This window comes from Eulemur rufifrons, chromosome 7, assembly GCF_041146395.1.
Source record: "Eulemur rufifrons isolate Redbay chromosome 7, OSU_ERuf_1, whole genome shotgun sequence".
In the NCBI taxonomy this organism is placed as follows: domain Eukaryota; kingdom Metazoa; phylum Chordata; class Mammalia; order Primates; family Lemuridae; genus Eulemur; species Eulemur rufifrons.
In genome coordinates, this window is record NC_090989.1 from 69501429 (window position 1) to 69572628 (window position 71200).

Here is a 71200-nt window from a genome sequence, read left to right on the forward strand (position 1 = left end):
TAATGAATTATCATGCAGAAGGAAATGGCAGAATTCAAGCAGCTGCTTCTGCTGGTCAGGTCCAGAGAAAAGATGTTTCTGGACCCATGAGTTAGGTGGGCAGACCAACAGTGACAGCCCACAGCCAGTGGAGAGAAAGCTCCTGAGTTTCCCGGGAGTTTCTGCTTTTGGAACCCTGGGGCAGGCTGGCCAGCTGGGCTGGAGCCTGGCTGGAGGGCCTGGGTTTGGGGGTGCCACCGCCTGAGTATAGCAAATAGGCCTGACACCCTCAGTGGAGTCAAGATAAGAGGAAGGATGGATGCTAAATGGGAAGGAAAGATTAAAATAGGCTTGGGGGGCTTTCGAGCCTGAGGAGAGGAAACACATGAGAAAAAAAAATACCCAAAGTGACAGCCCAACAAATTCCAAGGAGAGGTGGGATGAGAGTGGAGGGGTGCTCATTATAAGCGATTCCTTTTGCAAACCTGGGTGACCCTCTAGAGCTTCTAGAGAGGGAAATTTCCAAGAAACCCAGAATGAGGTGGAGGTGGGAAGACCATATGAATTGCACTTTACGGAGCATGGTCACAGCCAACATCCCACAGGACGTGCCAACAGTCCTGGGAAGCGGCGTCATGGTCGCACTGCACCTATTTTACAGATGAGTAAATTGAGAGATGTGCGAGGACTTGGCCTACAGTGAAGGGCCTCAAAGCAAGGTGAGGACCCCTGATTAGCATGGGAGAATTTAGTGCTACAGGGTAAACAGCTACACTAGTAGGCATGTATTTATTGTAATGAGCCTTTAAAAATATACCTAAAATAATCAAATCTGTGAATTCAAGGATACTGTTGCTGAGGAAGAGGCTGTGTTTTAAAAGTGAGTTGATTTAAACCTCATTTAAATATAAAGTGTTAAAGAAATTATATTACATATGATATTTGGTTTTGATTTTTTTTTTTAAGTGCAAAGGTGGGAAACCAAGTACTGGATGGTGGTGGTGATGATGATGAAGATAGCAACACTTTCTATGTGCCTAGCACTTTGCATGTATTAAATCATTTATTCTCATGACAGCTCACAGGGTTGATACAACTATTACCTTATTTGACACAGGGGGTTGGGAAGGCACAGGCTACAGCAGAGGACTACATCAGGTGCTCACCGTGCGTCCCTCCTGCAGGCAGCTGTGAAAACCTCTCACCCGGGAATGGTGCAAGGGGGTTGAGATGATGCCTGCTGGGATGGGGAGGGGGTCTTCCAATGTGGAACTGTAGGAAACACCACATTTCACAAGAGTATTACTTCCCAATGCAAATGGGGACAAGCGGTGGCAACAGACAGCAAGGCGATTTCATTAGCAGCTCCAGAAGCAGCCTGTTTTGCTCATGGGGCAGTGGTTGTGTTGCACAGCTAATGTGAGAGCCTTGGGCAGAATCCCAGCTAACTCAGTTTTAGGCTGGCCTTCCTGCCTGCTAAACTCTTCCAGATGATTCTGGCTGGAGTTGAGGGGTTTTACCAGACAGGTTTTCTCTGCGTTACAGGACAGAGAGGAGGGGGACGTCTGGAAAATGCCTGAAGAGAGGAAAGAAGAGAACTCTTTGAGTTCAGGTGGCTGCTGCAAATGCTTGCAAGACCAACGTGGACAGGAAGAGGAAAGCAGAGAATAAGCAGGCTAAGTCCTAGGAATCCCTCGGCTGAGAGCATGGAAACACCTGTGCTAGCCAGGTGTGCTGGCGCACTTCTGTAGTCCCAGCTACTTGAGAGGCTGAGGTGGGAGGATCCCTTGAGCCCAGGAGTTCGAGGCTAGCCTGGGCAGTATAGCAAGACCCCATCCCTAAAAACAAACACAACAACAAAACAATTGTGCTTCTTACTTTTCTCACAACGGTTAAAAATCTTCCAGCACATCCTTTAGTTCAGCATAGCATTGAAGAGCAGGAGCTTTGGAACCCCAGATTCACCTCCATTAGCCAGGTGGCCTTGCCCAAGTCATTTAGCCTCTCTGGGCCTCAGTTTCTCCATCTGTAAAGAAAGAATAATAAAAGTGCTTTCCCGTAGAGTACTGTGGAGATCACATGCAGTAGTCTTATCACAGCACAGGACGGGTGTTCAGTGCTGGATTGCGGTAGTCGATACTGTATTCTTACTATCCCCAGGGTGGGGTGCAGGGCACCCCCTCTCTGAGGAGACTCCATCTGGCTCAGATTTGTAAGTCCAGGCTGACCTACCAAAGCAAAGTAAAACTTTAGAAATTCTTACTTTGATATAGTTAATGCCCCCAAGATAATAATTTTTTTAAAGGTATACACAGACAAGTGTGCTGATTTAGTGGGACATTGAGCCAAAGTGGCCAGAAAAGGGTTCCAAAGTTGAATTCATGATTTCTCCCTCAAAACCTACTTTTCCTCCAGTGTTCCCTGCCTTAGTAAGTGATACCTTCTAAGTTGGGGGTGGTCAAGAAAATGATACCCCTGTTCCAATTCCAGGTCAGAACCACAGTTTTGGACTGGTCAAACTGGTTGTGCCACCCTGAACTGAACTTGCCTTCCAGACTGCAGACTTCTACCCCAGGGCTAAAGCAGGCCCCATTAAGCTCACCGTGTGGTCTAGCACTGAGTCCCCAACCTCCCCTCCACCCGCTGTACCCAGTCTATGGCCTGTTAGGAAAACAGGGCCAAGCATCACCATCTGAGCTCCGCCTACCCCCACCCCCAGCCTTCCCCCATCCATGGAAAAATTGTCTTCCATGAAACTGGTCCCTATTGCCAAAAAGGTTGAGGACCACTGGTCTAGAACATTAACTGCCATGTGAGTTGTATTTAACTCACACTAGTCTTGAACCCAAGGCCTCGTGAAGCATATGTAACTCACATGTCTCTTTACCTTGGGACTCGAGAGAAATATTCTTCAAGTTGCATATAACTCTTGCACAGAAAACAATAAAAAATAACAAATTTTTCATTAAATTAGAAAGGATCATTTTGTTTTCAAAGTTTTTTTTTTTTTTTTTTTTTTTTTGAGACAGAGTCTCTCTCTGTTGCCCAGGCTAGAGTGAGTGCTGTGGCGTCAGCCTAGCTCACAGCAACCTCAAACTCCTGAGCTCAAGCGATCCTCCTGTCTCAGCCTCCCGAGTAGCTGGGACTACAGGCATGCGCCACTATGCCCGGCTAATTTTTTCTATATATATTTTTAGCTGTCCATATCATTTCTTTCTATTTTTAGTAGAGATGGGGTCTCGCTCTTGCTCAGGCTGGTCTCGAACTCTTGAGCTCAAATGATCCGCCCACCTCGGCCTCCCAGAGTGCTAGGATTACAGGCATGAGCCACCGCGCCCGGCCTGTTTTCAAAGTTTTTATTCAATTTTTTTTTTTAATAAAACACCGTGGCCTCAAGGAAAACATTTTTTTTCTAGTGTGGCAGTCAATATGCTAGAGAGCAAACAGATCACATCTGTCTGTGTGGGCAGGAGTGTCTGCGGCAGGTGGGGGTGACTGGAAAACCCAGAAGGCACTGCGCCCCACTCGCCCAGTTCCTCCTCCCTAGTGCACCAATCACATAAGGAGCGAGGCGGACAGAGCTCAGGGGAGTTACTCTAATAGGAGTCCCTCCGCTGGGAAACATGAGGTGTGGGGAATGACTGTTCCTCTAACACCATCCACCTGGTTGTGCAAGTCTCAAACCTCAGAGTCATCTTACACACATGGTCCCCCTCGCCTCCCACCTCACCTCATCCTAGGCTCATCACCATGTCCAGTCAATTTCACTTCCTAAATATGTCTTGAGTCTGCTCTCTTGGCTCCATTATACAGCCACTAGTCCAAGCCAGTGTTGGATATCTATCACCTGGGCTCCTCACAGGCCCCCTCGTCCACTTTTGCTGCCCGCAGTCTGTTCTCCACACTGCAGGCCCTATTTCTTCCTTACAGTTTCTTTCTTTCTTTTCTTTTTCTTTTTTTTTTTTTTTTTTAACAATTCCTTGTTGCTCTTTGATAAAAACTAAAATCCATGATGTGGGCCCGATGCTCTGCTGTCCAGCCCATGCCTCTCTCCCCAGCCCCGGGCAGCGTCACTCTCCCTCTCTCTCCTGGTGGGAGCCGCAGCCACCTGCTTTCTGTGATGGGGAAGAGAGAGGCTTCACTCGGCTTCAGAGAGCTTTCACATGCTGTTCCTCTGCCTTGCGTGCACGCCCTTCCTTCCTCCACCTGACTCCTCCTCATCCTTCACATCTTAGCTCACATGTCACCTCTCCAAGGAAGACTCCCAGACCAGATCAGGTCTCTTGACTCAAGCAATCAAGGTTTTTGAGAGCATTTCCTTCATAGTCTTCATCACAGTTGGTAATAAGATAAGTATATGATTCTTTGATTAATGACTGTGTCTCACACTATACTGAAGCTCCATGAAGATAGGGTTTTCCTATCTACTATGGAGACAGTAAAAAAAAGAAAAGCCTTCCACCTATGCCCCTGGCATAGTAACTGGCACATAGTAGATGCTGGTAAATATGTGTTGATTGATTGAATTGGGGGGAAAAATGAATGAAGAAAAAGATGTGATCCCAGTGGATGGTTTTGGAGACCAAATGCCTTTTTTCTTGGAAAGTGGGACCGACTGGGGACAGATGGGATAGGGTGTTTGTGTGTGAGTGGGGGAGGGGGACAGGGGGACAAGCATTGGTCTGGGATCAGAGGCCAGAAGCCAGCAGCTCCACTGGCTGTGTGTGAACATGTGACTGTGGCATCATGAGGGAGAAACGGGGTGGAGCAAAGCAGGTGATCCCCGGTAGAAGCCCTCTCAGAGGGCTTGCACATAGGATTTGAAACTTGGCTGAAAGAGCAGGAAAACGCATTTGTTGGCACCGGCCATAACAAAAATCACCAGTGTTTCTCTGGGGTGTAGACTCTTCCAGGTTGCTGCATCCATCTGCAAGCAGACATTTGTCATTTCGTGGGATGCAGAGCACCTAAATCCCCTCTTCAGTTTGGGGCAATTTCCATGGCATGGGTCTTTCTGGGTGGCAGCCAGATTTGTTTCTACCTTTTTTCCTAAGCCTGGTTCTCTAGCCTTCCTGGTGAGTCTCAATGCTACTTAATATCCTTGAATAAATTCCTGTTCTACTTAAGTCAGTCAGAATTAGTTTCTGTTGTTCGAAGCCAAGAACATTGACTGGTTTACTCTGGGGCCAGCACAGCAGTGACGTTGGGCTTTTCCACTAGGCAAGCATGTGCGTGTCAAACACGTGGGTGCCAAGCATGCAGACGGCCCAGGAGTGGACAGGGCCACTTTGGCAGGCTGAAAGTTAGGAACTCCTTGGGAACAAGGAGGGAGAGTGACCATTTTGAGCCAGGCAGAGTCTTTGGATGGAGTTGGAGTTCCCAAACATCTGTGGGTGGAGGCCACACCAGAGAAATCATTCTATTGCTGGGATATGTCTGTAGGGTGGGTCACTGAATACGCCCCAGACTGGGAGCCTGGGAAACACCTACCACGTGGAGGCCCAGGAACCCATGGTTGGCTCGTGGTTTCGTGGGAATGCAAAACCTGCCCCCTGGGCCTTCTGGTACTTCTGGTACTTTTCCTGAACTGACTGCACTCTGGGAATCTGCTCAAGACATGTTTCCACTTCTAGGACCCTGAGTCTACTATAAAGAACAAAACATGGGAGGAAATAACAATCAGAGAGTCAGAGTGCATAGACCACACTTCCTGAGGCCTCGAATAATAGGATGTCAGAGCAGGAAAGGCATTTGGGACCATCTAGTCTTGTGGTCTCAGACGTCAGTGGGCCTCAGAATCACCCAGAACACAAATTAACAGTGTGGGTTTCCACAGACTTCCCCAAGCCCAGAGCTGACCCACCAGGCCTGGGGTAAAGCCCCAGGATCCGGGTTTTGTGCAAACTTCCCAGCGATCCGAATATGAGTTGGTCAAGAATAGTGATTTTCCTCCTTCATCCCATCTTACAGAAGAAGAAACTGAGGCTCAGAAGGGCCCCAGAGAAGTAGTTGCTGAGCCGGACACCGAGCTCAGGCATCCTGACACCCCCTCCCCTGGGCTGGCCAGAGCTGGGGTGGGGCATGAGAAGTATTTCTTCCCCAAGTCAGTTGCATGATTTTTGTCCCCTAACAGGGCTCTCTCTTTTCTGATTATAGGAGGGTTAGCTTGTCATGGGAAAATGCTGGGAAAAAGGACGGATATCCTACTCTTGTCTTGGCCAGAGAGGCTCCTGTGGCCTTAGTTGAGTAGGAAGTCCCATAAGCCCAGCCAGGAATACAGCGGGGCCCTCAGCCCAGGTTCTGGATCTGGGTCTTCCAATGACATGCTGTGACCCTGGACAAGTCGCTCCCCACCCCCCACCCTGAGTCTCAGTTTTGTCCAGTTTGTAAAATGGGGACAAATCCTCTATCTGCTATCTACCCTGCCTACCTCGCTGGCCTCTGGTGTGAACGTGCTTTGTAAATTCCCAAGCGCTGCCCAAGCAGGAGGGATTACAGACACTGGAGGTGTGACTTGAATACTAATTTCCACTCAGGTCCCTTGAGGACATGCCAGGCCCATCTGGAAACAGCAGAAGCAGCTAAGAAGCTGCCAGCAAAGCTCGGGGGACGTTCTCAGAGCCTTTTGGGCTGGCTGGCAAGGAGAGCCCTCCTGCTTACACAGCCTGTTTCCCCCACGCTGCTGTGTCAGGGAAGGTGCCGTGGACGAGGACCACTCGCATTGGCAGGTATGTGTGTGCCGGGTGGCGGGCAGGGGGTGGAGAGTAACTGGCTCAGGGACCTCCTGCCTCTGGCTTGGTACTGCCAGGACCCTCTGTCCATCTCTTAAACTTTCCTGGCTCAGGAGCCCTAGCAAGTGCTCAGAAGACCCCAGGGGACCCAGGGAAGTCACCTCCCACGCTTCCATGCCCCGGCCTATTTTGGCTGTTACAGCAGATTTCGGAGGGTGGATTAGCTCAGTCACCCTCCTTCCTTCCCACCACTTCACACCTCTCAGAACCATCTCCCCAGCTGGTGGGAGTCCCCATTCTCCTTAAGTCCTCAGGATGCCAGGATTCTTACACCATCCTGCCAAAAACTTGCTTTGTCACCTGGCCCAAGTCCCTTCATCTCTTTGAGCCTGTTTTCTCATCTGTAAAGTGGGGCAGATAAGCCCTGTCCCTCCTGCCATCATAGGTTTGCTGCGTCCAATGAAAGTAGGGTTCGGGGGCTTTGTCACAGTTGAAGGATTGTTCCCCTAGAGGAGAAGGCAGGACAGAGGAGGCCTGGACAGGGGCGTGACAGGGGATGGGCACACAAATGTTCTTCCACTGCGGGAGGCAGGAAAGCCCTGCAGAATAATTGAATTCCTGTCTCTAGCTGGGGTTGCCCCGGGCAGCAGGTCCTTTGTCTTAGGGCACAGCCTAGGGTCTCTGAGAGGAGAAGGTGTCAGACTCAGGGGCATTGCTGGTGAGTAAGCCTAAAGGAAAGTTTTTAGTTAGAGACCTAAGCAGACAAATTCCTTGGCACAGGTGGGAAGTCATCTAGGCCAGTGGTTTTCAAACATAAAACTTTTTTTAGCAGAACCCTTTCTTCTACAAGATCTTGGTCATGACTGGTGGCTCACTCCTGTAATCCCAACACTTTGGGAGGCCAAGGCAGGAGGATCGCTTGAGGCCAGGAGTTCCAGACCAGCCTGGGTGACATAGTGAGACTCTGCCTCTACAAAATAAAAAAAAAAAATTAGCTGGGTGTGGTGGCGGCGTCTCAGCTACTTGGGAGGCTGAGGCAGGAGGATCTCTTGAGCCCAGGAGTCGAGGGCTGCAGTGAGCTATGACAATACCACTACACTCCAGCTTGGATGACAGTGAGACTCTATCTCTTAAAACAAACAAACAAAAACAAGATATTAAAGCAAACCCTTATCAGATACTTCTGAAGACTTGCTGAAACTCTAGGAAGCTCCACTGATTTATTGCACAGATAGGGAAATGAAGCTCAAAGAGGGGGCAGAATGTGACCAAAGCCACACAATAACCCAGTGGCTAAAACAAAGAGGAAAGAAACCTCACTTTGACTGCAGGTCTAACCCTCCGCAGAGTTGTCTCCAGCACTGTGCGGCAGAAAGTCTCCTTCATTTCGGGGTCCTTTACGCAGGAGGATGCAGACTCACAAAGCGTGTGTGGCGTAGTAAATGGCAATTAACTGACATGGTTGCAATAAACAGATCTTAGCGGGCAAGCAGAAGATGCTTGATTTCCTTTGAAAATGACAAAAGTGTTTGGCAGGATGTTTCTGAGGCACTGAGCCCCCTGCTGAATACAGCAGAGCAGGTCAGGCAAAATTGGACAAATGGGAAGTCCTTTTGGCTGCCCTGGCCAGGCCTTCCTCCCTTGCCCCCCAGGGCACTGGTGGCCCACATGATATGGACCCATCTGCACAAAAGGCCCCAGGTGTCTCCCACCAATGCTCACAGGGCACTCACATGAGCCATGAGCCAGAGAGAGTGACTTTCTGGTGGGGCTTTCTGGGGGGCTTACTGCTACTGGGAGATGACAGACTGGGGTGGGGAGTGGGGAGTCACACACCCAAATACCTCCACCATGTTAACATGGGACAGGTGCATGAATGGAAGGACAATTCACACAGATGAGGAGAGGAATGACAGGGGTGGTGACCAAGGCCCCCTGTCACTAAGCACAGAGCTGGGGCCAGGGGGTGGCCTCAGAAGGCAGGGGAAGGGGCGGGGATTGGAGGGCGTCATGAGGAGATAAGGTGCTCCCCTCGCTGAGTAGCGGAGCCAGCCATGGAGCTGCATGCCAGGACTGAGCCGAATGACCCTCCCGGGCCAAGCACAAGGCCCCTGGGCCCCAGCTCTCCTTGGTGGGGATTTTGCTCACCTAGAAAACATACAGGCCATTTAGGGGCCAGTCATCAGGCAGAGGAGCTAGCAGACAGGTTCCGATCAAGCCCGTAATCCCAGTCTCAGGTGGCAGAGGGCAGGGCACCACATCCTCTCTGCCCAGGGCTCACATTCCATCCCCCACTTCCAATCCCCCATCACTCCTGGCCTTGTGGGATTCGCAGAATGTTCCAATTGGAGGGCTCCTTAGAGACCATAGAGTTTCGTGGCTCCTACACTGCCCTAGAGCAAAAGGAGAAGCCTCCAGGGTAGCGGGGGGGGGGGCGGGGGGGGCGGGCTGGGGGAGGTGAGCATTTAGACCTCCACCCCCATTTCACCAGTCACCCCTACTTTTTTTTTTTTTTTTTGGAAACAGAGTCTCACTCTGTTGCCCAGGCTAGAGTGAGTGCCGTGGCGTCAGCCTAGCTCACAGCAACCTCAAACTCCTGGGCTCAAGCGATCCTCCTGTCTCAGCCTCCCGAGTAGCTGGGACTACAGGCATGCACCTCCATGCCCGGCTAATTTTTTCTATATATATTTTTTTTTAGCTGTCCATATAATTTCTTTCTATTTTTAGTAGAGATGGGGTCTCGCTCTTGCTCAGGCTGGTCTCGAACTCCTGAGCTCAAACGATCCGCCCACCTCGGCCTCCCAGAGTGCTCGGATTACAGGCGTGAGCCACCGCACCCGGCCTGTCACCCCTACTTTGATCTTTACTGCACTGAGACATTGCATGAGAGGTCATTTAACCAATGACTGTGCTACTAAACATAGGTTTGAGATCATTTTTCAAGTCTATTCTCATTTTCACTTCATTGTACAGGAACTTGGGCAACTTAAAAACCTGTCTTAGGTTAGTTATCTGTAATAGTACCTCCCTCACGGGCTTGTTATAAGGGTTAAGTGAACTAATGCATATGAAGAGTTCAGAACATGTTGTGTCTGGGGCACAGTAAAAAATTTGTATGAGGCGTTGCTGCTGCTGTTGTTATTGTTATCATTATTTTTAAATCACGATGAGAAGAGTAAGGCCCAGAAAGGATTAGGCACTTGCAACAACGTTTCCTGACTGTCTAGATGGAATCCTTATTTCTCAGACGTTGATGCTCCATGGAAACCTTTGAAGATAAACAAAAACCCATTTAGCGGGAGGCCAGACTGGATGAGGGGCCTCAGGCACAACCTCCATGATCCTAAGGACGTGAAAGTATGGGGGGGTGAGGGAAGGAGGAGGAGGAAGAGACAAAAGAAGGTGGGGAGAGGAGGAGAAAGAGGAAGGAGAGGAGTCTTGAGCCCTCTTGGCTTAGCCACTAAACAGGAGATGGCCTCACCCGGGATGGTTTAGAGGAGTACCAAGTCTGAGAATTTTGTCTGAAGAATGATGACTACAGCTAGGATCCCCTAGGATCTTAGCCTGTTATGTGGTCAATTTCAGCACAGTCACAACCTTGTGACTCTCTCTTTCCCATCTAAGAGGAGCTACAGGCAGCCTACCTCCCCCACCCCTGTGGCCCAGGTGAGGTCTGGGAGGCTGTGACCAGCTCGGTGGGAACCCTCCTCGTTGCCTGAGGACACTGAGCGCTTGTACCCAGCAGTCAGAGAGTCTGGTTCTGAATACCATCACTTTCTAACTGACTGGGCAAGGTATTTAAACCTAAGCTTCAATTTAATCATCTATAAAATTGGGATTATAATTCCTGTCTCATAGTATCACTGGGAGGATCAAATGGGATAAAGTATATAATGTGCTTAACCCAGGCCCGACATGTAGGAAGTGCCCAGTAAATGCTCATTACTTGCCATCAGATGTGGCTTACTGGCCCTCCTCCACCATGTGTGTGCAATGGCTTCCCCATCTTCTTCTGTCCAGCTGGGCTAGGGGGTTATATTAGTTAGGATTTGGTTTGCCTGCAAAGAAAGAATCTCAAAACAGTAGTGATGCAGAAAAGATAGTTTACTTCTTCTCACACGTAATCTGGACGGGTGGCCATGAGGAGGATCGTGGGTCCCCAGTATCTGAGATCAGGACAGTATCTTGTTGCAATGCCATAGATGCCTTGAATTCTTGGTCCAAGATGGCAGCATCCAGGTTCTAGGCAGCAGGATGAAGGGATGAAGGAGCCAAAGGAGATGCTTACAAGCTACCTCCTAAAGTAGGCTCCTAGGAGCTATTGTACTATCATTCTGCTTGTATCCCATTGGCCAGAACATAGTCCCATGGCTACCCCTAGCTGCAAGGGAGTCTGGGAAATGTAGTCTTTATTATGGCAGACATGCTCAGGTAAGCGATGGTTGGATATATCCCTATAGAAAGGGAGAATGGGTATGAAGAACATGTAGCAATCTCTGTTCCTAAGCCTCCAGCTTGCCCAGACCAGCTAGGCACCTGACAGCCAAGTACCTGAGCACTAAACAACAGGGATCAGAGCATGTCACTTTTCCTCAGCCACTTCCAGCAGCTCAGTCTGCAGCTGGGAATGTGGAATGGGAACTGAAATTCGGGCCTCCTGCCATGAGTCCAAGAAAGCCCTATCCTGTTAAACAACCTCCCTGGTAATTCCTGGCCTCAACTCTAAAGGCAGGAAGGATGCTGGAGAGGCAGCTGACTTCCCCCTGCTGGCCAAGGAGAGGACACGGAGCAAAGCTGCAGCTCCCAGGGGCAGAGGGAACAGCAAGCAGGCAGGCTGGTCACAGCTCAGTGGAGTCTCCTGTGGCAGGATGCACACCTGCAAGTTGTAGGGAGGCCGTGCTACCAGCCAGTGCCACAATCCAAGTGCCTACCTGGAGGGACAAATCTGCACTGGGGGCTTCTGCCCCTCTTCCTGTTAACATTAATACTCAAGCAGGCCACTGGGCCTCTGCCAGGCTCACAGCACACCTGTCTCCCCTCCTTCCTGGCCTTTCTCTTACCCCACAGAGTTCTTTGAAAATGAGAGGAAAATTTGCTAGCATCTCACGATGCTGGTGCTTCTAAAACAAGCCCCCAAGCCCTTACTGCTTCGGGAGTTTCACTGCTAGTGAAACTTGGAGCTAGTAGCCACCAAGGGACAAGCAAAACCACAGTTGCAAATGTTCCAGCTCTCCCAACACATGTGCAAGGGCAGAGCACAGTCAATGGGCGGGACACAGGGTTCTAGCCCCAGTTCTGTCACTAACTCAGGATGCAGCATCCCCTCTTTGCTGAGCGTCCCTTTCCTGGCTGTGCCTTGCAGTCACCTCTTAGAAATAAGCTTCCTGGGCTCCACCCCAGACTTACGGATTGTGTTTTTTAACCAGTTCCCCAGGAGATTCATGTGCAGTCAGTTAGGGAACCAAGGGGATAGATGGCTTTTGTGGTCCAACTTGGAGTGATCTGCTTCTGCCAGGGTCGGGTCTGTCTGCACAGTGTCCTCAGAGATCTCACACCCACTCCTTCTACCAGCCCTTTTTCCCCAGGGGCCGGAGCTCTTCAAGCCTCCCCCAAACAGTTGCACTTTCCCTTCAAAGATTCTGTCCTCCCGAGCTGCTGGGCCTTTCCCATGTTGTTGTGTTGGCTGTGAAAGGCCCTGCCAAGTGCCCGCCTTCTGTTTCTACCTGTCAGAACCCTCCTCACTTGTCAAGGCTCACCTGAAACACGGACCCCTGTAGGAAGCATCTGTAATCTGCCCAGTCAGAATTCCCCTCTCTGGGCTCCCACAAATGTTTGTTGTCCATCAAGTACTGCCCAGGCTGTCCTGAGTGACAGTTAGTTCCCTAGGTTGGTGCATCCCACCCGTCCCGTTCCCCATACCCTTGGCCCCACAGGACTGAGAATTCCTTGGGGCTGGGAATCAAATCTTACCATAGATCCCCTGCAGCCTTGTTATAGGCAGCTCTTAACCTTCACTTAACACTGAATGCTTAAGGAGAAAAGACAGAAAGGAAGTTGGGGCCTGGGTAAGACAGGAAGAGCCCAAACACACATAGCCAGGGGAGGAGCTGACCCATTTCCCTCCCCAAGCTGAATGAATGAGCTGATCTCCCTGGCCGATTGTGAGGGTTTGTGCTGCAAAAAAATACCTCCCTTCTTTGTCTGGGATGAACTAGTCTGGGATTTTAGGCTTAAACACTTCTGGCCAATAATTCCTTAATCCACTCAGCATCCGTTCAGGGATTTCTGGCAACGAGGTGATGCAGGGCTGTAGAGTGTGTTCTGCATCCAGCAGTCAGAAAGGGGCACCAGCAGTAGGAAATTACCTCCTCTGTCCCAGGGCCCTGGGATGGGCAGGAAGGTGGGCTCTGGCTGCTGCGGTTCAACCTTGAATGTTTCCCAATTTCTGTCTCTGCCTCGGGAACACCCTTGGACTAAGGCTTATGCATTGCTCAGAAAGGTTGGGGTGGGGTGGGGACGGGAAAGGGTTCTGAGGCCCTGACTGCACTGGCCGGGGCACTGCCTGAGTCCCGCCCCCTGTGCCAGGCACTGTGCTAGGGCGCTTACACACTCACCTAATCTGCACAGTAACCTTGCAAGGTACAGGTTGTTTTCCCCATCTAAGACATAAAGAAACTGAGCCTCAGAGAAAGTGGATAACTTGACAGCATTATATAACCGGGAAGTTGCAGAACAGGATCAAAGTCAGGTCTGTCTGGCTCCAAAACTTCTGTTCTTTCTAACCGACCTCACCCAGAACAAAGTTTCCAGCAAGGCCTGTTTCTTTCCCACCCCTCTGGCCGCAGTGTCTCTGAGGTCCCCTCCATCTCTAATTGGACATGACCAGTGGGCTCCCTTTCCCAGGGGCCACTCACTGGGGGACCCTCCAGGCGTGCGTGCCCCTTCTTTCTCTGCTTTAGAAAACCAAGAGCCCCTCTGCCTCTTCTTTTAATGTTCTGCTATATTCTTTTGTTGTACATTTAACCACACAGAAAATAAACCCCCAAGGCTGAAAACTCCAACTTGTCACAGTCCTAAAGATGGCATCCACTCTCCCGCATCTGGTTCTGCCCTCGGCCTCCATGCCACGTGCCCAGGGCCCCCTGCCTGGTCCTTTTTCCAGCTGCCACCACTGCTTGCGTGGCCACCCCACATGGCTGGCATCTGGGTTTCTCGGGCCCTCACTTTCTATTATTCCTTTGAGAAAATCATGGGACTCCCCAAGTCAGGAAAGAGCCCTACCCACTCACATCTCGCACCTCAGCTGTCGACGTGGGGCTCCAGGGCTGCGCAGGGAAGAAGACAGAAAGCCCGTGTGCAGATTGAAAATGACTGTATCTGTATTCATCTCTGATAGAATAAAGCCTCTCACTTCCTGCCCCAAATCATGGCACCTGCTACCCTGGGCTGTACCTGGTGGGACTGTGAGCTCTAGGAATGCAGTGGGCCACCTGCCCAAGGGCCCCTGTGCCTAGACGGGGCCTGGAACAAAGAAGTCACTCAAACAATAAATGGGCAGAGGGAGAGGGAGCAGAAGCTGTCAAGTGTGAGGCTGCACCTCTGGACATGAGGACACTAATGGCATTGGGACCGTCATCGCCAGCCCATCCTTCGTTTCCATCAAAGCCCCTGAAACCACACTGTGCCTCCCACCAGGTTCTTCCATGGGAATGATAGTCTGTCAGTCCTGCTGTGAAGTTAGGATGCCTGTCCTGATGTCACAGAACTTTCTCCCGTCCCTAGTGGCCTGCTGCTCTTTACCCTGCTTCCTTGAAGGTGCCCTGAGTCTCCACGAAGCCTGCGTTTTCTCACCCTGCACCATGCTCACTTTGTTTCCTACGGCAGGTCCTGCACTGTTTTGTACACCTTTGGTCAGACAGTGTGAGCCAACACCTTGGTCCAGAACACAACGTAAGTAGGCAAGAGAGGTTCCAGCAAACCACCAGTCACAGGACAGAGTGCTCCCTGGCTGCCGTGGTCTGGGCAGGGTGGTGGCTGGGACAGGACAGTGCCCCGTGCAGCCCCCACGCCCGCTGTCGTGGTTTAGCACACTCCGGCGCAGCGGGCAGCTCCTCCCGGAACGGGTGGCTGCAGCCGAGAGAGCAGCAGTCCGCTGCTATTTCTGAAGGAGCCCAGTGTGGTTACGCCTCGAGCTGTAATTAAGCTCATCTATAATTTGATAAGTGGGAGTAACCTCGCATTTTATAGCGTAATTAAGTCTCACTGAGAGAGCAGACACAGTGTTTCTGGGACCCAGCGTCTCCTGAGGTTGGTCCCTGTTCCCACTCTCTGACACACCTCTGTGGATGCCCAGGCCGGGGTGGTCCCCAGCCACAGCCCTGGGGATGCTGTGTGCCCCTGCCCCCTCCACCCTCAGGCCACCGGGAGATTCCACAGACGCTGCAGCCACAAAGCAACGGGACAGGAAAGCCTGCACCTCCCTTTCCATGCTGCCATCTGCACAACTGTGGACCAGGAGGAAGCTGGCCTTTCTGCTCCCTGCCCGGCACCCCTCACTGTGCTACATGCCAGACCCCAACTGCGCCCAGCCCACCCACTCTCAGGCCCTGACAGGGAGACTGAGACAGTGTGGGGGTAGAGGAAGGGGCTCTGGGGAGGGAAGCCTGAAGGCCTGGGTCTCTTCTTGGCTCTCCCATGATCTGGCTCTGTGGTCTGTAAAATGGCGATAGCAGTCCTGCCTGACTCATAAGCTGCTGCTGAGGATCAGATGAGCGGTGCCGTGAATGCCCTTGTGCGGAGTGGCGGCATCTCACCAGGGGTATGAAGACTGTCTCAACACTCTTGGCTGTGTGAGGGGAACTCTGGTGGCCCTTCAGCCTGGTGTGTGTCATCAAGAATGAGGGATAATGAGGGACCTGAGCTCTTGATCCTGACTTGGCCATTTACAAATATCCAGAAGCCTATTTGAGAAGAGTTAAATTGTTCTGTGCAGGTCTGGGTCATAGCCAGGTGCCAAAATAGTGAAGTTAGAGGTGGTAGATTTCAGCATAGTCTCTGGATACATTTTCCCAAATTAAGGAAATGCCCTTTTAGGAAGTAATGAGCTCCCTGTCACTGGAGGGGTTCAACCCTGACTAACAGACCCCTTGTCCAGGATGCTAGGAGTCAGCAGTGATGACGGCTAAGTCCCCCTTTCCTTCTCTGGCATGTGGGGGTCCTGGCAGCCTCACTTAGCCCTGCTCCCTGGCCCTGGTCCCAGACCCAACAGCTGCTCCCCCTGTGCCTCTGAAGCTGCCACTCACGAGTCACCTTCCTTAGTGCCTGCACAAACCAGAAAGGTCTTAACTGGTCTGGGTTGTCTGTTTTGTATCCCTCAGAGCACCAGAGCCCACGGCTTTCTGGTTCCATCTCTTTGAGCAAAAACAATCACTGTATTTCCCAAGCTCTGTGCTCACATAACCCTCAAGCCCTTTGAGGGCAGCTCCAGAATCTGTCTGTGCCCAAGTCTGGGCTCCGGCGTTCCTGGAACAAACCCTGAGAGGTGCCCCTGACGGGGCAGTGTCAGCCCAGCCAAGGCAGATTTCCTGCCTGAGGGATGCTGGTGGGCTCCCCAGCACGTTCTGCCTTAGAGAGTGGCGCTCAGAGCCCAACGGAAGAAGGGACAGAGGAGCTGGCTTGTGTGGCAGTACTCTGTGGTTGTCACTGTGCACGGGCTGGAAGAGTCTTCTGTTACATAATGGAGGTGTTTTTCCCTCCTTATTTTAGATCCTGGTGCCATCTGCCCTGCTTTTCATGCATCACCAGCTCTGGGCTGGAGGTTAGATCTGGCTTGACACCCAGCTTTTTCCTGCACTTGGTGACAGACGTGAGGAAGGCTGTTTTCTTATCTGTAAAATGAGATGATAACCCCACCCTGCCTACCTGCTCAGGCTGTTGCCACGAGAATCAGGGGAGAGGTGGCGGCGACCTGGCTGGGCAACATGTCCAGCATTGCACACATTTGCCCGGTTGCTGCCTGGCTGCTCGTGCCTGGGGCCACCCGTGCCAGGGGAGCCTCTGCCCGCTCACGTTGGCACCTGCACCACAAGGGCTCTCACAGATTTGTTTGAAATACACGAAGTGAACAGACCTCACAAGTGGGGAGTCTTTGCCAGACTCCCTGCCACGGGTGGCAGGGGTGCTGCCCTAGCAGCTTGTGACATGTAGGGCCAGGCCGGCCTGTCACCTGCTCATGTAGCCTTTTGGCCCCAGGTGGAATGTTAAACGCAGCATGTGCTCAGTGACAAGGCACCATCAGGAGCATCTTGCAAAAAAGTCCTCACCTGCCTCCAGCTATCAAGGGAGGGGTGTGTGTTGGCTGGAGGCACCAGATCACGGGTCCCCACAGACGGAGGCCTCCTCCCTACCCCCCACCCCAACAAGGAGGGGCAGATCTCTGCCTGCAGATGAGCAGTAGGAATCTAGGTGCCCGGTGACCCCAACTGGCTTAGCTTACAGGGCTGTTGTGAGCCACAGCATAATGTGACGGTGAATCGTACCACTCAGGAGACTTGTTCTGGTCCTGGTTCTGCCCGGATTCACTGGAACACTGGGTGACTTGCTTCCCTCTTTGGGTCTCAGTTATGTTGTCTATAAAATGGGAACAACAACCTCTGCTTTGTCCACTTCACTTACCTCTTGTAAAGATAAAAATAGCTCGTGTACCCAAGTGGACTCTAAGCTGCCAGAGAGTGAATGGCAAACGTGAGGTTTTAGTTAGCACTGAGATTATTTGGAGGGAAGGTGCACTTTCAATCACTGGGATGAAAATTAAACATCAGGACAGGCCTGTCCTCCTGCTGAAGACTCCAACAGACGCATGTGCAGCTTCTCCAGTGTTCAGGTTACTGCTGATGGGGACCCAGAGCGTGTGACCACATCCCTGCCCTCCAGCTCCCAGGCAGGGCTGCGTACGTGGTGTAACTCTAAGTGCTACATCCATTTTCCTTTCATAAAGTGAAGCATGAAAGCAAATTCTCCCGAGATGTAAAAATGCAACTCTGAAAGGGTCCTGCTAGAGGCAGGCTCTGTGGTAGGAAAGAATCTTATTGTTATGCAAACACAACGCCCAGTGTCCACGTCCCAGCTCTGGGGAGTTTCAGTCCTGCCTTCCCTCCCTCCCCGCAGGCCTTCTTGGTCTCACCCTGCAGGCCCCGAGCTGGGACTGGGCATCCCTGTTTGAAGACGGAGGGGACAAAAGCCTGAAAGGCAAGCTGAATCTGCTCATTGTGAGACCCCCTTCCTCGGCACTGCCTGAGCGCCGTGGTCCGTTCCAGCTGCCCGGGTTCTTCTGCCTTCTCCTGGCACCGGGCTCCAGGTTCCAGCCAGGCAGCTGCTGGAAGAGCAGAGACGCTGTTTCTGAAGGGTTTTGCTTCTTTGTTCCCAGGCAGTTTCCGAGGTGGGAATCCCGAATCCTTTGGGACCTCAGGCCTGGTTGGGAAGCTCCCCGGTCTGGGGCCCCGAACGCCAGCTCCGGCTGCGGAAGGGGCGGGGCGCCCTCTAGCGGCAGGCCTGGCCCTCCAGGGAGAGGCGGAAACCCTAGTTTGATTTGCAAGCTGGCACTTGGGACCCTGCCCTAGGCCTGTAGTCACCTCGAGATTCGTGGTGCCTGGCTCTGATCCAAACATCTGGGCTCTGGGCAGTTGCAGGGATGGCAGACTTCAAATCCAAACCCAAGAAGTGATAATGCAGACTCTGCCTATCCGTACCCTCACGGCAGGACGGCAAGCCATCAGCGAAGGCCACTCTGAGCCCTCCAGACCAGGAGTGTGTCTGTGTGTGTGAGTGTGTGTCTGTGTGTGTGTGAAAGTGCGTCTGTGTGTGTGAGAGTGTAAGACAAACAAGGAACACAGACCCAGCCCTGGGGGAGAAGGTGCCACCATGCCCAGCCTTGGCACCACTGTTCCTGCAAGGCTGCCCCATCGACGCGGGCCCCACCCCAGGCAAAACCAAGCAGACCCAAACCATAAATAACCTGTCCTCTTAGTCAAGGAGCACCTCCGTACACGACTTTTCTAAGTCCTAAAAGAGGTTGGAGAAATCTCAAATGGAAATCTCCAGAATGATTCCCACAGCCCCCATACAGCCAGCCAGCCAGTCACCCAGCACCATGGACGCACAGGGGTACACAGGGGCCACTGGTATGTGTGGCTCAGGCAAGGACACAGTTAGGCAGAGGATTCTTGGATAAACGGATCCCAAACAGCCCTGGAATGCAACCTGTGAAGTGTTTCGACAGCAGTGGCAGGAACACATGACTTGGACCATTTATAAGCAATAAAAGGGTTATTTTATGTATCCTCTTTGAGCTGCAGATTCTTCATGTAGAAAAGAAAAAGAAATCTGTCCTTTTTACTCATGAGGCTGGGCTTAAGGATCAAATGAGATAAAATTTTTGAAGTGATATTTTGGCTTAAGGATGTAAAGGAATCTGGATTCTATTCTATAATAAATCTGTTTTTAATATAAAGATGTTTTCCCAGAGTCTTTGTATGAAATCAGTTCCAGACAGACGGAGGCACCATGTTTGCCCTGAGGTTTAGGGGCCCCAGCCTGCCGGTATACACCCTGTTTGTGAAGGCAAACAAGTCAGGCAGGGTTATTCCCTCTGGTTAAAGCTAGAACTAGTAATGGGTTTCCTTGGAGCAGTGATAATGCACGAGTGAATAATCAGGTGGAGCTCACCATCAGAGCTCCTCTCTTCCGCCCTCCCTCCCACCGGGGCTCCCCCACAGCGGCCCCAGTGAAACTGTCAGTGTATGTAGATCATGTCGGAGATTGCTCCAGGCAAGTGGGTCATGATCTGCATTCGCAGCCACCAGTAGTAGTCCATGGGGTGGTAGCGGGTGTAGGGGGTGGTGGCGGTCAGGGCATGTGTGACGGCATGAATGACGGGGGATGTGTCCCTGGAGCCACTGTTGCAGTAGGTCGCCATCTTGGCAATCTTCTCATCAAAGTACTTCTTGCCGTAGTCCTTGCGCACGACCTCAGGCAGCTCATCCCACATCTTCTTGGCAGTGGCCTGGATGCTCTCAGGGCTGTACAGGCTGGTGGCAACGATGAAGTTGCCGGGCTCCACCACACTGACCTTCACACCCAACGGGTGCATCTCGTAGCGCAGGCAGTCAGAGAAAGCCTCTATCCCAAACTTGGTGATGCAGTACGGGGAGCGGGCGGGGTTGGCCATGCGGCCCAGCATGCTGCTGATGTTGACGATGCGGCCTGCAGGGGGAGACAGCAAACGCCTGCTCAGGTGGCACTGCCCTGTGTGGCAGAGGGCGGGGGTCTGGCATGTTTCCAGAGGGCTGGCTGGGACCAATTCCGAGCCACCCAGGGTCGGGGGCCTTCTCATGCGGCAGCAAGGCCAGCTCAGGCCCCATATCAGCATCTTGGTCTTCCCCAGAGGCCCAGCTGTGCCAGGCAGGACAGAGGAGGAGAAATGAGTGAGAAGCAGGCCTGAATGCCAGCAGGGTGCAAAATAATGGGCCACATTCAACTAACTCAAAAACCAGACAGAGCCCTGCCCAGTGACAGTAATTTGGGGTGAAAATGCGGTGGGAGAACGTAGAGGTGAGACAGCAGTGTCTGTGCTGATCTGAGTGTTCATGACAGGCAAGTTCTGATGCTGGTCAGGGAGAAATAGTCTAAAACCTCCTCCTTACCCTCCTGGACCTTAAAATTCAGCTCAGCTAGTAAGATGTGCAGATAAGTAGCGCACTAAGTCCAGTGTCCATCACTGGTGGCAAGGCTAGGGATGGAGCCCGCAGTGCAGAGGAGGGAGTACCCGCAGGCTGCGGCTGCCAGGGAGGCCCTTAAGGCAACCCTGAAAGAGGACCTGTGCTGTTAGGCTCAATTCCCCAACTCCGTTCCACCCTGGGTGCTGCCCAAGACAGAGGCAAACAGAAGCACCCTGGGGTGGCAGGAGCAGGGTTCTGAACCTGACTTCAGGGCTAGGACGTGGGGGCAGAGTCCCAGGTACTGGAAGGGAATAGTGACCCCAAAAGGCTCTCTGCCACAGCCCAGCCTAGGAGTGGCAGGGCTCACCACAGCTTCTCCCAGCCCTGGGGGCAGTTGGAGCAGATTACATTCAGCCGGGCTGGGTGAGCCCGGGCAGACCTGGGATCAGCTTGCCCACGGTGTGCCCCGGAAGGGAACACACAGCCCATCCTGCACACTGCAGGAGGTGCCTTCCAGAAACCTCTAAGTCTGAAGTCACTGAAGGATTGGGGTTTTCTTCTAAAACCCTACAGGTGCACCCTGTGTTCATTCTTATTGTTGTTAGGACTTCGGGATAGATCTACGGATCTTGCCCTTTTTGCCATGATTCTTTGCTAGTCTGGGGAAAAAATCAGAGTCAGTGACTTCCAAGGTGGTTTGCTTATATTTAGCTACCTAACATGATTTGGGTGTTTTGTCTGTTTTCCAAATTTCTCTTCTTTTTTTTTTTTTTTTTTTTTTGAGACAGAGTCTCACTCTGTTGCCCGGGCTAGAGTGAGTGCCGTGGCGTCAGTCTAGCTCACAGCAACCTCAAACTCCTGGGCTTAAGCGATCCTACTGCCTCAGCCTCCCGAGTAGCTGGGACTACAGGCATGCGCCACCATGCCCGGCTAATTTTTTGTATATATATATTTTAGTTGTCCATATAATTTCTTTCTATTTTTAGTAGAGACGGGGTCTCACTCTTGCTCAGGCTGGTCTTGAACTCCTGACCTCGAGCGATCCACCCGCCTCGGCCTCCCAGAGTGCTAGGATTACAGGCGTGAGCCACCGCGCCCGGCCCTTCTCTTCTTGATTATTACTATTAATTCTTACTACCACAATTGCCTGATTTTTTAACTATAGTATAATAATCCATAGAATGGCTATGCCAAATTATACTTAACCACACCCTACTGATACCATGATGTGTACATACAGCTTTGTGCAAAGGGTGATTATTTCCCTAGATTAGGTGCTCAGAGTGGATCACTGCTATAATCTTGAAGCTGTTTGTGCATAGACAGCTGACCCATCCCTGAAAACCTCATGCCCCTTCCTACCTGGCCACGGCCCCTCTTCCCACTGTCAGCCCAGCCCAGCATGGCCCCTGGGACTCATGAGCTCAGCCTTGCTGGGTTGTGGGTGTTGGATCTACTGGGAGAGGTATTTCCATTGGGAGCCAAGAAGAACAGGTGGAGCAGGTCCAGGGCAAGTAGGATCTCCCTTCCCCACTTACCTTTGGCCCTTCGGATGAGGGGCAGAAAGGATTTTGTCATCCGCACTGTGCCCCAGAGGTTCACTTCTGCCACCTCCTTGTATGTCTCCATGCTGGTGAACTCCACCTCCCCGAATGTCGAGATGCCCGCGTTGTTAACTAGGCCCCACATCCCTGGACAGGAGAGGACAGACTTGTGGTCACCACGTGGGCTCAGCCTCAGACACCACCCATCAGCTGGCAGCCCACTCCCCTCCCCACTGTTGTCCCTTGTCCCTGTGACTTCCAGCCTCTTGCCTGAGGTTCTCAGGAAACTTTCTGGAGTCACTCAAGAAAGACAGGAGACAGAGAGGCTTAAGGTGCTGGCTGTGACACTCCCTTAAGTCCAGAATGTCCAGTCCTCATGTCCCATCCACTTGACTCGATTCTCTGGGCCCATGATGACCAGCCCTGCTGGGACCTCCTGCCTCGAGTCCTATGTCACCTCAAGCTCTCACTTCCACTCCATGCACCCAGCTCATCCCCACACCTGAACCTGTCTACTCGCTCCTGCCTCTGAGCTTTCGCTTACATCCCCCCTCCTTGCAGAAGCCAGGGAAACCTCAGGGGTCTTCCAGGCCAAGGTCCCCCTGCAGGACCAGGGAGGGGACCAAGCTGCTCAGACACACATCATTAGAGGTTCAGCCAAGCCTTCATCACAGGCAGGCCCAGTCCTGCTCCACCCGGAGACCCTCCTAACAATCACTCTGTTCTCTCCTCTCTCTCCTCTGAACCACCGCACTGCTTGCTGGTCGTCACACGTGTGGCCCCACAGGGCTGCGCACAGGCAGAGGAAATGTATGCGCTCATAGTACACCTGGGTTGACTGTTTCCTGAGAGGCTAAGTAAGGCACGGCTGGCTTTTGTAGACTCAGAGAACGCTGGTGCTGGAAGGTTCCCTGGAGTTTAAGCAGTCTATTAACTAATCTCAGAGCTGGGGAAACTGAGGCCCTGAGGGAAAAGGACAGGCTTAAGTTTACCCAGTAAGTCGGAGGCAGAGCTGAAAGTGGCAGAGAGGATGCAGCGTTGTTTTGCGGGGCCCTCCGGGAGTTCAGTTTTTAGGGTGCTAGGGCTGGGTGGACCCGAGCCTCAGGACAGAGCCGGGCCCTGCCGCTTTGTTGCGGAAACCCTCAGGGTTTATTCTCCCGTGGCCGGTGCTCCTTCCCCAGGCGCAGCCTCAGAGCACAGCCTCCCCCCTCCTGGGGCTGAGCACGGACTGCGGGAACTCGGCCCTGCTTCGGTTCCTGAGTTAATCATGGAAACGAGTCTGTGTAAATGACAGAGTAATTGGTCTCTAGCTGCTTTCCTTCCGTGTTACCCAAATTAAAGCTTCACCAACTGACCTCCGCTGCCTTCTCCTTCAATTATGGAGAACTAAGGACATTTATTAACTAAAGGAAATTGCTGGTTAACAAAGTGTCCGTGACCAGCTCACTCCCACTCCCCACTGAGGCCATGTGGGCGCCACCCCGCTGCTCTCTCAGGTCTCACCCGTGACCTCACCAAGGACACTAATGACACAATCAGAGTGACCAGGACAACCCCCAGCTCCCGCCCTCTCCCTGCAGACTCCCCTGGGTCTCAGCCTCTTCTGTTCCCAGAGGTGCAGGAGGCCTCTCCCGCCTGCCATGGCTGACGCCTCACCCACCATCTTCGAAGCCGTAAGCCACTGATCCTTCTCTCTCTTTTATACAACTTCAACCTTTCCCTTGCCTTGGCTCCTTCCCTTCAATAGTGTACACATTAGGTGCTCAATTAATGTGAATTAGGTGAATGAATGTCTACAAGTACCATATCTCCATAGCCTAAAGAAGCTTCTGTAACCATAACACCCGCTCTCCTTCCCTCCGCGCCAGGCTTCTGAGAACAGCCTGCGCTCCCCGTCTCCCCCTCGCCACGCCGGCTGCTCCGGACCCTGCACGCTCCGGGTCTCCAGGACACATGTGCCAGGCCCCCGCCTCAGGCTTCACACTCCTCAGCCTGGGTGTGATACGGTGCCACTAATGCTCATGATGCTCACTGCTCCCAGGGTGTCAATGACACCCAACACCTCCTGCACCCTCCACCTGCCCCTCCCCCAAGATACAGGTGTCCCCCAGTGTCCTAGACCTGCTTCTCCTGAATTACACTCAACACTTAGGTGTCCTCATCTTCTTCATGTTCCTGGAATTTTCCGGCTGTTTTGTGTTTGATTCATAAGGGACCACATCACATGCCCTAAAATGCATACAGTCCTTTTTTCACCCCAAAATAAAACAATGACATCTGACACTACTACCCAAAATGAGTCTAATTAAATGTGGCCTGTGAAAGCACGCTGCTTCTGGATTAGAGCTTTGCTGACTTGACAAGTAGTAATAGCTGGTGGACCCCGCCACTCTCTGGAGTTCCCGGTAACGTTCCTGCTGGCCTGGGTGACAGCCGTTTTCCTGCACAGCCGTCGGTGGCTCCCGTGTCTCCCTCAGCAGTCACGGCTCTCTCTGAACTCCAGTCTCCTCCTGTCTCAGTTCCACCTGAATGTCCCACACTCCCCAACTCACCCTAACCACAACCAGCACCCCAAGTTCCCAGGCTGCCCAGCCTGCTCCTCCTCTGTGTTAATTTTACTTTCGTCTTTGACTCCTCCAACCCCTTCACTTCTCTCCATCAAATGAGTCACCAAGTACTGGTACTGTTACCGTCAAAGATTGAGGTGACAGCTGCCAGGCCCTAAACTAAGCACTGTGCATCCATTAACTCACCTGATCCTCACAACCAACTAGAGACTAAACTGTCCCGTATCTGGTTGAGCCAACTGAGGCTGGGAGAGGTTAAGCACCTTGCTCAATGCCACCCAGCGAACAGGTGGGGAGGAGGGGATTTGGGCCCAGGTCCGTCTGAGGACAGAGCCCTCACACAGCCCTGGTGTTGTTGGTTTTCTTTGCTGGGTCGTTAAATGGATTCTTCCTTCCTGCTTTCATCTGCATCAGCTTGGGCCCTGTTACCTCTCTCCTGTACCCTCGGAGAAGCCTCCTCCCAGGTCTCCCGTCTAGGTCTCTCTCTCCACCTCCATCCCCACCCCACCCCCTCAGCCACTCACCTTCTTCTCCCCAGTCACTTCCTGCTCCCAGGGTCCCCACCCTGTAGCATGGTACAGGGCCCTTTCCAGGCTTCGCTCCCACTCCCCCTCATGTACTCGGCCCTTCCTGAGAGTGAACAGCCTGCCACCCCCATCATCATGGCCCCTCCTGCCCTGCCTGCTCCTCCAACCCCGGCCTGAGAGCAGCTTGTGCTGAAATTCTAGCCACACTCCCGCAGTGGTCGGATCTAGGTGTGAGCACTGGACGTTGGGCAGAACACTTTCCCCACTTCACAGACGGGCAAGCTGAGGCCCACACAGGTGAAGGTCAAGCCCAAGGCCAGGCTTTAATTAAGAGGTGAAGCCCAGTCTTCTCCCTCGCAGACTGAGGGTGTCCCAGATGTAGGGTCTTCCCTGTCCATGTGTAACACCCCAGTGCTATCACTGCTCCTCAGAGGTCCTGTCCCGAAGCCACTGACTTCCTCTTGACTGGTGTCCAACCACAAACTCCTCCTGACAGGTCATACCCTGCTAGCGCTCAGCACACTATCAAGTATGCAGCAGGTACTCAATGTTTACTGACCGACTGAAGGTGATGGTGCCAAGACCAGGCCATGCCACAGCCTGCTGGCCCACACGCTCAGCTTTCCCCTGGGGTGGGGCTGGGGAGGGCCTGTCACAGGCTCCAGATGTCTAGTCCCTCGGAGTCCTGCTGGGGCAGGGGCTGGTGGCAGATGGCTCTGGTGCTCTAGTTAGACAACCCCTTCATCTCGCCCCCCAGGGCTGGCTCCCTGGGCCTGGGCAGCAACTGTTCCACAAAGCCAGGGTGAAGGGCATCCAACTCACCATCAAAATGTGCTCCCATGGTGGGGGGATGGGGAAGGGTCTCTCTCCCGAAAGGGTCCTGTCTGGATGAATCAGAGGCAGCCCCTGCTGGTCTGAAAGCCCTGGGAGGGCGCCACCTGGAGTTCAAAGCCAGCATTGCCTGAGAAGGGGGGATTCCAGCAGCATTACCAGGAAAGACAGCCCCAGGCAGAGGGGAGGGAGAGAGAGGAGGAGGGGAAGGGAGGAAGGAGGGAGAGAGAGAGAAGGGGAAGAAAGAGACCACACAGCCGCATATCTTACAGATTTATTTTTTTCCAGACCTAAAAATCTTCAAATTCTTTTTCCAAATAATGCAGTATTGGTTAAGTGAGGTTGTGGTGAGTGGTTTATCAAACCCTCCCCCAGTGTGTCATGTGGAAAAAGCAGCAGGGAGAGGTTTGTGCGCCAGGGTTGGTGCTGGGGTTTGAGCTCGGATCCCAGGGTGGGGGTGGGGGTGAGTGGCCTGGAGCCCAGCTGCCTGCAGTTAGGCCAACTGGCCAGTGCAGTGCAGAGAACAGAGGTGGTCCTGCCCCGGGGGCAGGGGGCAGGGGACAAGGGCTCCGAGCAGCACCATTCTGTGCTCAGGTCCCTGGTGACGCCTTTCCGTGGGCATTTTAAATTACCACAAACCCACAAGCTGTAATGAAGCGGCTTTATGGCGCTGAGGCAGCTGTTTTCCTGCCTAATAGTTTATGAAGGCAATATCCCAGCTGCCCAGGGAAGGCGGCGGGAGGAGGATTTACCACCCGGGAGGGGTGAAGCAGGCTGTACATTCCGCGCTGGTAATCATCCCAGTGGGACCCAGCCTGCCTTCTCTTAGTGGGACAGGAGCGCTGGCTCTGCCTGCTAATTATTAAACAGATGCGCAGCGAGGTCGGACTCACAGGCCTCTCCTCGGAGAACAGAGGGGCCTGGGAATGGCCTGTGGAGGGGGTGAGGGCGGCACTGGGCTGACGAGGTGGCACATCAGTGACAGGCTGACCGCTGAGCAACAGCGCCACCAGCAGCCACTTGGCACAGCTTCTGAGGCGCTGCTCGGGGATGACAGTATGTCAACCTGACTGATACTCGCTCAGCACAGGGTGCCTGGCACAGGCTCTGGTCACACCCTGCCTAGCAAAGTCACCACTTGGGAGCGCTGCTCCCACCCCACTCTGTGGGGAAGCAGAGCTCAGTGAGGCATACCCTTTCTGCCTAGGCCATCAGGGAGCTCAAAGGTAAATTTCATAGACTCGCTTCTTCACGGATGCTGCTGCACTGCCCAGCTCCAGGGACCTCTGTCCATTACTGTTGCATTCTACAGGAATGGTGTCCTCAGGGTTGTACAACAGAGCCCCTCCCCCAGGGTCCTCCCTGCGGCTGAACTGGAAGGACACTTGAGTCCTTATACTACAGGACCTTTCTGCAGCATTTGGCCCTGTTGGCTAAGGGTGCCCCAAACTTTCTGTTCCTTTAGCTTCTGGGGCCCTGTGTCCAACCTCTCTGATAGCTGTCCCTTCCCTTCCTCTGGCCCCCAGATGTTCACATTCCCCAGGACTCCCTCCCTGCATCCCCCACTCCAGCCTCACCTCCCACCATGAGCACCTGACCTCAGCCGGGACGCTCTCCCAGGGTGGGCACTTCAGCCTCTCCCCAGCCCTCAATCTGCTCCTGCAGTGAAGGGTACCAGGGCCAGGATAGGGGCCTCTCGCCCCTCCTTGCCCCCGCATCCAAGCCACCAAGTCCAGCCAGCTTTGCCTTCTCAATACTCCTCGAATCCGATCCCTCCTTTCCCAACACCCACCACCCTAGTTCAGGACTCTCAAACCCACACTTAAATCCCCCTTTAAATCCCCCTTCCCCATTGCCACTGCAGTGCTCAAAGCGAGCTTCACAAGTCTGACCAGGCCATTCCGCTCAGGATGGCCCCTTCAGGGCTCCGCAGTGCCCTCAGAAAGGCAGCCATACTCCCATGCCTGACACCCAAGGGCCTGGACAGCCTCCCTCCCCAGCCTCATTCGCTGCCACCACCTCCACCAGACTTGACTCCTAATACCCACCGCCTGTCATCCCACAGCACACCCTGTGCCTCTCCCCACTGTCGTTCATGCTCTCCCCTCCTCCTGGAATGGCCCTCCCGCTCTCTGCCACAATCTGCCCCAACTGGCCTGTTCCCACGCTGCCCCTCAAGACCAGACTAATGCCTCTTTCCTGTGCTGCTCTGCCTCTCTCAGCGCACTGCTGTCAGTGTTGAAATCAGTCCCCCCACTGAACTATGAGGCTGACAGACTGTGCCCTGCCCATCTTTGTGTCCCCAGTACTCAGCGCGGGCATTTCAGTGAGCGCTGGCTGAACTGGCCTGACCAGTGCACACGCCTCCGCCACTCCCACAGATCCTCACATCACCTCCTGGCTGTGCTCCACATGCCCTACTGCACCGGTGTGTTTAATCCCCTCCTTCTCCCGTGCAGGAGGAAGAGTTTAAACAATAAAGAAAGGAGGTTTGTAGCAGGATGCCAGCAAATGGAGGGTGGTGTTCAGGAAGGGCCCCTTCGAACAGCCCCATACGTGACCCCTGCTGCCCCAAGGGGCCCCCTACCTTTCTCAGGGTCCTTCAGGCTCGAGCGAACAAGCTCCACCACTTTGTCCACCTCCTCGCTGCTGCAGACATTGAGCTGGACGGTTCTCAGGCGGTCACTGTTCAAGCTGTCCAGCTGCTTGACCCCATCATGCCCTTTGTCCTGGGGAGCAGAGAGGCGTTGGTTTCAACCTGCCTCCTTCCCACCCGAGGCAGACTCGGGCATGAGGCCCTCTGCCAAGACAGGAGCTGGCCCCAAGTCCCTGCCAAAGCCTCGAGCTTATTGACGACTGCAGACGGCGTTCTCTGCAGGCCCAGCCAGGCCTGCCCCAGCAGCACGTGGTTCTGTTCCACCCCTGGACAGCGATGCTATCAAGCACAAAGCCAAGCGCCACAGACACAGCCAAGAATAGGGTGGAACAGTGCCCCGGGACCTCACTGACAGGACTCTTTCTCTAAGGAGGGGCTGCAAACTAATAGGGGTTCAGACAACAGGGAGGGCAGGGACCCCAGGAAGAAGGGCACATGTCAGTTGTTGTCCATGTGGAGATATAAGCCCAGGATTGCCGGATGCTTAGATTTTTAAGCCAGTAATTGGGATTTATGTGGGAAATCTCCTAATTTTTTAAGTGTTGGCAACCTACGCACATTAAAAAAAAACAAAAAAAAAAAAAAAAAAAAACATGTGTGTGGGCCAAAGCACGTCCACAGGCCACATGTGACCAGCAGGCTGCCAGTTTGGCACCACCTGTGTTCCAAGCCAAGGGTCCATCAACCCCAAACTGGTCAGAGGCCAGAGCCAGGCTCTAATCCCAGCTCAGCTCCTAACCAGGCTGTGCGCACCGGGGTGGCCCTTAGCAGGTGTTCAGTTTTTCTGGCTGTAAAATGAGAACATCGCCACCTGTCCTGACCAGCTCAGATTAATAGAATAAGGAAATAGATTTTTAAGAAACCTGTTAAACTGGAAACCGCTACACAAATTCAGGCATTATCACACATGAGAAAGGCATCACTCATTCAACAAACATGTCTGGGGCCTCTGTCCTTTTCTGGAACTGTGCTAGGAACTGGAGACACAAAGATAAATAAGCCAGCCCCTGTTCTCAAAGAGTCACGAAGTAGAGGAGACTGATGAATGAGCAAAGGATACGGTGAGTGTTTGCTGTGCGGCGCCTTGTGGGAGGTGGAGGGGGCACAGGAGGAGGGGTGGGCAAGGGGGACTTTCCAAAGGCGGTGACAGCTGAGGACATTAATGAGAGGGGGCCGATGGGGATGGGGCACTTCAGAAGAGGTAGGAGGACACTAGTGTAAGCCTTCTGCTGCAGGTGCCCCGGGTCCAGACGCACAAGGAAGCGGTGGGCGTGAGGCTGGAGGGGGCAGGGGTCTGCTTGAGGGCATGGGCCAGCTGCTGGGGGCCTCGAGTGTTTACGGTGCTGAATGCCGTGCTAAGCGCTGACGTGCTCTGCTTAGCTCATTCACCTTCACATCGTGAGGTCACATTTCATCCTATTCGACGACACACATTTTTTTCACAATAGGGATGAGCTGCAATTGACGTGAAAATTAGATCTCTTCAGTCATAACTTAATTGATGCTGATTTTTCTGAGTGGTGCATAGAACGGTGATGCCTCTTACAGGAGGGCTGGAGCGGCTGACAGAGAATGAAGGGACAGAGAAAAACTGTCCAGCCCAGCGCTTGCCCGTGGCACACACAGCTGGGACTGCAGCAAACATCCCAGCAAGGGCAAGGGCAGGACGCCCAGGATGTCAGCATGTGTCACGGTATAAAGTTCTCTACAGGGTAGGCTGAGCCTGGTAAGAGGAGGGGCCTAACCCCGGGAATGGAGAAATTACATCATGTCATTTCAGAGGGACATAGGAGAAATGGGACCATGTCAAATGGTCTAAAGGTGTGGACATAATCACGATGGAGAGCAGACTCGAGCAGAACGTGACTGAGAGAAACAGCTTGCTCTATGCAGCCTCAGTGAACAGAGCCAGGGCCAAGAAGTCAAGTTTGCCTTAAAATATTATGAGTAACTTTCACAGTCTGAAGATGGCATGGGCTGCCTGGGAGGTGTTTAGGTAATGAATGGCAGGGGGATTGTTGGGGGGGAGTCAGAGGGATGGTTGGTGGTGGGGATGGGGAGTGCTGTACAGAGACAGTCCAGGCATCAGATGGGAGGTGTGGCTGCTCTCCCCTAGGAGCCCTTCCATCACTGAACTGTCACCATCGCAGCTTGGTTTTCCACCAAAAGAGAGCCTCCCCAGTGGCCCTTTGGAGAAGCAATGTGGCATGACCCACCCACGGAGTCTCTGCCTGGCCTGGTGCCAGGAATGCCAGTTACACCCAGAGTCACCTTTGCACAGAGCAGCCAGGCTGGAGGTTTGGTTAGTCTAGGGCTTGGCTCTGAAATCCCCGGGATATGCCAACCTTCCCAAACAAGATGGCAGGTATTGGATCTACAAAACAGATAAGCCTGGAGCTTATGCTGTCGTTCCCACAGAGACTCCACCAAAAAAGAACTAACACCATCTTCGAGTCCAGGAGGGGACGGTGCAGTGTCCACAGACACCTCTCCTTTCTACAGACAGGACACAGGCACTAGGAAAACACGTATTTTGCTTTAGTACAGTCTTCCCATGGGGGTTCCTCAAATGCTCTACGAGTGGAGCCCACATGGTCTGAAGCTCAGAAGTTTTTATTATGGATTCTAGCTTAAATGTGAGAGAGCTGAGTGTCCTCCTTTTCAGGACTTTGTTACCCTGTTGCCATTGTTCAGCTCCTCTCAGATCCCTGCACAAGATGTCTCCTCGTGTCTCTAGCCAGCGTCACAACAACGCCCCTGCAGTTGCACCTCCAGGTCAGGGTGCCCACGTGAACTCTCGATTTGGTAGCCTGGCAGCGAAGAGCCTCCTCTCGGAGGAAACTGGGGTTAATCTCATGGCCCACGGCTTTAGGCTCAGCATTCAGGCTCCCCAGGAGAGAACCCCCCACCTCCCACCTTCACCTGAAAAACTACCCCAGGAACACTCATCTGCCTCTGAGCAGCCTCCACACCCTGCTCTGACAGCCACACCAACAGGGACAGAGACTGTAGCTTGCCCCCAGCTATACAGGAACCTTCCCAACCCCCTCAGCCTGCTGGCTGCAGACTGTGGTGGCCCATCCCCTTTAGGATCCACTGTCCTCAGTCCAGCACCACACTGCAGGCCGTGCCACCTCCCTGGCTCCGGGGTTTCTGTGCTCCCCTCTGCAGGTGTCTGGAGTCTCTGTCCACTTCTGGCTTGCTGCTTGTGGACAAGCTTACGGTTCTGATGTGTTGGTGCTTATGCAACTGGTTTATTTATAAACCTACTTCGTTCTCTCACTATCCCTTTAAAGCTCACCTGTAAGCTATTTTTTCCACCCCTTGAGGAAATTTCAGGTAAGGCTTGTAGCTTTTCCACTTATTTTCAGGTAATAGAGCGGCCTCTTTGTTTTGGCACAGAGTCCTGTTAAGTCCATTAACCAAATAACTCCAGCCCAGTTTGGTTTGAAAACTCAAACTTGTATCCAATTTGAAACTTTAAAGACCTCATTCTCACTTCGTTTGGTAAACATTAACATAACATTCTGTGGCCCCAGACTCCGAGGCACAAATAGTAAGCTCTCCAAGGAGTTCATCTGAAGCTCACTCTTTTTACTGGAGACCAGAGGGAATATCACAGCACACTAATGACCCTTTTCAACCTCTCAACTGCTTCCACCTCGACTTCTTACAATAGCAAGGCAGGTGATGAGCCGATCCTTGTAAAAAGATTTTATAGTCTCTCAGCACACATTTTCAGGTGGTCTAGCACTCAGGGCAGGACGTCTGGATACTCAGCACGTGTTCTATGTGAGCATCTTATCACACGTGTTAGAAACACCGTGACAAGGGCAACCCCGGGGCACCGTAATATTTACAGGGGGAGCAGGAGGAGCGGGAGGGCAAAAGAGATGGGAAGAGCCAAGAGAGCACGAAGTCAAGAGAGTCACAAGCAAGAGCCGTTAATTTGATCAAGAGCTGCTGCTGGTTGAGTAGCTGTGGTCTGAAAAGTGGCCATGAACTTGGCTGAATGGGATGCTGGTGTCCCTGATAAAAGCTAGTCAGAGGCACTCGGGCCCTTCTGGGTCTGGTCCTGCTTCCTCTCCCAGCTCCCCTCTTCTTCCTCCACAGCGCTTCAGCTACCTCAAACTACTGGGAGGGCCTCAATAGGCCGCCCCCACCCATTTCACAGGGAACCACTGCTCGCCTTTCCGGAAGGCGAAGAGACGCCACCCTCCCACTAAGCTGTGGAAAGTTCAATTTCTCTGGAAAATTGAACGCCCCTCCACCACATTCACACTTCATCTTCTTTTCCTGCTTTATTTTTCTCCAGAGCTTTTTATCATCCCACAGAGAAGCAATTTACCTATTTATCTTATTCCTTGTCTATCTTTCTCCCTTGGAATTAAGCGCCACAAGAGCAAGAACTTTTCACTGAATTGTTATATGCCGTATCTCCAACGGAGTATACTGTTGGCTCATTGTAGGTGCTCTATAAATATTTGTTAAATAAACAAGCAGAGTGGAAGGGGCAAAGCCTGATCCAGGTGGGCTGAAAAGAAAACGGGAGGTAGGCTGGGGGCAGTGGCTCACGCCTGTAATCCTAGCACTCTGGGAGCCTGAGGCGGGAGGATCGCTCAAGGTCAGGAGTTCGAGACCAGCCTGAGCAAGAGCGAGTCCCCTGTCTCTACTAAAAATAGAAAGAAATGATTTGGACAGCTAAAAATACATATAGAAAAAAAATTAGCTGGGCATGGTGGCACACGTCTATGGTCCCAGCTACTCGGGAAGCTGAGGCAGGAGGATCGCTTGAGTTTGAGGTTGCTGTGAGCTAGGCTGACGCCACGGCACTCTAGCCCAGGCAACAGAGCAAGACTCTGTCAAAAAAAAAAAAAAAAAAAAGGAGGTAAATATATGAAAATACTATAAACAACCCTCTATGGGTGCTTTTCTACAAAGGGGAGCAGAGAAATGGGGAGGTAGTGCATATAGGATGCGGTGGTATATGGGTGTGTGTGTGTGGGTGTGTGTGTGTACCAGAATGGTCCAGTGGAGAGTGTGTAGTCAATGATGTAGGAGGGTGGAGACATCCACTCGAGCTAAGTCCTTGATTAGTCCGAGGCAATGAGGTCTGAGGCTTAAGAGGAGGGCTAGCTCTAAAGAGCAGGCAGAGTGTTTGGTATAGACATAGCCAGAATCTGTCCTGTGGCTAACATCTCAGCACCAGGCTGGAAACGAATCCCCCCTTTCAACTCCCAAGGTGTCTCTGACTGCCTTCCCATTTGCATAACTAACATGAGATACCAGGTGGAATGAGTCAAGAGATAGACACCAATACCTATAACCTGGCAATGATCTTGTCTGGTCCTTTCTTCAAAATACCAGTTACCAAATCATAGAATCACTGCCAAAGGAGTGGAAGACCTAAGATCACCAGTCCAATCCTATTATTGTAAGTAAGAGGAAACTGAAGCCCAGGGAGGGGAAGTGTTTGTCCAATTCCTGGGTTAGTGGCCAATCTGGGACTAGATCCCAAGCCCCTGACTCCCTCTTGAAGGCTCTTCTGCAGCACGGAGCAACCTGTGCCCTGCATTGTGGCCCCCCGTGTCACTGGACAAGTTAGCACAATGGCACAGGCACTGAACACACGGCAAAGGACTTTAAAACATTTTTGTGGCATCACAGTTCCTGCCAGGACCTGCAGTGGCAGGTCCACCTCACGCAGAGAACCCAACTCCAAGCATGTCACACCCATTCCCCAGAGCCCTCCCCAGCAGGTTCTCTCATGCCCTGCCAGGGGGAGGACACAATGGAGAGGCTTTTAGAGAAGCAGTTTGACAGATCTGAACAAAACCTAAAAGCTGCACTCCTTTCCAACTAGCACTTTCACATCTACAAGATTGTCCTAGGAATCGCCAGTGAAAGCAGGCAAAGATGTATGTGAGAGGCAACTCGTTGTAACTTTGATTATGCAGGTTGAGTATCCCTACTCCATAAATCCAAAATCCAAAACACTCAAAAATCTGAAACTTTTTGAGCCAACATGACGCTCAAAAGAAAGGTTCACTGGAGCATTTCAGATTTTTGGATCAGGGATGCTGAACTGGTACAATGCAAATATTCCAAATCCCAGAAAAATCTGAAATCCAAAACACTTATCGTCCCTAGCATTTTGGGTAAGGGATACTCAACTGTAAAAGTAACAAATTATGTGCACACCTGCATTTATGTTACCTTGGGGCAAGGGATTGGGAAGACTTCACTTTTTTCCATCATGCATTTCTGTATTGTTTGAATTTATTATGACTATGTACCATTATTTTTATAATTCAAAAGAAGTAAAGATTAAAAGGACAAACAAAACCTTCTCTGATCTGGAATGATGTTATGAGCATGGCAATGCGAATTACTTTATGTTTTGTGCTTATTTTTATTACTGAAATTTTTATACTGAACAGATATCAAACTTTACAAAGATATCAAATGCAGTATAAAAATTCCTTCCTTGTGTTCTTACTGCCTTCAAAATAAGGAAAAATGTCTCACCCACTGAGCAGAGACAGCAAATTGTCCCAAACGTCCATTCTTCCCTTCTTCTATAGCAGTGGAACACCTAACTTTTGAGTCAGGTACATATTGCTCAGAATACCCACTACATTTCCCAGCCTCCCTGGTGGCCAGGTAAGGCCACATGACTAAGTTCTGGCCAATAGAATGAGAGCACAGGTGATACATGTGCAGCTTCTGGTGCATGCCCTTAAATAACAGGGCTGTGCACACTTAAGAGAAATATAAATTAAAACTACACTGAGATACATTTCTCACCTATCAGATTGGCAAAAATCAAAAGCTTGAAGCAGACTCTATGGGTGAAATTATGTGGAAACAGGGACTTATACATTATCGATGGGAATGTAAAATTACACAACCCCCTATGGGTGGAAAATTTGGGACTATCTTCAATGACAACATGTTTTATTTACCCTCTGACCTAAGAGCAATTTCACCCCTAGGAATTTACCCTAAAGATAAACCCTCAATAATACAAAAATACATAGTCACAAGGTTGGCATTATTTGTAATTACAAAATATTGAAAAGAACCAAAAGCAAAAGTTCATCTATGAAGACTAACAGAGTACATTATGGTCCCCCCACTCAATGGAGTACTGTGAAGCTATTAAAAAAAAAATGAAGAAGATCTTTGTGAAGTCATATGGACTGATTTCCAAGATATGTTGTTAAATTTTTTGAAAAGTACAAAAGAGTATATACATACAATGTGCAAACATTTGGGTAAAATGGGAGAAATGACGAGAATAGAGTGGAAAAGATAGGAGATGCGGGGGTAACACCACTTTGAGTATACCTTTTTATATAATTGTGACTTTACAGTCTTGTTAATAAGGCTTACATACTCAAAAATTAAATGACATCAGCAAGAATGGGGAAAACAAAACATAAACAAGTAAATAAATGGCACTGTATTTCAAATAAATAGAATGACACAGAAAAACAAGAATTAATCCAAGTAGCTTTTAAAAGCAGTGTTTTGTAAACCCTCCATCAATAGCCAAAAAGAAAAACATTAAGCTCTACTGTGGTAGCCATGGAGGTGCATCGCTCAGACTGCCCTTCAGGAAAGCCTGCTGCAGGAGCAGGGGACAGCCACACCTTCCCGGCCACCGCACCCTCCCGGCCACTGCGGCATGGATGTCTCGGCCACCCAAGCCTGGGCTGCTCTCATTTATATTTATAAATGTATATATTTACATTTATTTTATATGTGTTATTATATATTTATATTTATTTTATACTTATAAATAAGAATAAATAAATCACGAGGTTATAATGACATCATATATATGAGATAGATATAAACGCAGTGGGTGCATATGTGTGTGTGGATTATATATACATCTTCCAGCTCTGTCCCCTGCGAGGAATAAAGATCAGCCATGCCCCGTGTCCCAAGAGCAATGAGCACACCTAATACCCAGACTTTGGTTTGCAAATTCCATTAAAAGGAATCAGGTAAAGACATGTCTACACAGAGATATGTACAGCATTATTCATAATAACCAAAAATCCAAACATTTTAATCCAAATAGGCATTGACTAGTCAATAGATGTTTTAAAAATATAGTATATTTATACAATAGAATACCATTCAGCCATAAAAAGGAATGGACCACTGGTACGTCCTACAACATGGATGAATCTCAAAGACATGATGCTGACTGAGAGAAGCCTGGCACGAAAGGCCATGCCTGCGCTATATGATTCCATATAGATGAAATGTCCAGAAAACCTAAATCTAACAGAAATCAGTTGCTGCCTAGGGCTAGAAGTAGGGAGTAGGGATTAACTGTAAACGGTCAAGAGAGAGATTGTGAGAGATGGAAATGTTCTGGAAGTGGACTGTGGCGATGGTTGCACAACCCTCTCAATTGACCTCTCCCCTGCTTATTCTTGTAGCCTCATGTGTCATCCCTTCATTCCACTCAATGTGTCCCAAATGACCCTGTGCTTTTAGGCCTATGCTCAAGCTATTCCTTCTGTCTGGCTAATCATTCCTATCAGTCCCCACCTATGACAGCATTATTTATGCTCCATGGCCCAGAATCAATCCTCTTATGTACTCTCATTAAACGTTCTTGCACATCCCTGAAAATCCTCTTCACTCTAATTCTTCAGCAGTGTCTATGCATGGCTGTCCCCTCACCACTGGACAGTGAGCTCCTGTGGGGCAGGGACCAGGTCTTATTCTTCTACAGCACCTAGCAAAGTGTCAGGCACATCATTAGCATTTGGCAAATGAGTGGGTGGATGGATGGATGGATGGATGGATGGACGGACGGATGGACGGATGGATGGACAAAGCTATTATACGAAGAACAAGTGAGACCGAAGCTAGTGGAAAAGGTACAGGCTGTTTTAAGCAACAGATGAGCCAGTTGTTAGGAAAGCAATTTTTTAAAATCCATGAAACAGTGACTATGTGTAAAGGGCAAAGGTGAAGAAGATGACCCATCTCTTACCTTCATCAAGCAGCCAGCAAACACAAGGAAGCCTTTGGAATGCAGGTGTTTGGCCAAGGAGAACCCAAATCCAGAGTCACAGCCTGTGACCAGGACAGCTTTGCTGCCAACCTGTTTCAGAAGGTCAGACCCCACGTTAGAAACCCAAGGTCCTGAGGCAGAGTGACCAGGCTTCCCACCCTCTGGGCAGTAATGGTGCTTCCTGAGTGGCCCAGGCCCCACCCCCGAGTGTGGAGAAGAACCGTGGTATATGGAAAAAGCTAGGACTCATGATCAAGAGATCAGGTTTTAACTCAGACTGTCAACACTAACAGTGTTGCTTGGAGAAATCACTTCTGCTTTCAGAATCTCAGCTTCCTCACCCATGATCACCATTATCATCATTGTCTTCATCATCTTTATCATCATAGCTAGTGTTTTTTAAATACCTACCATGTGCAAGGCACTTCGCAGGGACTATTTTTGTTTAATCCTCACAATAGCCCCATACAGTAAGTATGATTACTATACCACGCTACAAGTGGGGAAACAGAGGTATTTTTTTTAATGCCCAATGTAGTTAGTGATAGAGCTGGAATTGAAATCAAGGCAGAGATCCCAGAGTCTAAACTCTTAACCCGTAAGTTGCTGGGTGGGAAATGGGAGTTCTGGCTCCCTCCGGATCTCCACTGACACCTTCCTCATTACTGCTTCCCGCATGTAGAAGGGTGTGTGTTCTCACTGATGGGGGCTTTGCGGGAGGGGTAAGGGAGAAAGTGGTTCTGAATGTCCTGGAAGCACTAAAGCCCTACTCTGAAGGTAGCTCAGGGCCAGGAGGGTCAGGGGGAAGGGCTATGACCATCCAACTGGTGCCCAGGTAGCTGGGCTTCCACTCACCGGGTCCACCTCACCAGCATATGTCCGGCTAACTGGGCTAAAGGAGGCAGAGCAAAACAACAGTGGGTGTCTGCAAGAGAAAAGGAAGCCATGAGCATGGGGCTATGGTCCCACCCTTGTGGTCCCAGACCTTGTTCCCAGGGCAGAAGCAACTGGGAAGACCCTCAGCCACCACCCAGCATAAAGTAGCATGACCGTCTCCCCACACCAGGCTCCTGGAGACAGCTTGCTGGTAGGGCTGAGCAAGAGGCCCTCTTTCCACCAGCGTCGCTAGGCTGCTGGAAGGTGAGCCCGCATTCGCAGTGGCTATCTTTTCCACTGTACAGCAAGGACCTTCCTGAGCATAAAACCAGTCCAGAAGCTACTTTTGTTGGGAGGCCCTGTCAAAACTTGACTGTTTTGTGTCTCACTCCGATGAAGTTCCAGTTTTTGCTTTCCAAGGTGACATAAATAGGTAATGTTTCAGACTAATGCAAGCATGCACTATCCTTTCAGTGATACAGCTTTGTTAAAGCCTTCTGCAAATTCAGTGTCTTAACTCCCAGTAGGTTAACCTTCCTATCCCCAAAGCTCTGTTCAATTCAACTTTTTATTTTGAAATAATTGTAGATTCACATGCAGCAAAGAAATTAAGAAATACTACAGAAAGATGCCAGGTCCCTTTTACCCAATTTCCCCTAATGGCAGCATCTTACAAAACTATAGTACAGTATTACAACCAAGATATTGACATTGATACAGCAAAAATACAGAACATTTCCATTGCCCCAAAGATGCTTCATGTCACCCTTTATACCTACACCTATTTCCTTCCTATCCCACCCCGTCTTTAACCATTAATCTAGTCTCCATCTCTATAATTCTGTCATTTCAAGAATATCATACAAATGGACATTTGTATGATTACACAGTATAATGGGAACTGGTTTTTTTCATTTAACATAATTCTCTGGAGATTCATCCAGATGTTGTGTATCAATAGTTTGTTCCTTTTTATTGCTAAGTAGTGCTCCATGGCATGGTTACGTGTAACACAGTTTGTTTAACTATTTACCCACTCAAGGACATCTGGGTTGTTTCCAGTTTGTGGATATTATGAATAAAGCTGCTATTAACATTACTCTATGGGTTTTTGTGCACATGTTTTTATTTCTCTTGGATAAATGCCCAGGGGTGTAATTGCTGGGTCACATGGTAGTTGCATGTTTAGTTTCTCACAAAACTGCCAAACTGTTTACCAGAGTGGCTGTAGCATTCTCCATTCCCAGCAGCAATTATGAATGATCCAGTTTCTCTATATCCTTGCCAGCATTTGGTGGTGTCACTGTTTTCTATTTTAGCCATGCTGAAAACTATATCATGATATTTCATTGTGGTTTTAATTAGCATTTCTCTAACAGCTAATGATGTTGAACATCTTTTCATGTTTATTTGCCAGCTGTTTTAGTCCATTTGAACTGCAATAACAAAATGGGGTGACTTATAAACAGAAATTTATTTCTTACAATTCTGGAGGCTTGGAAGTCCAAGGTCAAAGTGCCAGTAGACTGTGTCTGGTGAGGGTCCACTTCCTTCATAGACAGATGTCTTCTCACTATAGCCTCACATGGCAGAAGAGCAAGGGGTCTTTCTCCGGCCTGCTTTATAAGGGCACTAATCCCATTTCTGAGCTCCCTGCCTTCATGACCTAATCACCTCCCAAAGGCTGTAACTCCTAATACAAATATCTTGGGGGTTAGGAGTTCAGCATATAAATTTGAAGGATACATAAACATTCAGACCATAACACCACCTATATATTCTCATTGGTAAAATGTCTCTTCATGTCTTTTTCCCATATTCTAATCGGATTGATTGTTCTTTCACTGTTGAATTTTGAGTTTTTAGATGTTTTGGATGCTAGTCCTTTGTTACACATGTGATAATGCATAACTTTTAATCTGTAACTTTCCTTTTTATCCTCTTAACAGGGTTTATTACAGAGCAAAAGTGTTTCATTTTGATGAAGTCTGATTTATCCATTTTTCCTTTTATGGGTTATGCTTTTAGTGTCAAATCTCAGAACTCTTTCCCTAATCCTAGAACCCAAAGATTTTCTTCTATTTTTTCCTATAAGTTTTATAGTTTTATGTTTTACATTTTAAGTCTATGAGCAATTTTGAGTTAATTTTTATAAAAGATGTGAGACTTAGGTCAAAGTTTGTTTTGTTGTTGTCTTTTGCTTATGAATATCTAATTGCTCTACCACCATTTTTTGAAAATGTTATTTTTTTCTCCATTCAATCACTTTTGCACTTTTGTCAAAAATCTGTCGGGCATATTTGTGTGGGCCTATTTCTGGATTCTCTATTCTGTTTCATTGATCTATGAGCTCCTATCTTATTTTTCTTCTTCAAAATTGTTTTGCCTGTTCTATTTCCTTTACTTTTCCACATAAACTTTAAAATAATCTTGTCTTTAGAAAAAAATCTGACTTCAGATTTTTTTTTTTTTTTTTTTTTTTTTTTTTTTTTTGTTGAGACAGAGTCTCACTTTGTTGCCCAGGCTAGAGTGAGTGCCGTGGCGTCAGCTTAGCTCACAGCAACCTCAGACTCCTGGGCTTAAGCGATCCTACTGCCTCAGCCTCCCAAGTAGCTGGGACTACAGGCATGCGCCACTATGCCCGGCTAATTTTTTTTTCTATATAGATTTTTAGTTGTCCATATAATGTCTTTCTATTTTTAGTAGAGACGGGGTCTCGCTCAGGCTGGTCTCGAACTCCTGACCTTGAGCAATCCACCCGCCTCGGCCTCCCAGAGTGCTAGGATTACAGGCGTGAGCCACCGCGCCCGGCCCTGACTTCAGATTTTGATAGGAATTATGCTAAACCTGTATATCAATTTGGGGGAAATTGACATCTTTACTTTGTTGCATCTTCTAATCCCTGAATACAGTAAAGCATCCTATCCATGCTTTGTTATGTTTACATCTAAGTATTTCTTTTTTCTAAGCAACTATAAATGGTATTGTTTTTAATTTTGATATCCACATATTCATTACTAATATACAGAAATACAATTGATTTTTGTGTGTTATCTTGTATCCTGTGACCTTGCTAAACTTCCTTATTAGTTCTGGGAGTTTTTTGTGGATTCTTTGGGATTTTCTATGCAGACAATCATGTAATCTGCAAACAGGGAATTTTATTTCTTATTTTCTGATCTATAAGAATTTTATTTCCTTTTCCTGCCTTATTGCACTGGCTAGAAATTATAGCACTGTGTTGGATAGGTGGTGAGAGCAAATATCCTTAGCTTGTTCCCCATCTTAGGAGCAAAACATTCAGTCTCTCACTATTAAGTATAATGTCAGCTATAGGTTTATCGTGAATCTTCTTTACCAGGTTCAGTGTTTTTTTCTTTTCTTTTTTTTTTTTTTGAGACAGAGTCTCACTCTGTCACTGTGGATAGAGTGCAGTGGCCTCAGCCTAGCTCACTGCTACCTCAAACTCCTGGGCTCAAGTGGTCCTCTTGCCTCAGACTCCTGAGTAGCTGAGACTACAGGTGCATGCCACAATGCCTGGCTAATTTTTCTATTTTTAGTAGAGATGAGTCTGGCTCTTGCTCAGGCTGGTTTCCAACTCCTGAGCTCAAGCAATCCTCCTGCTTCAGCCTCCCAGAGTGTTAGGATTACAGGCATGAGCCACCACGTCCAGCTTCTATTTTTCTAAGATTTTGTGTCATCAGTGGGTGTTAAATTTTGCTTTTTCTACATTGCTAGCTAGGATAATGTGATTTTTCTTCTTTAGCCCATTCATTTGCTGGATAACATTGATTTCCAAATAGTGAACCGTTCTTGGATCCGTGGAATAAACCCATTTATTCTATCTCACTGGGCTGGTCCTTTGGCTAGAGAGAGCAGACTTTTTGATATTTTTGAGACAGGGTCTGCTCTGTCGTCCTGGCTAGAGTGCCACCCCGTTTATATTACCAGACATTTTTAAAAGTAACAAAAAGCTTTCAGCAAAAGAAAGAGCTTATTTCAGACTGACTTGTTGTCAGACATTCTCTAACACCTCTCCATTCTCAAGTATATCCAGCCCTGAACCTGACTGACTCTGGGCATGTAATACCAGGCTCTACCACTCATATCCAGCTGTCAATGGCACATTTTTACTTTTCCAGAGAGCACAGGGCTCCAACTCTCCACACCCAACCTCTGAGAGGCAGAACCCTAACAAGGTGTGTGAGGCAGGGCTATGAGTACCTCGGGGTAGCTCCAGCTGGCATGAGAGTACTCTCCTCGCACCGCTTGTCTTCTCAGCCTTTCCCTCTGGGCCACTGCTGGGATTGCCTCCCCCTGCTCCAGTTTCTCTCACTGTGGAGCTCCTACAGTTGCTAGGGGATCCCTGGCTTGGGGCTGCTTCTCAATATGTAGGGGCCTTGGCCCTGGGAAGGCCTTAGCACCTCAATTCTCAAACTTTAGTTAAGAAGCACCTGGGAGCTTGTTAAAATGCAGACTCCCAGGTCCCTCCCATTGACATTCTGGTTCAGTAGGAAGGGGTGGCCCCTGGGAATCTGCGTATTTAACTCACCCCAGGTGATTCCAGTACAAGAGGTCCTTGGGAAGGGCTGGTTAATCTAGGTCCAGAGCAATTGTTCTCAGGTTCTCCTCCCTGGTTTTTATTAGAATCACTTGGGAATGTAATCATAGCTGTGTGGTTATATTATTAAAAAGGGTCCTTGTTTAGAGACAGATACTAAAATATTTGTAAATAAAATATCATGCCTAGGAATTGCTTCAAAATAACCCAGTAAGGGGAGGAGTGGGCACATAGATGAAACAAGGTCGGCCATGTGCTGATAATTATGGAGGCCTAGGGGTGGGGTACACTAGGGATCAATATACTACTTTCTAATTTTGTATATGTTTGAGATTCTCCATAAAATGATTTTTAAAAAAATCACAGGGAAGCTTTTTAAACTATTCCCTCACCTGGCCTCACCCCTGAACAATTAAATCAGAATCCCCAGGGGATATTTTCCCCCCACTGTGCTCTAAGTGATTCTAACCTGCAATCAAAGTTCAAAACCACTGCCTGGGGTTGAGGGGGCAGAATTTTCCCCCTAGGGGTTTCCTTTTTGAGCCTCTTTACTGCCAAAACCCTATCTCTGTGAACAAAATCAGGTCTGGGTCACAGCCCAGCAGTCAGCTGTGGTGGACACTGCTGTCTGCCTGCCCATGTCCATTCTTCTCATCTGCCTCACTAACAAAATCTGGATTTTGTCTGAGGGTAGCAATGTGCCCACTGAGTGGTCACGTGATACACCACTGGCCAATAAGGCACAAGCAGAAGCCACAATGATTGCTGGGACAGTTTTCTTTTCTGATGCAGGTGCTGCCACTTTCTTCCTCCATGTTGCCTTGCTTCTTCCTGCCTGCACTGAGGCTGGAGGTGGAGTATCATGGGACCCTGAGGTGACAGCCACCCTTAGGATGACAGAAAGAAGCAAGGAGCTTCTTTGTTTCTTCCGGACCCTGAAGCCACATCAGCCCCAGACTTCTAGGGATTTCTGCTCTCTTAGAGTGAGGCAATATTAACCAATACACTGGCCTGCCAGGGCTAAGAGTGTCCCTAAGGGGTTAGGCCCAAGCCCCATCACATAAAATAGTGTGTATTTCCCTAGAGGGTCCTCTCTGCTCAGAAGGGCCCTGCAGTGGCAGCAAGCAGCTGGTCAACCAAGTCACTTAGACCACTAGTTAGGCCGGTCTCACAGGTGGTACAAGTTAAACTCAGGCTAGTCAGTACACTTTCTGAAGAGTGGAATCCCAAAAGGGTGACTGCCAGATTTGGAGAACAAGAGCTTCCTGACTTCTGCCCTAACCCAGAAGCAGAATCATGGAGTGGAAGAGGTGCAGTCAGGAACTTACCCAAGGGACTGTGAAAGAACCTGCTGGTCCTCAGAGCCTTGGCATCTGGGAACTTGCCAGGACACATTTGAGAGCTTCCCCCCATGGCTGGGGCGTTAATTCTGGCTTCTTCCCTCTCTTACCAGCCTGCTTTCTATCCCTTTTATCACCCCCATCATGAATCAGCAATAATAACCAGTAACCCAGCCTTCTGCTCAGAGCAGCCATGAGTCGATTTAACAGGCTTAATCTAACAAGGTGGGTTTAAGACGGACACAAGTGGCAGCTTGTGCACAAGTGCAGCTCGGGGGGGGAAAGATGGCCTCACAGCAGCATCAATGAAAAAAATTTAGTCTGGTTGACCAAGAAGCACAAGTGTGATGTGGCTGCCAAAAGAAGCTACTAATATGTGAGCCTAGGCTTGACAGGGATGAAACTGGGATAAGGGAGGCAAGAGCCCTTCTCTGCCCAGGTCAGGCTGCCCCTGGAGTATTACGTGTCACACTTGGGCTGGCAGAGCTGAGCACTGGTATGTGTGACCAGGATCCAGGAGGTAGTGTTCTGAGTGGGGAATGAGTCAGTAAGCCACCTGCCCCAGAGGGTGCCAGAGCCAAAATCTGAGGGCCGTGCAGAGCCAGTAAGCATAGCGGGTTGTCAGGTGTTGGGGCAAGGGCTGGGGCCACATCAGGCCACTCCTGGGGAGGTTTTCATCTGGACAGAGGCAGGGACTGGGTGACCCCTGCTCTGAGGCATGTAAACAACAGTGGGTGTTTTGCTTGGGGCACCACATCTTAAGAAGGGGCACAGGCTAAATGGAGATCATTCCAGAAAGAGATCTGGATGCCGAGTGGGGAAACCATGGGAGATAGGCAATGAAAAAACATGCAGATGGAATAAGAGAAGGCAGGTTTTGGGGTGGCCTAGTGTCCCTGGGGAGACAAGATTAACTTGTTTGGTATGAATACAGAGGCAGACCCAAGAAGAAGGAGTGGGATTTACATGAGAAAAGATTTTTGCTCAGTATGAAGAACTGTGCAACAGACCTGTCCAAAGACAGGAGGCCTGCTGTGAGGTACAGACCTCCCCGTCACCGGGCACATTCCAATAGAGACTGTACGGTCACTTGTTAAGGATGCTGTTGGCAGGATTCACCCACAGGTGCGGACTGCAGTATGAAGCCCTTTGCAACTGAGATTCAAGCCAAATGATCAGGCCAAATTTTCCCCCACCACTGAGACCCCCTGTCAGATCCTGGGCCCAGGGATCACCCACCATGCCAGCCTCCTTCTGCACCTGGGTCTCCCTCCATACTGCCAAAGCCTTCACCCTAAGGACATTTAATGCACTCTGACTCAGCTCTGCCCTGACCACTCTGTCCCCCACGCCACGCCTCTCAACCTAACCAAGTTACTTCTCGATCCATCCAGAAGATTCAGAATTCCCTGTGACAGCCTGTCTTTCCTCTCAAATGAGCCAGAAGCTTTACTAATGCCTCACTTCCCTTTAATTTGAGGACAAAACCTTTGTAAAATACTTTAACTTCTTTTGGGATTAGTTTCTCCTTTATAAAAAATAATTTCCAGAAATCTCTAAAAGCCACAATTAAGACAGATTTTGCCATTTTTATGAATCACTCACTGGAAAAAAAAAATTACAGAAAATCACGTTTCAAAAGCCCTTCAACAGAGCTAGGCTCCATCCCTTCTTGGATGGCAATGGCTTCCTGCCACCTCTGCAGAAGGGGCCTTTCTAAACTCTTCTCATATGGTGTCCTCTGAGAGTTGAAACCCCATCTCCAAGCCACCCCTCTGTATCTCTTGGAAATGCATTTAAGCAAATGCTGCTAAAAGCATGTTCTTCTAAACATATTTATTGACATAGAAAATATCAATTTTCTAACACCTGGGACTTTGAATTTAACCTAACACTCAATTTCACTCCCCTCAAATATAACAAAGAAACAGGCATTTCTTATGTTCTCCTTCCTCAGGCTGCAAAGAGTAAAATGTGGCCGCAGAGCCCACTGAACCCCCTTGGAAAAAGCAATTCCAGAAGCTCTCAGAGAAGAGCTGCCTAATCTGTACTCAATGCTTCCTTTAATCACGCAAACAGTTCAGCGAAGTTTCAGGACATTTTAGTTAACTGGTTTCACATGTAAAATTTGAAAAGCGCAGTTATCCAAGTGACCAAAGTAATGAGACACTTGAACAAGATGAACATGATGGACCTCGTTACACATGACGCACCGCTCACTGCCACAGGCTTCTTGCCGAGCACGCACACGTGAGGAAGTAGCACACAAACCAATGTGAGAGACGGTCTGCAAAATAACCAGCCAGTACTTTTCCACAGTGTCAAGGTAATGAACAAAAAAGATTGAGGAACTGTCCCCAAAAGGAAGCGACTAAGGAGACATGACAACTAAATGCAATGTGGGATTCTGGATTGTAACCTGGACCAGAAAAAGGCCCATCCTGGGGCCACTTGGCAAAATTTGAGTAACGTCTGTAGATGAGTTAATAGTGTTATGTCAAGGGTCGTTTCTTGATTTTGATCATTGCACTATGGTTGTGTAAGGTGTCAGCATTTGGGGAAGTTAGGTGAAGGGGATCTGGGGAACTTTTGTACTATTTGTACAAATTTTGTACAAGTCTAAAGTGATTTTTAGAGGTTTTTAAGAAGCCATTGTGAAAGATATTCTTCTTTGCTCTGTGAGTCCTGAGAAAGTCTGTCTTCCGAGGACATGTTTGGGTTTCCTTTGCCTGTAGACACAGGTACTGAGAGACATCTCATCACCACCTGCATCATCCATGTGTGAAAGGCTCTGCTTGCCCAGAAAGTGTGATCCTCAAGGCCATCTCCATCCTTAGTTGCTTACCTTGATCCATTTTCTCTATCACAGACACTTAGGGTTTTTCTGGGCAGCTGTGACAAGGGTCTGGAGATGCGGGTGGCCAGCATTGTGGCAACGAGAGGTTGAATGGCCACTTCCTCCTGGTGGTTCTGAAACACAAAATGCACCCTCAGCATTACCTTGTTGCCTTCAGGGGATTAGCCAGAGTGGCCATGCTTCTTTCAGGCTGTGAGAGTCAAACAGGGCTGGCACTGTTCCACCCAGGTCCAGTCCTAGGCGCAGACAGTCCCCTCCTGCACCTCTCTCTCAAGCTGCAGCCCCATGTGATGGGAAAAGTCAGGAGCCAGGGTGTCTGGAAACCTGGGTTCTGGCTCTGGCTGTGCCACGCATGCACTGGGCAACCCTGGACGGGTCATCACCCACTTGTAACTTGGAGAGGTTGGCACAGAGCAGAGATCCCCAAACCAGATATCCACTAGAAGACTCAGGGACTTAACCTCTTGGGGACTCTGACTCAGTGTGTCCTGCGCCTTGTCTGTGTTCTTCATACCTACCAAAACATCCACCTGTGGTGACCCAGGGCACCAGCCTTCACTGCTGATGTGCCCCCATGCCTCTGCAGGCAGCTTGTCCAGCCCCACGCCACCCACCACGTGACCCAGCTCTCCACCTCGCTGCCCCGGCCCCGACAAACACAGGGGCTCTGGCTGAGGCTGAGTTCATCAGTGACTCATTACAGCACGGAGTTGGAGCTACAAAATGAGAGACTCAATCAAAATTAAAACACAAGCACAATCTTCCCCCTCCCTCCACACTGGAGGTTAAATCAACCTTACTACAATATGTCCATGTATCCCTTGGTGCCTTAAGGCTACTTAGCACCGTGACTAGCCATGGGTTACTAACTGTCAGTTAACATGTGCAGTTAGCTGCCCTCCTATTCTGGTAAACAGTGCCTTCTCCAGGCCTAATGGAGGGAAGGGGGAGCTGAGTGGGAGTTGAGTGAGGCCAGGAGAGCCCGAGGGAGCTGTTGTTCTTCCTGGTAAACGGGTTCTGGCCTCTCCCTGCTGACCTGGCTGTGGTGTGTCACATTGTTCTCTCCAGTCCTGAGGCCCTGCCTGGGAGGCAGCTCCCGCCCGCCTGTGTGCTGCCACCCCAAACCTGACTGTTACCAGCCTCCTGGGCCAACAGGTCAGCAGCAAGTTTCTTCACTGGCCAATGTGCACGGCGGGAGGCAGGTGGAGGTGTGTAATCTGTTTAATCCTCAGGAAAGGAAAGCAGGCAGGGGGCTTTCGGCTTGTGTTATCTTTGTGCTTCTGCCCCCACACACCACACTTTGCTGAGATCCTTATAACACCAGTCAGTTTATGCAACTCCCCTGCTTAAATCCTCCCCTCCATGCCTGTTGGGGCTGCCCTCCGCCTCCCTTTCTAACCGCCCCTTTGCTCACGACACCGTGGCCAAGGCTGACCTTCTGACAGTTCCTTGCCAGGCTGAGCTATCTCCTGCCTCAGAGCCGGGCCTTCGCTCTGCCCTCACCCTGGATGCCAAGTCCTCTGACCCTTTAGGCCTCAGAGTGGCTGTCCCTGACCCGCTTGCTGAAGTAGCGCTCGTACAACACACGGAGGTTGCTGTCTCTGAGATCACTCCCATAGCACTTATCTTAATCCAAAATTAGCTTGTTTATTTCCATTACCTTCCCCTAATAGATCATAAGCTCAGTGAGGCCAAAAGCCTCATCTATATTGATCATCAGGAAATCCTCAATGCCTAGGACAAGGCTGACACAAGGAGGCTCTCAGGAGTGGAAAGTCAGCCTGTATTCTCCCTAAACACTAAGTTCTCAAACTTGAAACGCTACTCATTTGCCTTTTGGTTTAGGAAAAGAAATATTTGTGTGAGGCAGGTGCTGTAAGGAGAAAGCAGAGGACCTGTGGGGGTGGGGGACAGTCTTGTTAGCCTTGAAATGCTGTACTTAGCTGTCCCAGGATGACTGGACTCAGGGGGGTTGATCCCCAGGAACTGAACTCATAAGATACAGTTACAAAATAAATCAATCTGTAATCTCACATATCAATCTGTAATCTCAATGAAAGTTTTCTCATGATAAGAACACTTGGGTCTGCTCTCAAGGGCAACCCCTCCCCACTGTCAATGCATAACTCATGCAAAGCACGCCCCCTCAAAAAAAAAAAAGAAAGTGTGTGCATCCTTGTCCTGGTGCTGGCTCGCCATATTGCATTCTGCATGACTATCTTGCAGAGGACATAGCTGGCGGCCTTCCTGTGGGTGGCAGCAGCATCTCCCCTAAAAGAGGCAGACATTCCTAGTACTGACATTCTCAGAAGAGGCAGGGCATCCACAGGAAACAGGAGCACAGGAGGCAGGCCTTAGGCAGGAAAGAGGACTCCTGTGTTTCTGGACATGAAATCTAGATGGACCATTGGCACTACTAAGTGGGAGGGGAAGGTACTGTTCCACTGAGGAGGGTAAGCTAGGTTTAGGCAGGGACCTCGCACTGAAGAGCTTAAGACCAGTGAGCTCCTGTATCAGATCCCAAAGTCTAACAACTGGCAGCTTGCCTCCAACATGCACTACTTAGCTGATTTGTCTGGCCAACCTAGTGTTTTAAAAAGCAATGTAACTAGGCAGCTAAGTTATGCTGGAACTCAATACAAACAGCTTGCACCTACCGTCTTAAAACTACCCACATCACCTTTGTTAATTGCCTGGACACTGTGGTCATTGGAGTTTTGAGATCCCTGCCCAGACAGATCTATATTATCCTTTGGCCATTTCCCTCTGATCATTTGGTATAGTCGTGCTTGAAAGTTCCAGCCCAGCTCAGCTGTGCATGATAACTGCACGGTCAAGGGGACCATCCTTGAAATCACCCAAAAGGGAAACATGACAAGTTTTAAAGCCCTCATTCAGAAAGACATCTACCATTCCTTTGAGAGGTAATCATTCTGGAACAAAAGAATTATATAGGAACATAAAATGATACAGTAGACAATGTTCTTACCACCATTTTATCATAAGTGCAGATGACACTCCTATAGCTTGTTTCACAGAGACCTTCATTAAAGGCCAAGGATTTGACTGCATAGCCCACTTCAGCACAGGCACACCTAATGCAGACACCTTGATTAGTCTGAGAGACATTCTAGTCACCAGATTAGGCTGATGGCCAGTTCTCGTCAGATAACATATCACACTCTTTACAGTGGTCACTTCCTGGAGGTCTGTCCTGCTCACCTGACCCCCTCTCCTCTCAGACCTGTCCCTCCCCCACAGATTTGGCCTCTGCAGCTGTAGCTGGACTGAGAGACTGCACCCTTGGCTATGGAGGACTGGGCCAGGGAGAGACACCAGACTCAAGATGAACCAACCCATCATTCTGTCCCCTGGCACTGTGAAAGAATGCCAGCCAGCCTCTGTGGGGCAGGGACATGTGCTCTGGCTGCTGGGGAGGGCAGCTACACTACATTGGGCCCTGAAGCCAGAGAGAAAGGGAGAAAGCCAATCCAATCTGCAGAGAGAGAGAGAGAAAAGACACACATGCAGAAAGCAAAAGAGATGGAGGTGGAAAAGAGAAAAGCAACAGCAGCAGCTGCCCTCCTGTCTTCCAGCTCTGTAAGGCATGCTGTGTCTTTATTCTCTGTGTTTTTGAAGCAAGGTTAAAGTTTCTGTTACCTGGCACCAAAACAATATTGACTAAAACGCACTAAAGGTAGGTCACACTTTGGTCACAGTGGCTTCCTTGCTGTCCTGGGAACAGGCCAGCTCCTGCTACAGGGCTTTTGTCCTTACTGTTCCCTCTACCTGGAACACTCTTCCCCCAGTATCCACAGGGCTCACTTCAGTCCTCTACTCAAATATTTACTCAGTAAGACATCCTTGGCCACCCATCAATTCCACCCCCACCCTGACATTTTCTATCTCCCTTCTCTGCTTCCTGTTTATTTTCCTCCTTGGCACTTACCATATCATAGCATTTTACATATTGTACTTATTTATCTTATTTGTTGTCTTTCAGTCCCATTAAAATGCAAGCTCTTTGAGAAGAGAAATTTTTGTTTTGTTCACTGTTGTATCTCCAACACATAGTACAGTTCCCTGCACACAATAGGCACATAATATTTCAAAAAGGAGTTTTAAGCAGGGGAGTACCATGAGCAAACTTACATTTTAATAAGATAACTTTCACTGGGTTAATAACAGATTGAGGATGGACAAGAACAGAAGCAGGGAGACCAGTTAGAAGCTATGGATGTAATCCAGGGCCACAATGTAGCCTAGAAGTAAAAAAAAAAAAAAAAAAAATGACATTAGCACAATTGATGAATTAAGGAGCCTTACTATTCACAAGTGCTTACCACATTTCAAATCAGAGTATATCTAGTCCTCACCTGGCCCCCCCCCATCATATCTGCAACTATATTTTTCTCATCTACTCTTATTAAACCATTTCTACACCACCCCTCAAGAAGCCCTGTACTTTCCAACTTCCATACTATACCAAATCCGTCTTCATCTGCCCAAGTCCTAGCTGGTTCAAATAACACCTACTCTAAGCTGCCTTTCCTAACCACCTAAATAAAAAAAATCAATCTTTTGCCCAATCTACTTCCTTCTGTGCCTTTGTAATATCACTTTCCTAGTCAGGATAGTATTAGACGGATTTCTGTTTATAACTATTCACAAGCCCCCAACCACCAATCCCCACCTGGACTGTGAGCACCCCACAGACAGAATCCACATGTAGAATCACTGTCTTCTGGCTCCTCAAAATCTCTACTCTGGCACCTGCCAGGAAGTGGAGACTCTATAAAGGTGTATTGAGTGAATATGAAAGCTATGCAAATTTCAAAGGTCAGCCTTTTGGCTTGCCAGGTGTATGTATGCTCTGTACAGGGCTGGCCTCCAACGGATCTAGTAAAAAGAAGGGCATTTGCTCGTCACAGCGGATCTTGGCGGCAGAAGGCCTGCAGGCAGCCTTCTGTAATGGAATATATGCCTCTGCAACCCCTCAAAGTATGAACGGCGGGTGACTCTGCATCAGCTGACTTTGGGCAGTTAGCCGACTGGCTGGAAAAAGCTGCTCAGAATTCAACGCCAAGCTCAGCGCCAAACCCTCCCCCAGCTGGGCGCAGTCTTATAGTGGCCGAGCGCAGGATGCACGGTCAGGCTCCCGCAGGCCCCTTCAGGTTGCCTAGACCCACTTGGTCCCAGGCCCCCTCCAGCGCGCAGGCGCCGCCTAGCTCCGCGCCGTGGGCAGCGCAGCCAATCCCAGCGCCGCGGTCCCTAGTAGCTAGCTGGCCGGCGGGCGGGGAGCCAAAGGGGCTAGGCCAGGGGCGCGCTCCTCATTGGGCGAGGCGGCACCGCCCAGACAAAGCCCCGTAGTCCTCGCGCCAGTGAGCCACCGTGACTCTGGACCCCGCCCCTAGCCGGCCGACCCGGGCCAGCCGCCACTCCAGCATCCCCGGCAGGCCCCCGACCTGGCCAGCTCCTCCTCCTTCCCCGGCTCTGCGACCCACCCCGCCCTTCAGTAACCACCGGCTCGGGTCTTGCTCAGTCGTGTGGACTGGCAGCCTGACCGCTATCCGGAATCCTTCCCGAGTGCTCAGTGGGCGGGAGGGAGAGTCCCCCAGACCCCCGAGAACACAGCCTCGGGGAGGACGCAAGAGGAGGGTGAGGGACGCGATCCGAAACGGGGAGATGCGTTCGGGAAGGGAGCAGCACCGAGAGCCCCGGGCTGGAAGGCACGACTACGGGCTTCGGTCCTGGCCTTTCACTACGATGTGACCTTGGCCGGTTCCTTCCCATCTTGGGGCCTGGGGCAGGGAACTATGAGTCCCGAGGGTTTCACCTGGGAGCCGCTGGGCCGCGTGTTCAACCCAGGGCTTCCTCCTACTGGGCACATTATTCCGAATAATAAACGCCAGACCGTGCCACTGGAGACGCGGGGAGAGGAACCCGGCAGGGCAGCGGGTGGGGACCACCTGGAGTTGAGACTGGTCTGGGCGAGATCGGCCCATCCTCCTATCTTTACCCTGCCGCGGCCACAGGGCTCGGCCTACAGGGTGCGAAGCACCTTCCCCACCCTATCCCGGCTACTGGGCTAAGGGGCCGCGCCTGGACGAACCGAACGAGCACAGGGCGCTGGGCCGCCCCACCTGAGCTGCAGAGACGCAGACCCTTCCTCTTATCCAAAACCGGATGGGGGCGCTGCCGTGGCTTCCTTCTCGAAGCCCCCTACCGGCTCTCCGGCTGTCTCCCGCCTCTGCCACCCGGAGGCGCCTGCACACTTCGAGTGCGCGCGTTCGGGCCGCGCCGGGCGGGGCGCGCCGGTGGGCGTCGCGGGGCGGGGAGTGCTCCTGCGCCGCCTCCTTCGCCCTTGGTCCCGGAGCGGCCCGGCCCTCCTCCCTTGGAGGTCCTCCATCTCGCCGGTCACCCAGCCAGGGATTAACCCATTCCTGCCCGTCCATCTTGGCTCCAAGCCGGGAGCAGATCTCCACCTCCATCTCCCTTCCGGACGGCGGGACGGCGGGGAGGGGAGGCAGAGGGTGCGGAAAGGTTTCAACCCCCGGACTGTGGGCGGGGAGAAGGTGCCACTCCTAGAAGCAAGGAAAACCCTGGTGAGGACGAGGTTCCTTCTAGGTCCTGTGCGTGTTTACTGTCTTTAGAACTCATCAGGGTGGGTGGGTTGGTTGGTTTTTAAATTTCTTTTGATCAGATGGAATTTATTTAAAGATTTGCTCCTAAGAGTCTTTAAAAATAATTTAAGAATAGCAAAGCTACCCCGAGTTTCAACAGTAGAACACTGGAGGGCAATTGGCCACAGGTCAGGCTGCCCTGCCAACCCCTCTACCCCCCAACACACCTCAGTTTCCAGGATGAGAAACAGGCTGAGGAGAGAAGATACCAAGGCGAATTAATGGCAGAGCAATGTTTAGGTAAATTACAGAAAAGGACTGAATAGAAACGGACCAGGCGGATAAAAACGGGATGGAATTACCGGCCTGGAGGGGCTGTAAAGAAACCTGTTAGCTCCCTTCCATGAGCTTCTTGAGGGCTGAGGCTGTGTCTTCCTTCTTTATCCCCAGCTCCTGATGCATAGAGCCTTGAAGACTGGGAGAGTCAGGAAGGGAGGATGCACTTGGTTTTCTGTACCCATTTCACAGACTCGAGCCAGCGTATTTGCTTCAGGGACGGGTGTTTCAGAATAGTTGTTCCGTACATCGTACTGATACCACAGCGATGACAATAAATCGCTACAGGTTACGCTTTGAGGATTTTGCATTGCTGGAAAAGTAGTTAAAGGAAGAATTAATCTTTCCACCTAGGAAAACCATAGATCGTGATTTTGGACTGAGAATTAGATGGAATTATAGTTCTACTTATGGAAGACAAAGGAAGGACATTTGACCTCTCTGAGGTACTATCAGTCACCTCCAGTGGCCTCACGTCTTCCCAGCCCAGCTGTGCCGTGGCAGCCAGCTGCACACAGGTGTAACCTGAGAGCACCTTGCCTCAGCTGTACCTGGTATCTCCCTGCCTCTCTGTCACTGCAACCTAGGACCCTTGCAGAACCCACTGCCCATTTTGACACATGAGCAAACCTGGAAGTGCAAAGGAACTAACACCTCATAGGAAAACCTTTGACCAGATGGGAACTGCTGGAAAAATATTCCACTCTTCCATTCTTCTGGTGGGCAATTCTGAGGTACATTCTACACAGCTCCTAAAATGATAACATGCCATTTGCCCGTAGTAGTGATCAACTTGATCAATTCAATAACGTCCCCTTAATTGCCTTTCTGTTTCCTTCCTTCGCTGTTTAACTCTTCCCAGTCCTCCCTTCCCATTCACTGGGATTTTGTTACGTAGCTTTGAAATGATTCCAAACACATAGTTTGCTAAGTGAGTGACATGTTTTGCTGATAAGAACAGGGAATGAACTCCCCCTTCCCAAGAGAATGTTACATCACACCTTATCAGACCACATAAGTGAGTTAGTGACCTCAACTACTGGACTCCAAAACATATGAGCTCAAGATTTTGACAGATACTTTGAGAGCTTGGGCTGTGGCGGGGCTACTCTGTCAACCTTGGAGCTAGTCTCTGAATCCTTGCCTCCTAACACCAGCACCGCCCTCCAGCATAGAGGGACCTTGCCTGTCTTCACGGATCTCAGTTGTGTTGGTCAAGCTGTTTCTCCAGAGATGCTCTCCTAGAAAGGTATGCCTCAAACCCTGATCAGGCTTTATACCCACAGAAGCCTGCTTCCTTTCTAATTGAGCAATTGAACTTTAAAATTGGACTCGAATTGAAATCAGAACTCATCCATTATGTGGTTAATGTACCTAGTCTAGTCTATCAAGTATATGCCCTGTGAGATTTGCTCTTGTTATGCTCCCCCTTTTCAAGAATTGTGAAAAAAGAATAATCTCTCTGTATGGCAATAAACCATGTGATTTGTGAAATCATACTTTGATCATCACCTTATTTTAACCATACAAAACAGATTCATTCCCAAATAAACTACTGTACAGAAGTCCTTGCTCAGGCTCTGCTTTTTGGGGGGAAGCCACATTAAGCCAATGGTTAACCCAAAAGTGGCATCTCAGCCTGCCTTTTAGATCTTGTTGTCACCAGACCATTCCCAACCCTGCTGATGAGGGGTTAATTGATTTGTTTGGTTTGGGCTTTTGCTCCTTTATTTCCCAACTGCTCTGCCTTCTAGGGAATCACTAATAAACTCTCAGAGAGAGGCAGAAAATATCACAGACTCCCAGGAGAAAGGGCCAGCTGAAAGGTTGGGACTTTGAGAGTCAGACAAAGCCAGTCTTAGCCACACCTGAGACCTTTCTCCTCTTTTTGAGGCCTGGCTGTTGATTTTGGAACTGGAGAAACTGTCAGCAGGGACTGTGGGAACCAGGTCACTCCCAACACAGCATATGCCAAGGTTCTGTCTTCCCCCAACCCCTGTAAGAGCAGCTCCTCTCTGCCCAGATATGAATACAAGGCCTCAGACCAGGGTCTTCAGCACCTAGCACATCTCCCCTCAGCACCAAGAGGGTGTTGTTGCAAATCACCAAGCTAGGTTTGGGAGGAAAATAGCCCTCCGTCCCTGCCTTCAAGGGGAGAAATGAGATATGTACATAAGCTAAGTGAATCATTAGAAGTTCTGTAAGTCTTCTATAAGACGGACATATAAGTGTGGTCAGAGTTCTGACGGGGGTTCAGGGTAGGCTTTGTAGAAGAGGTAGTATCCTGAAAGATTCTCAGAATGAAGCATCTCTAAAATAGCCCCCCGCCCTGACATACCACGGTGTTTTCTCCTGGCCCTGGATCAGCTCCTAATTGCCTCCTAGTTCACACCCTTCTCTGATACCAGCTCAAGCTAATCATTTCCCAGCTGCTCCCTTGCTGGATCGGGCACTGCCTCATTTCTGAATGCCCCTGGTCTTCTCTGCCCTCAGTGTTAAGTGTCAAATACTGGGCATTCCAGGTAAAATCCTGCCCTTAGCCGGCCACCTCCAAGTCCTTGAGGAGCCCAAGGGTGTAGCACACTGGGGGATAGAGAACAATAACACCATCTACTGCCCCCTCCCCCCGCCCCCCGGGTCTTCTGATTTGATGCAACTGAATTTTCTTGAAAAAAAACTGTTTTTGCTGGAAATCATGGCCTTAATCTGTAGAATTCCAGAGGTATCTAGTAGCTTTTTCTATAATTGCCGTGAAGGAAAGAAGAAGACTGATGTGCTGCTTCTAAAACAAAGCTGTGGGGGTGCTCAGAATCTAGCATGTTGAAAAGAGCCCTGACAGTTGATCCGAACATGACTACAAAACTGAATTCTGCAGATGATTGACACCTGGAGGAGCCGCCACTAAGTGGCAGTGACTGAGCAAGTAAAACAAGGGCTTGGCCTCAAGGGGAAAAGAGTGGCACTCCCCTCTGTCTCTGTGCCCTAATACATTTCAGTAAAATGATTGTTTAAGTCGCAGCATTTTGTGTATGGAGATGGGTTGTCTAGAAATTTAAGCAAAGTTCTTTTGAGGCTATCGGCATCTTTGAAGAGGGAACAATATGAGAGGATAAAAACTCAACTGTGCCCCACTTCTGCCCATCCCACCATGAGCTACACATCCCATAAATTCATTCATTCAGTTTACATTGCTTGTGCCCTCATTAAATCCAGGGATTGCGCTATGTTCATAGAATGCAATGATAAATCAATGCAGGTCCCTGTTTTCAATAATACTACACCTTAGCAAATAATGGCTGATCACTATGTACCAGCCACTGAGCCAAAAGCCTTCTATGTATTATTTAATTAATCTTGCAATAATCCTAAAAGTAACCTAAGATTATCCCCCATCTTGCAGTTGAAGAAGTTGAGACCTAGCGGGGTCAAAATCCTTGCCCACAACAACACAACTAGGAAGTGGTAAAGACAGATCTCACCCATCAGTATAAATGGACCTTCAGTTCAAAACACCCTCACAGAAACATCCAGAATAATGTTTGACAACACAAGAGGCAGATCCCACCCAATTCTGTCGTATGCAAAAGACTGGACTTTAAGCACACCACCAATTGTCCTGAGCTGCTTTCTTTGAAGAAAGGGATTAAAAAAATAAATCCCAGTTTTTAAGGCTATCTGGAGTACAAAAATTTTTATAACCAGTTGTGCACCATTTCTGTGGGTAATCCAACAGAAGCTGGAATTTCTTTCAATCAGTACAATACAGATGCCAACTTTGGATGCCCTCAACTAGGAAAAGTTATAGATTCTAGTTAAGTATATAAACTATGAAAGACAAAAAAAAAATGGGACAAGATTCTCAACCCCTAACTCTGATTTAATTTTCTGAACTGAAAATTCTATTTTTTTCAGAGAATATTTAATATATTACAATAAGCTGTTTTTAAAAACAAGATACAAAACCATATGCTTATTTTGGTTAATTCTTTTCCCAATTTTTTCCCCAAAGAATACATATTTCTGCTATTGCTACCAGAACACCAGACTGCTATTTCTTTTTCTTTCTTTTCTTTCTTTCCTTCCCTGCCCCCTCCCTCCCTCCCTCCCTCCCTCCCTCCCTCCCTCCCTCCCTCCCTTCTTTCTTTCTTTCTTTCTTTCTTTCTTTCTTTCTTTCTTTCTTTCTTTCTTTCTTCCTTTCTTCAGAGCCTGCTATTTCAAGGAGGAAATCTAAAACAGAGCTGTTGCCTCTCTGTTTTAGTTGCCAGCACCTCTTTCCAAAGGCCGAGTCACTCCTCTCCTATCCCCTCTCCTTCCACCAGGCCCCACCCAAGCCATCTGCTGGGAGCTGTCATGTTCACCTTTCTCTCACCTTAGCCAGTGGGTGCTGCAAAGCTCCCTCAGCACAATCAGCACGCAGGATCCTCTCTAGACAAGTGACCAACCAGACACTCTGAAACCCTCTTAATTCTCAATCGACAGGATGTAATAGACACCCACAGACACCTCTTCCAGGCTTGCTGTGTAGTCTTTCTATGCTTGCCTGTAGCTGGGAAGGGAAATTCTCACACACATGTGATCAGTAAAGCTACCTAATGATAAAGTATAATTAGGGGTTCTGGATGTTTGTGTATTTGTCATTGAAAAGGCAAAGTTCAGCTTTGTAACTGTTTGATTTAAGCTTAAAATGTCTGTGAGTTTGGCTTTCTGACAAGCAGAAGGTCAAGGGTAGATGCTGCTGCTTAGGGATACATTTAAAAAATGATGCCAAAGGACAGCTCTTGCTGACTCCAGCTTGAGCTTACCAGGGGTGTGTGGGCACGAAGTAGCACAGGAACTGGCCTGAACACGATGAGAAATATTCAGAGAGTGCCCTGAGCATGGCCCAGAATCAGGACCTGAGAAAGATTTCAAGACAGGGAGGCTTGCAAGAAGGTGGGGCCAAAACCATTCCCATTGAATGCAACAGTGAAGGTCAGGAAGAGTATGTCTGCAATATAGGAGATCCCTTAGGGCGTTTCTTAGTGTGACTGTGCACAGTGATTAAAGTCAGTGGAAAATTACAAGAACCTAACACAGGCAGGACTGCTAATGGCCCGGAGCCTTTGGGAGTGAAGGTTTGGGTGACCCCACCAGGTAAAGATCCATGACCAACTCAGGTGCTTACTGAAGGTAAATGGACTATGGAATGGGTAGTGAAAGAAGGAAGTTATAAATGCTAACTATTAATACAACCATGTGACTAGTCATAGAAACCAGGACTGTAACTGTCATGAGTGTTTCTTCCTTATTGTGCTATGAATATGTTTGTGTGTGTGTGTGTGTGTGTGTGTGTGTAGCACATATCTTTGTTTCCTTCCCTTTCTTATCCCTTTATCATGTAACCTAAGAGATATTACTTTATCTTATAGTATTTAAGTATTGGTAACTTTCCATCACAATATTTCAGTTTTAGGCTATCAAGGAGAAGAGTAAACATCACCTAAGGACTTTGCACCCTCTTCTGGGGAGAAGGTTAGTGCAGCAGTTGTAGGAAGGATAGTTGTATCGTATTAGAAGTATGAGCTTGTCGTAGTCTTTATTTGGAGATTAGGTATGATTTAAGGAGATATGTATGGGTGCCAAGTTGACAAGGAGTGGAGTTGTTATGGTTAATTTTATGTGTCAACTTGGCTAGGCCATAGTACCCAGATATCTGTTCAAACATTCTGGATGTTTCTGTGAAGGTGTTTTAAACTGAAGGTCCATTTAAGCTGAACTTGTTGGACTTCATGCAAATCTGATTAGCTCCATAATGTGGGTGGACCTCATTCCATCACTTAAAGGGCTTAATAGAAAAAGATTGACCTCACCAGGAAGAGAGGGAATTCTGCCAGCAGACTGCCTTCAGAATCAAGCTATAACTCTTCCCTAAGCGTCTCCAGCCTGCCAGCCTACCCTGCAGACTTTGGACTCGCCAAGCCTCTACAGGCATGTGAGCCAATTCTTTAAAATCTCTCTCTCTCTCTCTTTGTATATATATAGATATATACGTACATATATATATTCATACATACTGTATATAGGTTGATTCTGTTTCTCTGGGGAACCCTGACTAATGGACTCACTCAGAGCGATCTGCTTTCCTGATTGGACCCTGACACATTGAAATAGATTCCTCTACTATGGAATCGGTCCCTCAGGAGCCTGGAGTGCAGGTCACAGGGAGGGCCTGGTCTCAGGCCAAGCTGGAACTGGTGAGGTTTGCTTCTCACCCTCTCTGTCCCCTGAGATCTCTGCAGCCACGGCCCTCCACGTGCTCACAGCCCAGGGAGGGAAACAGACACATCTGCTGCTTACTCCCTTCCGGGGCATCATGGGCCCCGGGGACTACATTAGGCATAACTATGGAGCTCTGGGAGCGGGAAGAGGGAACTACTCCTTCAGGTTGGGGCTAAGGAGCAGGTTTCATGGAGGTCACTGCCTTGGATCTCAGATTCAAAGATAGGTGGAGTATGTTTCCTTCAACTTTTTATTTTGAAAAAGTTTAAACCTACAGAAAATATGAAGAGTATAAAGAACACCCAAACATCTAAGATTTACCAATTTTTAATAATTTGTCACATTTGCTTTCTCTCTATATATACACATATATACACACATATATTGCTGAATCAATTGAAAGTAGTTGCAGACTCATGACACATCATTTCCAAATATTTCAGCATATATCTCAAAGAACAAGGCAATTCTCCTACATAACCATGATACTATTGTCATAGTCAAGAAATTTAATATTGATAACAATTTTATCTAGTTAATCTATACTCAAATTCCTTCAATTGCCCCAATAAAGTCCTTTATAGTTTTTTCCCCTCAATCAAGATTCCAATCAATGATCATGACTTGCATTTAGTTATCACATCTCTTCAGTTTCCTTTAATCTAGAACAGTCCCCTGTCTGCCTTTGGTGAGGGGTGTTCTTTCACAATATTGACAGTTTGATGAGTCCAGGCCAGTTGTGTTATCAAATGTCCCCAAATCTGGATTCTGGATTTGTCTGATCATTTCCTCACGAGTGGATTCAGGTTAAATGTTTTTGGTAGGAATACCACTTAGGTGATATGTGGGTAGAATTTGGACAGGCTAAGGTGAGGAAGAGTACATCAGACATAGGGAACAACAAAAATTATGTTCCTTAGGGGTGAGAAGGCCCAGCATGTCTGGGACTCACTGTGGTCCCAGGAAAATGCACTGAGTCATGGGGCATAGGGACAGGGGTGGGGGAGGGTAAGCAGCAGGAGACCAGGATGGCAGGGGAAGTTTGCTCCACGTTCATTGGCCTTTGTTCAGGAGGCACTGGGGGCACATCAACTTTTTATAAAAGTCTCATGGCTGGACATGGTGACTCCCAGCACTTTGGGAGGCCGAGGCAGGAGGATCTCTTGAGACCAGGAATTTGAGACCATCCTGGGCAACAGACAGAGACCCGTCTCTACAAAACATAAAAATAAAAAAATTAAAAGCAAAGAGCCTCAAAGACCAAAAAGTCTTTAAGATCTAAAGAAATGAGTCTCAAACGGTGGAGTTCCAAGCATCCCCCAGACCACAACATATCATTAATTGGCAAAAAGAGAAAAAGAAAAGCTCAATTAAATAAAAAGGACCAGGACTACTTTTAGTGTCATCCCTCCTCCTTTCACTGTTGTCTACCAGCTCTGTCATCAGTCATTTTCCTTGGAGATGTTTCCTTCAGCCCCTCCACCCCTTCCCCTCCCTTGTTCCCTTTCCAGTCACCCAAATGCCTCCCCTTCACCCGTCACATCCAGCTAGTCTGGCCCCCTGTGGCCAGCACTGCACGGTGGGGGTGATCCTGGCAGGCAAGGATCAGGTCACCAGGAGATGGCTGTCTGGACAGTCCTCTTGGGAAGCTCCAGATGGGGGCCTTGGGACATGAGCAAAAGAGAAGACCCTGTCTTAGGAAGGTGATGCGGGATGTGAACAGGGTGTAAAGCTGTGGCCCAAGCTAGTGGCCAAACTGGAAGGAGGGGCATGTAGAAATGAAGAGGCTGAAGAGATTAGACTGGGGAAAGACTGAGGGACGCTGGGAGCTTAACTGCTGCAGGTCCAATGTCTCTGACTCACAGCAAAATCACTGAGTGATAGGTGTGTTCTTTTTTTTTTTTTTTTTTTTGAGACAGAGTCTTGCTTTGTTGCCCGGGCTAGAGTGAGTGCTGTGGCATCAGCACTCAAACTCCTGGGCTTAAGCGATCCTACTGTCTCAGCCTCCTGAATAGCTGGGACTACAGGCATGTGCCACCATGCCTGGCTAATTTTTTCTATATATATTTTAGTTGGCCAGATAATTTCTTTCTATTTTTAGTAGAGACAGGGTGTCACTCTTGCTCAGGCTGGTCTCAAACTCCTGACCTCGAGCGATCCACCCGCCTCGGCCTCCCAGAGTGCTAGGATTACAGGCGTGAGCCACCACGCCCGGCCGATAGGTGTGTTCTTAAGGTGATGCATCCACCCCAGCAATGTGTCTTGTTTAGGAGGCCCTGGCCAGCCTGGTATCTCTGGGTTGTCCTGCTTTAGTACTGCCTCAGAGCTGGAGACTTCTTGAGGCAGACTGAGGGTTCCTGGGACCTCTCCTTGCTGCTTCATCCCTCCCACTTCACCAGGTTCTGCAGCCAGCCCCCAGTGCGGGAGGAACTCGGCTTGCCTGTCTCAACACCCTAGTTCCTCTCTCCAATCACTGTGTCAGGTCTGGGGTGATGAAGGACATAGGACACAAATTGGGGTCTTAGCAGGTCAAGTAGGGAAGAGTCAAGGAAAGCACGGGGCATGCATGATGCACAACAGAGGATGGGATGAGCTGGAAACCAAAGGCCACCAGCTCGACTAGCCCAGCTCTCCAGTGCTGATCGAGCTAGGAGGAAAGGCACAACAGGCCATGGGAGGAGACATGGGCTAGGACGGAGTCCAGATGCTTGCTGACATTCAAGGCAGGCCCGGTCATCTTGACAGGTTTTCCCTTGAATGGTGCTCATTTTCCTCATGATGTGAGGTTGTGGCAGCCACAACAGAGAAGGGTGAAAACCATGCTTGCAGGGAGAGAGTGTTCTGACAAGTAGGGGCTGGCTCAGGAGATGGCCCCCCCACCACACACACAAATAAGAGCGCTCCACCCATGGTTGAGATGCTTGCAACTGGAAAGCAGAATTCAGAGTCATATCCCAAAGGGTTTCAAAGAGAGACATCACATCTAGACACTGCAGTGGTGAGGCCAAAAGGCAAGAAAAAGAAATGAAGTATAAATAAAAGAAGTCAAAACCACTGTTACTGCACATACTATTAGTATTACCCTAGAACATTTAGAAAAATTAACATTAAAGCTATTAGAATTATAATGGAATTCACTAAGTTGATTGAATACAAGACGAATATAGGGAAAAAATTAAAGGCTTTCCCACTCAGAAAATATAATGGAAAAAAATCATAATAATCACAATAGCAACAAAAACTGTAAAGTACCTAGAGACAAGAAAATGTAGAGTTATTATAAAGAAAAGTCTTGACTGAGAGACATGAAAAATGGATTGAAAAATAAGGAAACATACCATGTTTCCATATGTGAAGGAAACATTATAAAAGATGAATTTTCCCCCTATATTTATGTAGAATTCAGTGCAGTTTGTACAAGTGGCAGAGGGAAATTTGACTATTTGATTCTGAAGGAGGAAATACACAAAATTAAGCAGGAAAAATATTTAAAATGCATTCATAAGATAAAAAAACATACTAAACTAATTAGAAAAGTATGTAAAACATTTTAAAAAATGTTTTAATTTAAAAAAAAAAAGAAAAGTATGGTGCTGGTGCATAAATTGAAAAAAACAGATTAGGCCCGGCGTGGTGACTCATGCCTGTAATCCTAGCACTCTGGGAGGCTGAGGCCGGAGGATTGCTTGTGCTCAGGAATTCGAGACCAGCTTGAGGAAGAGTGAGACCTCGTCTCTACTAAAAATTAAAAAATAAAAAAAAAAATAAAAAAATAAGCAGATTAATGGAACAAATAGATAGCTCAGAGATAGAACCACAAAGTAATGGAAATTTAATATATAATAAGAGTAGCACTGCCAATAAAAAAGATTTAATGATGTAGGGTCAATTATATATTTATATATCATATACAAAAATAAATTCTAGGTGGACTAAAAATCAAAAAATGAAACTAAAACTAGAAAAATACTAGAATAAAAAAATGCTGTAAGAGACTATTTCTACAACCTTGAGGTCGGAAAAGGATAACTCTAACACAATGTCCAGGAGGCATTAAGGAAAAGACTGAAAGATTAGACCACTCAAAAATTTGAACTTTTGTGCAGGAGAGCCACCATTCAAATCACTGGTTGGGAGAAAATATTTGCAACATACATAAAAGATAAGGGCTAAAAATTCACAAAATATAAAGTGTTCCTACACATACATAAGAAAAAGAGAAACAATCTAATTGCAAAAATACACAAAAGGTAAATAAATCACAAAAAAGAAAAACAAATGTCAATGGCTAATAACATAAGAAGATATGTTCAATTATAATGAATCATTTTAAAAAGCAAAATTAAAATTATATTTTTGTCAATCAGATTGGTGAAGATTTAAAAAACTGGAGAGAAAATGAGGAAGTAGCATATTCAACACTGCTGGCAGAAGTGAAAATTGCAATTTTTTTTACCTGGAAAGGTTTTATTATGCAGATGGAGGTGGCTCGTCCTTGGCAGTTGCTTTCCTTATGGCACCTAGGACGTTGCTCCTATCCTTGCTCCTCTTGGTGCAGATGTGCTGTCCACCCTTTTCGTAATGAATCCGAGAGTCCATTTGTCCTTGGAGACCTTGAGCAATTCCTACGCTTATATGGGGCAAAGCCACACACCTCTCTCTGTCCCGCACCGAACTCCATGTGTAGTGAGGCAGGCACTCCTGGCCTCCATGCCTGGGCTTGCTCATGTTCTCAGTCCCCTTGTGGCCCTTGTTGAGGCCCATGGCCATGGGGTAGCGCAGAGCCGTGGCTGCTACTCTCTACTGGCTGCTGCCACAGAAAACAGAAAATTGAAATTTATTTTTTTTAATATATATATTTTTGAGCCAGAATTTTGCTATATTGCCCAGGCTGGTCTTGAACTCCTGGGCTCAAGCAATCCTCTGGCCTTAGCCTCCCCAGTAGTTGGGATTACAAGCTCACGCCACTGTGCAGGGCTAAAATTGCAATCATTTTTGAAAATAATTTGCAAGTATACATGATACCCATTGACTCACCAATTCCATTCTAGGACTCTAGCCTGCAAAAATACTAACATTTTCACAAAGATGGGTGTTTTATGCAACATTATTTGTAACAGAAAAAAATTGAAAATAACCTAATAATAGAATGTTCAAATACATAGGGGTCCATTATACCAAAAATATCTGCCCAGCACATGGCCTTTCTGGGATTGCCCATTCTGGTCTTCTCCAGCCCCCAACCCTCTTCCCATGATTCTTATTGGAACCACTCTGACTGCCTGGCCCCCTAATTGATTCCATGTGTTCATTTGATCCACTGTAGGCCAATCAGAGCCCTTCCCTGAAATGTTGGAACTGGAAGTGAGAAAGAACCGATCTAAAGATGTAAAATATTAAGCTCAGGGGGTAGTTGTGTGGCCTCTCAGAAGCCACATTTCCAGCCCTGTGAACCCAACAAACAGCTGGCTGGGCACAGGGAGTGTGGCTAGAGTAGGAGCCTGAGAGGCGGAGAATCCTGCCCTGCTCCAGGTTCCCGCAGGTCCAGCCAACCTCCTTCTCCTGGGTCTCATGGAACACCCTCTTACTCATCGCTGCGCTCAGTTCCCCTTCTTGCTTAAACTAGTTCGAACTGGCATTCAGTCATTTACAACCAGACAAACACTACCTAATATGACTCCCACCATGGAGCACTGTGCAGCCATTAAAAAGACTGAAATCAAATGTATGCAGAGACTAGGAAAGATATTCAGGTTATACCACAATGTGGAAAAAAAAAAATCAAGGTGCAGAACGATATGTATACCATGACTCCATTAACATTTTATTTTTAATTTTAAGAGAACTAGTTGTTTGGGTAATATACAAAATTGCAAGCTTTTATTAGGTAAGGGAAAAGATGTGGAATATTAGACATCAAACTCCCAGTAGTTATTATTTCTGAAAAATTAAGGTGGCAGAGGGGGTCAGAGACTTTTACTTTTTTCCTAAATTGTTTGTATTGTTTACACTAAGAATATATTACCTTTATGCTTTAAATAAGCTCTTTGCTTTGGAATTATTTTAGATTTATAGAAAAGTTGCAAAGATAATACAGAGAGTTCCCGTATACTCTTTACCCAAGTTCCCCTAGTGCTAATATTTTGCATAATCATCGTATATTTGTCAAAGCTAAGAAACTAACATGGCACATCACTACTAACTGAACTCCAGGCTTTATTTGGATTTCACTGGTTTTTTCACTAATGTCCTTTTTCTGTCCCAGGATCTAATCTAAGATGCCACATTGCATTTAGTCATCCTGCCTCCTAGTTTCCTCTGATCTGTGATAGTTTCTCAGCCTTGCTTTGTTTTTTAGGACCTTGACAGATTTGAAGAGTTCCAGTTAAGTATTATTCTGTAGAATGTCCCTCAATGGGGTTGTCATGTTTTTCTCATGATGAGACTGGGGACTTTGTTTTTTGAGAAAGGATACCATAGAGATAAAGTGCCTTTCTTGTTACATCGTGTTAGGAGTACATATTATCAACATAATTTATCACTGATAATGTTAACCTTGATCGCTTGTTTAAGGAAATGTCATGTTTCTACACTATAAAGTTTCTATTTTTCCCAATCCATATTCTGTTCTTTGAAGACAAGTCACTACTAAGTCCAGCCCACACTCAAAGGGAGGGAATTAAGCTCCACTTCCTGAGCCCTGGAAATGGTGGGGCCCACTCTTCTTGTTCTGTGCTTTACTGTTCTTAAAGGTCTCTGAAGGAAAGGATCTTTGAGGGCAGCCTGCATCAGAGGGACAAAGCTGTGGAAACTTCTACTCTAGAATCTAGTAAGAAATAAGCAACTCAGCAGGTCTGAGCACTTCTCAGAGTCAACAAAAGCAGCATCCAGTTTCTGCCACTATCTTGCTGTGTGGCCTCAAACCTTTCCGCTTGGGTCCCCATTTTTGTGTACACAGAATGACAAGGCAGGCTAGGGTAATATTGAAGATCGCTTGGAGTTCGGATTTCCCATCATTTTTACCCAGCCTGATGCCCTTTCAAGTTCCCAAGAGCTGCGTACCCAGGGCACGTAAGCAGGAGACCAGGTGGAGGGACAGAGGGCCCAGCACCCATTCCCAACAGTGGCAGCAGCACTTGTGAGAACCTGCAAAGAATCAAATTGCTGAGAGGGTGGAGCGCTCCATTTAATTGAGAAATAATTAAGCTGTATGTTGAGTTAATGATCTAATTAAATATTATCATCCCACAGTGTATCACTGAACATTTTAGGTAAATAATACTCCCTCAAGTATCAATAGCCTCTTCCAGCAGTGGGTGACCTGCTACGTGTACAGTCCTAATTGCCTTGCTCCTTATCTAGGAGAAATTAATCTCAGTGTGACAGCTTAGTTTGGGCCAGAAACAGTAAAAAATTCAATCTAATGGGCTTTAATAAGAATAAGGCTTTGCAAGATACCTCTAAAATCTATGGCTGAACAAATTGCGTACCACATAGTTGTAGATATTAATATTTATTCCCTTAATAAAATTACCACATAAGATGCATCACTTTGCTCCTAAATACTCAATGACATTTTTAGCAGTAGCTCATCTGCAAATCTTAGTGGGTGTCTAGAACCTTGCTTTCTTGACTATTGGTTTCTCTCTCAAGTCCTCTGGTTACTCCAAGACCCAGGCCAAAGAACTGCCCTGGAAGGGCAATGACCCTCTCAAAGATCCACATCCATGGTGGCAGGGCCAGCTAGCAGGAGAGTCAGGCCTTGGCAGGTCCTTCTGCAAGATGCACCTGTGCTTCCTGCCACCACCAAGCCACCTGGCTCCAGAACCAGGCAGCCTGTAATGCTTACCAGTGAGCTTTGAATACCCTTGCACTGTTCACGGCATTTGTCCAGAGCCATGAATCTTGACCCATCTCCAAGTCCATTCTGATCTGTCCTGAATGTCCCAGCTCATGTCTTATTTTGCTGTCTTTGGGCTAATCTAACCTACCCTTTAAACCTCATGCTTGACACCCTTTCTTTCATTTTTGCTTCCATTCTACTCCACTCCTTTCAGGTGTCCCCAGGGCTTGCAAATATCCTGGAGCATTACTGGGGAAGAGGGGCTTCTTATCATGGGAGAAGTCTCTGAAGCAGAGGGACATCAGGGGTCCTGCTCAAAAGGGGAAGATTCTTCCACAGGGAGGTGCCTTAGAGACAAGGCAGCAGGAACAGGCCCTTGAACCTGCCTCTGCTTCAGGGCATCCACCCTTTATGGAATATCTACATTCTATTGCTGGAGTGCAGCAGCCTGATCATAGCTCACTGCAGCCTTGACTCTTGGGCTCAAGCAATCCTCCAGCCTCAGCCTCCTGAGTAGCTGGGACTACAGGCATGTGCCACCACACCCAACTAAGCCAAACTCCAACTGTGGACTGTTGTCAGTGGGACTCAGGTCCTGGGCCCTTGGTGAACACAAAAGCCACCGACCTTTTCTATTTCTCCTATCTCTCTGTCCTCCTTCCAGGTTCCTGCTGTCCCTTCTTTTTGAGTCTATAAATACAAATTCTCCTCTTTCACCTCCTTACTCCACAAGTAGAGCTTCATTCATTCAACAAAAGCTTAGTGAGCACTTATTATCTTCCAAGTATTGCTCTAAGCACTGGGGATATCGCTGGGGAAAAAATACATACAAATCTCTGCCTTCATGGAGCTTAAATTCTAGTGAGGGGGACAGAAAATAAGATAAATAAGTAACGATTAGTACTGAAGATGGTGATCAATTCTAAGGATAAAAATAAAGTAGGAGAGGAGGATAGGAAGTTGCCAGAGACGAAGGGATGGTGGTGCAATTTTAAACTCTTTCACTCCAAAGGTGATATTTGAACAAAGACTTAAAGACTTGACAAAGACTGGCAGTAGCCAGTCGCACAGACACCTGGAGAACAGGCGTAGATCCAAGTTTTGTGGGACACGATGTTTATACAATTTTGAAATCCTCTTTAAGAAACAAAATATAAAATTATCAATACAGAATTAGGCACACGGTCTAGGAGGGTGCCTGTGTAAGCGAAGGCCCGGAAGCTTACGCTCGATTAGCTCAGCGGCAACCCTGCGTCTGCCATAGGGACAACGTTTCTCCGGAAGAGAAAGGCAGGTGGCCGGGGCGGGCGCTTGCGCGGGGAGCATGCGCAGTGAGTCTGCCCCCTGGCGGCCGGGGCCGCGGGAACAGAGCCAACCGGAGGACTAGCGGGAGGCGGTGAGGGCCTAGGGGTGGCTGGGGCCGAACTGAGTAAGACGCTGGACTTTGGCTTTACTAACCGGGATGGGAACCACTGGCGGTTTTGAGCAGAGAAGTAACATGATCTGACTTTGATTTTGAAAGAATTCCTCTGGCTGCTATTTTGAGAATAGATTGAAGCAGGTCAGGGATGGAAGCAGAACAGTTAGAATAATTTAGAAGAGAGGATGGTGGTTCCGGCCAGCGCGTTAGCGGCAGAGGTGTGAGAAGTGGGCTGATCTGAACATGCCTGGAAGATAAAGTCCACAGGATTTGCTACCAGAGCAGATGTAAGGATAAGGGAGAGAGGCAGATGTCTTGGTGACTCCGAGAATTTTGTCCTGAGTAACTAGAAGGATGTGGTTCCGTTAACCGAAAAGAGGGGAAATTTGAAATCTGAGAGTAGATTTTAAGCGGAAAATGAGAGTTCAGTTTTGAGCATGTTAAGTTTGAGACGTTTATACATCCAGAGGGAGGGATGGAGTCTGGAATTCTGTCTAGAAGAGATCTGGGCAGGAAATAATAAATTCTTGAACCTGGATTAGATCACCAAGGAAATGAATATGGTAGAGAAAAGGAGTGTTCCTAGAATTGAACCCTGAGACCCTCGGATATTTAAAAGTCTGGGAGGAGAGAAAGAACTGGCAAAGGAGACAAAGAAAGAACAGGCAGAGAGGTAGCAGAAGGACCAAGAAAGAGTGACCACAAAGTATGTCAAAGAGGTGGAAATGATCAAGTGTTTCAAATGTTGCTAATAGGTCAAAATGTGAGGACTGAAAGTTGGCCACTGAACTTAACAACATGCAGAGATCACTGGCAATCCTGATAGGAGTAGAAAGGCTTATCAGTGAGGATCCAGACCTTAGCTGAGTGAAAAACAAACCACAATTAAACCTTCAGCCTAATATGCCTGGCTGGGCTGCCTTCAGCACTGGTAAGCAGTTAACATCTTTTGGTTTGGTCTCTGGGACCTTCCACCATCAGCCAGGACTTGTGAGCCATGCCTGCCTCTAGGTTCTTTTCAACCCTGCAAGCAGAACTCAGACACGTGGGCAAGCATTTTACCTACTGGAAGCCACTAATCCCCTAGAGAATTTGGATTCTATAATTATGTGTGTGGGGAAAAGAGACAGAAAAACCAAGAGAAGTAAAGAAAAAAAAAAAAAAAGAAGTAAACGCGAAACAAAATGGGTTACTCATTTTTAGTTTCTGCTGTAAGTAAATACTGGCCTTACCTTGTGAGTTAGCTATTAACAAGACTGTATCAGAGACTGCAAAGACTGAGCATGATGGTAGGAACACAGCTAAAATGGCATTATGTAATCGGTTTCCAAAGGCACTTTCCTTTTTTTATCAGCATTTAGAATTAAACAGGAGTCTTAAGTCCTGTTGGTTTTGCCACTAACCAGCCAAGTCACTTCCTCCCTCTCCAGACCTTGGCGTCCTCATCAATAAAAGCAGAGCTTTGGACAAGAGAGTATGAACAAAAATAAAAA

At 48.7% G+C, this 71200-nt stretch overlaps 1 protein-coding gene across 2 annotated transcripts; it reads right to left on the bottom strand.

Annotated features, from left to right (window-relative positions):
• Positions 1-19128: 19128 nt before the first annotated feature.
• On the bottom strand, positions 19129-58765 carry BDH1 (3-hydroxybutyrate dehydrogenase 1). 2 transcript variants are annotated; one of them, XM_069475194.1, is made up of 7 exons: positions 58556-58765; positions 47216-47340; positions 38449-38518; positions 37573-37683; positions 28482-28623; positions 21964-22116; positions 19129-19970 (listed from the first exon to the last, which is right to left on the bottom strand). In XM_069475194.1, the coding sequence occupies exons 2-7, from the start codon at positions 47296-47298 to the stop codon at positions 19501-19503; spliced, it is 1029 nt and encodes a 342-aa protein (XP_069331295.1). In that variant the 5' UTR covers positions 47299-47340; positions 58556-58765; the 3' UTR covers positions 19129-19500. The 2 variants fall into 2 exon arrangements, with proteins under 2 accessions (XP_069331295.1, XP_069331296.1); XM_069475195.1 differs by lacking the exon at positions 58556-58765 and adding an exon at positions 53371-53532.
• Between the last annotated feature and the right edge of the window lie 12435 nt (positions 58766-71200).

Excerpts from the sequence above, each read along its gene's own strand:
- BDH1 (XM_069475194.1), bottom strand. The coding sequence starts at position 47,298 with ATGCTGGCCACCCGCATCTCCAGACCCTTGTCACAGCTGCCCAGAAAA. Across the intron at positions 38,519-47,215 it reads GATAGAGAAAATGGATCAAG|ACACCCACTGTTGTTTTGCT; the intron begins GTAAGCAACTAA and ends TTTCTCTTGCAG. Across the intron at positions 37,684-38,448 it reads ATGCTGGTGAGGTGGACCCG|GTTGGCAGCAAAGCTGTCCT; the intron begins GTGAGTGGAAGC and ends CTTCTGAAACAG.